This window comes from Dendrobium catenatum, unplaced genomic scaffold (genome assembly GCF_001605985.2).
Source record: "Dendrobium catenatum unplaced genomic scaffold, ASM160598v2 fragScaff_scaffold_1553, whole genome shotgun sequence".
In the NCBI taxonomy this organism is placed as follows: Eukaryota; Viridiplantae; Streptophyta; class Magnoliopsida; order Asparagales; family Orchidaceae; genus Dendrobium; species Dendrobium catenatum.
The window spans coordinates 1134497-1206585 of NW_021320015.1; the positions used below are offsets into that span (position 1 = coordinate 1134497).

General features: G+C 34.5%; 4 protein-coding genes and 1 pseudogene across 5 annotated transcripts; 3 read left to right on the forward strand and 2 right to left on the reverse strand.

The window, feature by feature from the left end:
- Positions 1–7580: 7580 nt before the first annotated feature.
- On the forward strand, positions 7581–24134 carry LOC110101447 (mitochondrial substrate carrier family protein C). Its single transcript, XM_020829358.2, has 7 exons — positions 7581–8815; positions 10269–10686; positions 16920–17064; positions 17845–17960; positions 18031–18109; positions 18363–18596; positions 23124–24134. Exons 1-7 carry the CDS (start codon positions 7765–7767, stop codon positions 23448–23450), a joined length of 2370 nt encoding a protein of 789 aa, XP_020685017.1. The 5' UTR covers positions 7581–7764; the 3' UTR covers positions 23451–24134.
- A 1298-nt stretch (positions 24135–25432) lies between these two features.
- LOC110101456 lies at positions 25433–39487 on the reverse strand. Its single transcript, XM_020829364.2, has 3 exons — positions 38716–39487; positions 32335–33113; positions 25433–25902 (listed from the first exon to the last, which is right to left on the reverse strand). Exons 1-3 carry the CDS (start codon positions 39424–39426, stop codon positions 25707–25709), a joined length of 1686 nt encoding a protein of 561 aa, XP_020685023.1. The 5' UTR covers positions 39427–39487; the 3' UTR covers positions 25433–25706.
- Positions 39488–41633: 2146 nt separating this feature from the next.
- LOC114581123 lies at positions 41634–42293 on the reverse strand (annotated as a pseudogene).
- Positions 42294–45217: 2924 nt separating this feature from the next.
- On the forward strand, positions 45218–53908 carry LOC110101464 (nuclear transcription factor Y subunit B-1). The gene is made up of 7 exons (XM_020829373.2): positions 45218–45427; positions 45524–45751; positions 45834–45966; positions 46157–46162; positions 46623–46730; positions 46825–46875; positions 53643–53908. Exons 2-7 carry the CDS (start codon positions 45534–45536, stop codon positions 53676–53678), a joined length of 552 nt encoding a protein of 183 aa, XP_020685032.1. The 5' UTR covers positions 45218–45427; positions 45524–45533; the 3' UTR covers positions 53679–53908.
- Positions 53909–61497: 7589 nt separating this feature from the next.
- Positions 61498–62704, forward strand: LOC110101477 (nuclear transcription factor Y subunit B-like). Of its 2 annotated transcripts, XM_028700529.1 has the most exons (4): positions 61498–61628; positions 61725–61952; positions 62035–62164; positions 62355–62704. In XM_028700529.1, exons 2-4 carry the CDS (start codon positions 61735–61737, stop codon positions 62526–62528), a joined length of 522 nt encoding a protein of 173 aa, XP_028556362.1. In that variant the 5' UTR covers positions 61498–61628; positions 61725–61734; the 3' UTR covers positions 62529–62704. The 2 variants fall into 2 exon arrangements, with proteins under 2 accessions (XP_028556362.1, XP_028556363.1); XM_028700530.1 differs by lacking the exon at positions 62355–62704 and having other exon boundaries at positions 62035–62287.
- The last annotated feature ends 9385 nt before the right edge of the window (positions 62705–72089 follow it).

The following is a 72089-nucleotide window of genomic DNA, read 5'->3' on the forward strand; positions in this document are numbered from 1 at the left end:
ATCACTTGTCAACTACGATTACTCTGACCTCCATCACCCTGTAAATTTTCACAGATTAAATTAGAAGCTATGATTTTTGGATTGAAAGCTTGCTAAAAATCTAGACATAGCCATTTTTGTAATTTTTTATCAAATTAAAATGCATAAAACATAAAAATATACAAAATTATTGAAGCCTTTGTTTTTCAGTGATTCTAGATTTGATATGCAACTCTGTGGCACTATGCAGTGGCGCTATGGCGGTATGTGGTTGCGTTGCCCACTAAAAATCATTTATATATTTCTCTCCACTCAACATCCTTGTTTTGCTCTAACTATTACTACTTATCGAGCAAGGACACTGGGAGGAGGGAAGGGAAAAAAAGAGAGAGAATGGAAGAAATCCAATCCAATTTTGGTCGTCGACCCGCTTTATCGTCTTAACGAAAATTGTTCCAATTGAGACAAGTGACTCAATCATATATATATATATATATATAAAGATTTTGATCACTGAATTCTTATCAAAATTGATTTTACTGCATTTTTTCATATTTTATTGAACATTCGGTGCGTAACTTTTTATATGTTATTATATTGGATATTCTAAACATTTTGATAGTAATATTTCTAAATTTAATCGGATAGAATGAAAGATATTGTATTTTGTTGAAATTTTTTTAAAATATAAAATAATAGTTTATTATATGCATATTGTTAAAATATGCATTGGGAATGAATACTAGTATGCGATTGAGTAATAGCTTGTCACTATTGCTATTATAAAATATTATGATAATATATGTGGAGACAAGTAAAAGCTTATTTTACTGACTTTGATTGAAGACTAGTTGACATGTATAAGATGATGAACCAATAGACTTTTCTTTAAATAATGTGGTTTGGTGTTATCTTTTACTAATTCATGTGATTCATTATTTGAGAGTTATAAGGAGTTATTACTATAAAAAGATGTAAGGAGTGACGACTTTGTTTATAGAGCTAAGGATTACTAACAATTAACTTATTATTATAAAAACACCATTCTGCAAGGACTCTTTACTTGTTTAGTGTGTTATTGAAATGTATGTTACTGATTGATTATCACAGTACGACTTTAATGTTATTGCACTGATTTATTGTCACCGTACAAATTTATTATTATTGCTAATGCACTGCTTTACTGTTACTAAATCACTCATTTTGATATTGATTCATTGATACTATTACTTGTTATTGATCTATTGTCACTAATTATGGGACTTACTAATATTGTGATTATGGTTTTTATGGTCTTCATCGAGGTTTTGATTCTACTAATGTATGTGATTTTCTTAATGATTAAATAGTACTTCTATTAAGACTATTTTATTTATGACACCTATACTACTTAATTTACTGATTTGTATACTATAAGGCTTTATTGGCATGTGTACCATACTATTTTATCATTTACAAACTTTATTGCTATTATATGTAAGTTTTACTATTTTTATATTGATTTCTATTGTTATAAATTGATCGATGATATGCATATTCCTTTTTTACCTAGATTTGAGCTCACTTGTAGGATTTAATAACTTGTTAGGTTTTTTTAGCTCATTACATGTCGTTTTAATGATTTCATGTCAAGGTAGAAGATCAAGAGTATGAGATTGATCAGGATTATACATGTTTACTATTATTTTATTTTGTAGTTATTTTTTGTACTTTGGATTGAAAAAATATGACATATATATATACTCTCGAAAACGTCTCTCATACTACTAAATTCTTCTTATTCTCACCATGTAGAGTATCTATATGATGTATATTTGCTACATAGAGTCAAGGCCATACCTAACAAATTATGATAATGTTGACTTTATCATATGCTAATTCATTATGGACAACAAAGAAGTTATACTATGCATGCATACTAATAAATAAGTACTGAAAGTAAGACTGACAACCTATAACATGTAGAAACTTTATATAAATAATAAGGATTACGCCTATATCAAATAAGGTATATTTATCCATTAATAAAATATAGTTACTTATGGTGAGAGGTAAAAATTCCAAATTTTATTGAGATTCAGAAACTTCATCGAGGGAAGGTCCTACAATAAGTGAAACAAATCAATTATAAATGCATAGTAATGAAGACATAAGCAAGCCCTATTTTGTGCTCAAATGAAAAAAAATTACATATTGTAGATAATATAAATTTCAACTTTGTTTTTTAAGTCTCATATAACTTAAGCACTATATGTTTATGTTGTTTATATTATTTTTTGGTTTCACATGAGTAAAGTAGTCACATGGAACCATATGGCAAAGCACAGCTAGTGCTTATTTAATAAAAATTTAATACGTAATTTTAAATAATTTTAAATTAATTTATTAAGTTCTTTATATTAAATTAATTTATCTAATTATGTACTAGCTTATTTTTAAAATTGATTATTTCATATAAAATTAGCAAACCGGTTTTAGAAAACTGGCATCGGTTAACCGGTCGAACTGGCAGTTTTAGCCGATTATGACTTGTTTATTGCGAAAGCGATTTTGGGAATGAATCGGACCGGCTGCAGGTAAGCAGGTTGACGGTTAAACCAATTGGTTCGATCTGATTTTTAAAACATTGATAAGGATAGCACCCCTATAAAAAAGTATATTTATTCCTTCATAAATAATAGTTATTTATCGTGAGAGGTGAGGCTTTAAAAATTGGACCAGACCAGCCGGTTCAACCGGTTCGCCGGCAAGATACAGCTTACTATAAAACCAATTTCACACAAAACCACTATCGAACCGTTCGAACTAGCAGTTTGACTGTCGAACAACTAAACCGGTCCCGATTTTGAATGACTAGTTGGTTCATTTGAAAAATGATTTGAGACGTTCAAACCAAATCAGATGGACTAAAATTAACTAAGATAAAGCTTATACTTATATGAAAAGAAAACAAAAACCCTTTCTACACTTCTTCATGTTTGCCTGACTCGCTGTCTGTTTCGCAAAGCCACAAGGAAGAAGAAACCGAATAAAACCATGATCAACTCTTCCTCTCCAACCCATTGCTATGTGTTCATCACTTTTCTCCTCGTCCCTCGCTCTACTCTGTTATCCTCGCATTCACGATGTGTGATTTGATTCTTGCATTTAATGATGATTTTGAGAGGCTTTTTTATTAGCTTGTGGTATTGAAGATTGAAAATGATGTTGTGTTCTTTCATTCTTAGTCTAATTTCTTTTGGAATTTTTTTTGGCATAATAATAATATATTTAATTTTAAATTTCCAGTATTTATTTGTTATATTTTTTATGTTTCATTATGATTATGTTCAATTTTTGTTATATATTTACAAATAATTATGTCATAATTATAATATTTAAATATAATAAAAATTTATTATGTCATTCGATTCAACCCCGGTCAATCCATCGAACTGTTAACCTCTCATTCCGGTTCATTGTCCGATCCGATTTTCAAAACCTTGGTCATACATTTAACATTAAAATATTCACAATAATATAGAGATATTAGTGTCTTATTTTTGTATAAAGATTCAATAAATACATAAATAAGAAAGGATAAGAATTCTAAGAGACACGAGTACTTTTACGTGTAAAACTTATGGAAAAAATAATCACTTGGCTTGTCCCAATTGAAATGATTTATCTCGTATTTGTAATTGGTAATGAAGTATTTGTCATTGGTATTGATTCCCTTTTAGAGCAAGAGATTGATTTAATGTGGTAAATATAAAATATATAAAACATATTATGTGCATGGTTGAAGTTATAAGAGCCGTAGAGCGTGGGAGCTATTTTTAAGCGATCATTTGCTTATTTGTTTGATCGCACTCCTTTGAGAAGGGAAAATTAAAGAACAAGAAATCCATCATAAATTCTAGTGTTGTTTTTGATAGTCAAAGTTGGTGTTATTGGCCGTGTGCGTCAATCTTTTAAGTGTTGACATAAGTTGACATTATTAGCTATGGCAAGTGATGAAGTCAATGAGCATTAACGTAGCTTGGGGACGACAACAATTATAGGACTGTAGTAGGTAGATAATTTTCACACATCAGAATCTAATTTGAAAGAATTTTTTTTTTCTTTTATAATAACAACAACTAAAGCTATTTAAATTTTTTTATCAATAGTATAAATATCAACGGAAATGAATCTATTGATCAAAACATCAATGTACATGTGATTTTATACTTAAAAATTATATACAGTACTCAAGAGTCATATAAATACAACAGTACTCCTCTTTTCACTCCTGATTGTAAAAAAATATCTAAACAAAAAAATTAGCAAATAGCAATAAATCCTGAATAAATGATCTGTCTCACACCCTCGATTCTCTCATCTGATCTAAAATCATTTAAATCATATATAATGAGTAAAAAAAACCAGCTAGTCCCTAAATCTTAAAGCTGAACTCAAAGCATGGCAAATAAGCACTATGCATATCGTTAGTAAGTTCACAATACTAGTAATCAATATTATTATAAATCTATATATAAATAATAAACATATACAATAATTAGCATGTAAAATAGTAGACTAAAATGGTATGGAACCCAATAAAAAGTGTAGTTATAGCAATGCAATAACATGCATTATAATAATCACACTAAATAAATAAGTAGTTCTTATTTGCGTGGTATTTTTCAGTAGTTAGTAATTAGTAACTCAGTAATCGTTGGATCAGTAAACAATGTCTTTAGTCTTTATTAATCGGCACAATAATTAACTCCTTCTAACTCCTAATCAATAAATCACGTGAATTAATATGATAACACTAAATCACAGTATTTAAAGTAAAGTTCGTCAGCCCACCATCCTCTACAGGTCAATTATTCTTCAGCTAACATCAGTAAAAGCAGCCTTCACTTATTTTCACACATTTTTACTATAATATTGTAAAAGCAATAGCGACCAACTATTATCCAATTACATACTCATATTCATTCAAAATGCTTATATTAAAATACAAAAAATAATATTTTGTGCAAATTATGTAAAACACAATAACTTTTATTTAATCAGGTGAAATTATAAAATCAACTAGTCAAAATGTTTAGAATAATCAATGCTACAGAATATAAAAAGTTATGCGGTAGAAATTCACTAAACCATAGAAAATGCTATAAAATTAAATTGGAAGGAATCAATCGATCATAGTCAAAATCTTTAAAATTAGGAAAATTATAAAAGTCACATACCACAATCTGAACAATTTTTGTAAAAACAGTGAAGCAGATCAATGACCAAAATTCAAATTTTATATTTCTCTCTCCTCTTTTTCCTCTCTTGTTTATTCTTCCTTCCACATAAAGGTTTACAAGCTCAATGCCATAGCGTTCATAAGAATAGCTCCACAATGCTCTATTTCAAACATAAATTCTTTTTTTTTTTTTCATTTTTATATTTATTTTCAAAATAACAGGTTATTGCAATAGTATTCGACGGACTATAGTTGGATGATTGTAATTGAAGGATCATATTCGAACAAAGGAGGTTAGAGGATAATAATCATATAATAATTACCAAAGGACCATAGACGGGTAATAGATGTTAAAGGACTGTAGATGAGCGATAGTGATTAGAAGACTGTGGTTGAGTGATGATGATCAAATGACCGAAGTTGGGTAATTGTGGTCAAAATATCATAGTCAGATGATGTATTTGAAGGACCATTATCAGGCAATGATAGTCAGAGAATTTCAATCAAGTGAAGGAAGTTGGATGATAATAGTTGGATAATAATGATCAAGGAATCATAATTTGTCGATGTTAGTCATAAGACCATTATTAGGTGACACTAACAGTTGGGCAATGTTCTAATAAGAGTGGTTGAGTAGTGTTTTGGTGGTGTAGTTGAGTGGTGGCCCAATAATGACGGTCGGGTGATAGTCTAACAATGATTATAAAATGATGTTCCAATTATGGCAGTCGAGTGGCGGCCCAATAATGGAGGTTGGGCGATAATTTTACAGCTACTGTCAAATTATGTTCCAATGGTAGCTGTAAGGTGATATCTTGATAGTGGCTACTGTCAAATTGAGCGATGGTCTGACGACGACGGTCGAGATGTGTTTGAATTATGGTGGCCTGATAATTTTCCAACAACAATAGTATGATGTTGGTTCATTGGTGGTGCCTAAGTGGAGCTCTAAGATTCTTATAACCTCTATGCTCTCTTGAATTTCAAGCTAAAGTCCAAGCACTAGATCCCCCTTATTTTGAGAGTGGAGCCTACTTATATAATTTTGAGAGTGGTATGTCGTCATGCCCCATAAATATAAAGGAAACCCAAAACACTTTATCAGACGACCATTATTAATTATCTTAATCATAAATAATACCTTAAGTATTAAGTGTTTTAATTGTTAGGTTTTTGTGATTGTATAAATCAATCAGGTTATACTTGTCTTAAATCTTAATATTGTCGATCGAGCTAGCCATCGGGTCGCAGAGGGGCCTCCCCATTATTGGAGCAAGTTGTTTTTACCGTGCAACTATACAACGTCGCGATGTTGTATACTTGAGCGTTGTAGCACTCAGCTGGTTGGAGATAGAGAGCAGAGCGCAATGGAGCTCCAAACCCTAACAATGTGATGTTGCCAGTTAGGCTGAATACATAGAGTGGAGCATCGCGACGCTTCAAACTCCAGCACCACAACATTATGAGTCGAACTGGGTAGTTTTCTTTCTAATTTTCATATTTAACTTGAAGAGTACATCCCTTGAGGTGGTTTTATGTGCTCCTCATTATCCGTTGGTGTATAACATATGAGTGAAGAGTGTAGAGGGACAATAAGAAAGTGAGAGAGAAAAATATTTGTTTTCTCTCAAATTTTATACTAGATTTCTTAGTGTGGTGTGGCTCCGTGATTTTTTTCTTATAATTTTGGGGTTTCCACGTTAGATCCATATGTACTTTTTCTTGTTTGTATTCGTTGCATGGTTTTACTTCCCCAACATTAATGGCGTGCATGTTGGATTCTTTTCATCAAAATGCTTGATTTGATTATAATCATAAAAGATTTAAAGATTGTTTGGTTATCTAATTAATATCTTGAAGTTTATAATTATGGTTCAAGTTCTTGATTTTTTGGCTCATTCATCTCATAGAGATGTTTAATTTGAGTATAAATTTATTAAAATTGGAGCTATTTTATCTTAAATTTAATTTTGAAACTTTCTTATTCAAATATTTATCAATCAAGCTTTTTTTTTTTAAGATTCATTGATATTTAAAAAATAATAAAAAATATTCTTTATAGTAATTTATTAAAAAAATGAAAAATTTCACACATATAATTTAAATTAATTAAATATATAAATAAATATAGAAATTTAGATATTAATTATTAAATATATAAGAAAAATGACATGTCAATTTTATTAAATAAAAATTGCCACGTCATCCTATTGAATCGCTCCTTATGCTCAACTCAACTCTTACATAGACCCAAACTCATACCAAAATTAACACCCCTCATCGGAAAAGAGCCCACGTGGAGAATTTCCGCATGTTATTGTGGGTCCATCTTATTTATCTGGTAAACTTTAAGAGTTCGATCGCCGTGTAGCTCGTTCACTCTCGACTCTTAAGCGCTTCTGCTCCGTTAGCCTTAGAAGTAACCACCGCCATTTCCACTGCCGCTTTCCTTCTTCCAAGTTCAAAAACTTGGTGCCCATCGCTCGATCCGCGATTTCGTTATGCGATTCCTTCGTTTTCGCCTTTATATTGTCTTATCTCAGATTATCTAACTTCCAGCAATGGATTCCAGTTCCGACCCGGTGGATTACCTCCTCCGCGCGGTGAGAAGCGTCGTCTCTCCTCTCGAGGGTGGGCTTTCGCGCGCCGCCATGGATCTCGAGTCCCATTGGCTGGATTCGACGAAAAAGATAAAGGAGAGTGGATTTCCTGGTAGATTTAGTGGTCAGGGGAAGAAAAGGGATTTCCAGGAAACGGTGGTGGTCTCTGCGGTCCTTGGTGATGAGAGGAAGAAAGGGTTCTTTTCGGGTAAGATGCCAATGAAATCGATTATTGGAGCTCTTTTACCGAATCCTTCGGCGAAGAATAGAGGGGCAAGGGCGAAGTTACAAAGTGATGGATCTTGCTCGAACTGCTTGAGCTTCGGCGTGGCTTGGTCTATCTTGGTTAGCAACTTCGTGCAGGTGTTTCCGAACTCGTTTAAATGCGTTAAGAAATGCTTCCGTACCTCATGTAGCCAAGTGGATGGCGAACTCTTCTCTTTTCCTTTTCATTTTGAAGCTAAAAGGAAGGAGTTATGTCACCCTGCGGACTGTGATTTTCAATCGAGACTATTGATCTGCTATGCGTTTGAGACATTGATACATAATCTTGAAATTTTTGATCGGGAGATGCCGAGGAATATAGTTGCCTTACCGGCTATTGCAATGATCGATCATATGAGGACAATATCAGACATTGTCAAAGGGAGGCGGGCAAGTGTTAATGGTTTTCTTTCAAATGCGGGGTTCGCGAAGGTGGGAGGTGCATCGGAGATTTTGGTGAGGACTACCGCTTCTGCTGCTGATGAGGGAAAGCATCATTCAGCTGATGATGGAAAGGAAGAATCTGTTTGTAAAGAGGAACAGGAGTCTAATCCTGCCCATAAACTTGCCAGCAATTTGCTGAACATTCCTTTGTCCAATGTTGAGCGCCTACGTTCTACACTGTCAACTGTTTCTTTGACAGAGCTCATTGAGTTCATACCTCACGTGGGGAAGACATCTTCAGAGCATCCCAATAAGAAGAAACTATTCTCAGTGCAGGACTTCTTTCGTTACACAGAAGCTGAAGGTGCAATATACTTCTTGTGTTTCCATCAATAAATAATCCAGCTAAGTTTCACATGAGAGCATGAAGTTGAAATTGATATGCTTCATCATGTTTGCTAAATTGCTAATGATGCATTCGATATGGATTTACCTAGTGGAAATTGGGTGGTGAAAAGTAGTCTTCAGTCTATTCGTATTCCTCCAGTTTTGTTAGAGAAATGCTTTACACGCCTAAAATCTTTACTGCAAATTTTCTCCTACAATTGATATCCACTCACATTTTAATTATGCTTAAACTTACATAATATTACCATCTCTGTCCTATTTCTGCAGACATAAAAATTTTAGCAGCCTGGGTGTCAGAGATTTAAGCATGTCACGTGGTGTTATTGTCTCTAACCTTTTTTAGAATCTATACTTTGAATGAATGAAAATCGTGTCAAATTGCATGAACTTCTAAGCATTTAAATTGATATATTTATGAGTATGGTTTTAGAACTATAAATCAAAACTCAAGGATTGATAATTAGGTTTTGCAAAACAAACTGACGTCCCTTGAAAAAGTAGTCTTCTTTTTTTTTTTCCTTTTCTCATGCTAATTTACTGTCAGAAAGAAATTGTGACATTTTCATGCATTAGTTCTAATTTAAACATTTGTGCTCTATGGATAGGGAGATGTTTGAACATGTTCATAGGATTACAGTAGGTAGGTTCTAGAATTGTGATGGATTTGTTTAAAAAATAAAAGAAAATGGGTTCCTTTTCAAATTTTAATATGGTTGGACTTTATTGATTATGCTGTAAGTAGTTGAAGCATTAGTACCTATTTCATGTTTCATGCTTCTGTAAGTAAAAAAATATAGATAAGATTTCTTAAGTTTAGACTTGCTAATAGGTGGTATGGGCCCTTCCATTGTACATTATAGGTAATTCGGAGGCCTTAATTTTCTTTCATTCAGGAGGTTTGTTGTCATTCTTCCAACCTTCTCCCATCTGGCTACAAATTATCCACTGTCCATTCGCATATGAAAGTTTCATTTGACATAATTGAGTTGTTCCTATTCCAATTTCATTCATTTTAATCCATCCCAGGATTATTTAGACGGTTAGCATTATGTTTGAGATATTTAAGAAATGTGAACAAACTACTAATGCCACGTTATGGTTCATATAGCTTTACATACATTTTCTGCCATGATCTCTATTCTGTTCTGTGAAATTTTATCATTAATCCTATATCACAGTTGAAAGTTATATACCTATTATCTTTTTACTTTGCTTATTTCTTCCTTAGGCTTTTTTTTTTGGTAGTTAACTCTTTTATTTTTTGGAGTATGAGCTATTCATGATTGTCTTATCATCACTTTTTAATTTTTTATATCGTATTCTAAATGCTTTTTTGGGAATGCTTTGGCAGTTTACTGTCTTTCTTTGAAGGATTGTGGTTAATTCATCTTAATCATATTTTGATATAGGAAAGCGTCTTTTTGAGGAGTTTGATAGGGATGGTGATGGCCAAGTTACACTAGAAGACCTTGAAATTGTAATGAGAAAAAGAAAATTGCCTAGGAGATATGCACGGGATCTTTTGCGCCATACTAGGAGTAACTTATTTTCAAAATCTATTGGGTGGAAACAGTTTCTAACCTTCATGGAGCAGAAGGAGCCAACAATTCTTAGAGCTTATACAACATTGTGTTTGAGCAAGTCTGGAACACTTGAGAAAAATCAAATATTGACATCACTTAAAAGTGCTGGACTCCCAGCCGATGAAGCTAATGCTGTTGCTATGATGCGTTATTTGAATGCAGATACTGATGAGTCTATTTCCTACAGTCATTTTCGCAATTTTATGCTGTTACTCCCTTCAGAAAGACTTGAGGAAGACCCCCGGTGAGTGGAAAACTTGTTATGATATATCTATAGAGAATTAGAGTTGTCATCATGGTTGTATTGTACATCTGATTAATCACAAGATACACATGTACAGCTTTAGATGCAATGCTCTAATCTTTTAGGCTCCTCTAACAGAAGGGAGAGGGAGTTGGTCTTTGTTGGTAGGGCTTTGGCAACATTATGTCTAGTAAAAGCCACCACCATGCATTGGATGGGAACTTATTTTTGTATATGGATAGATATTGTGGACGTTAGGCCTTATCTTTTGGCAAGTCCATCCATAATACTGAGCAGGGAGAATGCCTCATTTTTGATGGAAAAGCTTATTGGCGACATTATGCTTGGTAAAATGAGGCATTATATTAGTACTTGTTTGTATAAAATATGTGTGGTTGAAAATAAGAAATACATGAACATGTGTACGAGAAGGGTACGCTAATGAAAAAATAAACCTAGACAAACCCTTGAACTCTAGTTTGACAAGTTCACCCTACACCCTTGCCAAATCCCTGAAGCTCTAATTTGACATGGGCATCCATAAATTTTTTTCTAGTGCTTTTTGACATCACTCATTTTTCTTATAGAAGGAATGAATGATTCAGGATTGCAGAACATACCAGTCCTTTTGTTAAACTCTTTAGTTGGTAGTGGCCTAGTGGGTTTGTTGGTGGTCATCCCATTCTGTTGCTCGCTTAGGGGTAGAGGGTTACTTTCGAGAAAATAGAGAGTTGATATGAATTTTCACATTTTTATATTCATTTCTTTTCCATTGGTGATATTATTTTTTCAAATTGAAAATATCATGTGAAAAGTAACAATTTCAGCCGTAATTTATAGTTGATGTATGCCATTTCTCTAAAGTTTATGGACTAGGGTCACGATCCACATTATGGAAAACAGACAAGTTTTAGAAGTCCAGGTTTTGGAATTTAATTTTTCTATATTTAGCTTTTTACAGTATACGTATGAATCAAAAGGAGAACATGTGAATCAAGAGTTTTACAGTTGATTGAATTGTAAGATTATATAGATCTGTATGGTGAAATTGTTTCAGTCCTCCATAGGCATTTAGTAGATAAAAATTGCATAGAAGATAAATTTGGAAGTTGCGAAGGGCCGTTTTATATAGGATGCTTAGAGTTTAGAGCTTCAAATGTAGATCTAACATGCAACGTAGAAAATAATGCAATAATAAGCATACAAAGTTCTAAGGACAATATATTAATCCAAAATAACTTTGCACCACTTTTAATGATAAATTAAAGTTGATAGAATCCACTTCAAAAGAAAGATCTATTATAGCCTTCTATTAGAAAATTAAACATATCAAATGTCATGCACATACATGTCAATATCGCAAAATTACACTACTTGGCGCATATTGTGGTTGGTGCACCTTCTCTGCCATTTTTATTGCTCAGCACAATGGTTCAAAATAGCACACGTAATTTGTGCTATGCAAAAGCAATATCGCATGCCACATAACTCTCATAGTGCATGTTAATTTAAATTTGATAATTTAGTTTTATAAATTTTAAAAAATTTTGAATTAATTGTCAAATCACTAAACTCTTATCCCGTTGATCAATAGGTTCATGCATGCACACACTGCATCGTCTCACTTGATTAGAGCACTTTCTCATTTGCACGGTCTCGACCACGTATGCACTCCCTTGTCTTGTTATCACAGTCTTGGAAATGCATGCACAATATTAACACAATGTTAGGCGCATACCAGCTTCTTGGTCTTTATCTCGCTAGCCTGGAGCATCGTGCATAGTAGACCACCTTGTCTTCCTCGCACAACCACACATCATGTCTTCCTTGCACTACTGATTGCACATACTGTCTTCTTCTCATAGCAACCACACATTTTACCTTCTTCGACGAATGTTTCCTTTCTTACATTTGACACTGACTTTTCTATTTGTTAATTGTATCATATAACAACAACAACATCAAGCCTTTATCCCATTATGTGAGATCGGCTACATGAATCCTTTTTCTCCATTGTGTCATGTTAAGAGTCAAATTATTATTTAAATCTAATAAAAAAAAGATTATTTCTAATATTTTCTAACCAAGTCTTTTCAGGCCTAACTATAACTCTCTTAACAAAGGCCAAATCTAAAACATCTACTCTCTAATCGGGTCATCAGAAGGCCGACGCTTTATGTGACCAAACCTCTAAGGCGACTTTCTATAATCTTATTTGCCACTAAAGCTACTCTAACCTTTCAAGTATATGCTTGTTTCACACTCTTTATGTAGAACATGATCCTCAATGCATGCTGAAATATCGAGTAAAAGATCAAAATAGTTTACCGACTATTATTAAATGTTTAATTTAGTCTCAGACTTTTATAATGACTCAATTTAGTCCCCCTACTATTAGAAAATATCCCAATTTGATCTCAATGCTAAAGTAACAATTAAAATTAACCTCAATAGTTAAATGTTAGGGCACTTTGAGTTTTATGATATATGTGAGATTATATTATTTTTTTATATTATTTATCATATTAAAATAAATAAAAAATCATAATAGAAGTTAACCAATTAAATGACAGTAGTGAATAATTAATAAATGTGATTAAGTTTCATTATAATTTTTGTATTTATTTTAATATGATAAATAGTAAAATTTATAAAAATAATAATATAATCTCACATACACACTAATGTCCAAAATGCCTTTACATTTAACTGTTGAGGTTACTTTAGTTGTTACTTTTGGTCTTGGGATCAAATTGAGACATTTTGTAATAGTTGGGAGACTAAATTAGGGCATTATGAAAGTTTGAGACTAAATTGGACATTTACTAATAGTCATGGAACTATTTTGGGCTCTTACTCCTAAAATATCTCAAACTAATATGGTAAGGTACGGTATTCTTAACGAAATAGACACATGGCTAAAAGCCAACAACTGAGATTATCTTGCATCTTTAGATCAATGTGATCATGTATCATTTCACTAAAGCTAAAAAAGCCCTTTCCCAGGAAGTTGGAAGGTGGAGCCTATGGTGGTGGTGGAGATGAATTGGAGCATGATTATCTTGCGCAACAAGAATGTTGTAAAACTAAGCTCTTGTGAAGGATTTAGGGGTTTTATTCATTACGTTGATGTAAATCATGAGTCAAATTAGTAGTCGGAGCAAGAGTCTATTAATAATATAACTTTGGTGGTGATAGTAATATGTGGTTAATTTATAGAAGCTAGAAATTTGACAATAATTTAAGGAATAAAGTAGAATTCTCAAATCTCAATAATTTGTGGAAAATATCTCCACATGTCATGCCACTATTTACGAGCACCAATATGACACTTTGATGGTGGAAGCATTTAAGGTTTGTTTGTGATTGAGTGGATAGCAACATAGGAGTTTAGGAACGACCTATATCACCATATGTAAAGGTTGATGAGCTAGTACAGTGGTGAAAGACTGATTAGACTAAGGTGCAATATTGATCTCTTGCGTAGTCTCTTGGTTAATATTTTGGTCATGCTCAACCTCATCTTAATGCATTGGATCTTTATGATCACGATCGTGTTTAGGTTCAGCCACAATTATCATGCTCAGGCTTAAACACAACCTTATGTTAATAAAGAGGCTCGGCTATTGATGTTTATCCATTATCGTCAGCAAGCTCATGGTTAATTTGTGAGGGAGTGGGTAGTAGCATAGAGAGCTAGGAAACAACCTACATTCCCTTTTCTGTAAAGATTGAGGAGCAATTACTGTGGTGGAAGACTACCTAGACTCAGTTCCAACGTGAATCTTTTCTATAGCTACCTGTTTAATGATTGGCCTCCTCAACCTCATCTTTAGGCATAGGATCATCAGGCTCATAATATTGTTTATATTCTACAATATGATGGTCAAACTCATACATAACCTTAGGTTCAGAAAGAGACTCAACTATTGATGTTTTCCCATAATTATCATCAAGCTCTTCTATGTTATGTAGATCATCACAATATTAATCTTCATAGATTAATTCATAACAAAATCAAATTTTATACCTTGTGGAGGTGAAATTGATGGTTAAACTGATATAATATGATTTATATTGATGATTGAATGATTTCTTTAATCTATCGTTTAGAATTTTCAAGCTAAATTTTGTAGTCATCTCATAATCTGATGCAAATCATATTAAAATTATTTTTTCCTGCATAAATGCTTTTGCCCTGAATAAACTATATCAAAATAATAATATCGGTGACTCCAAAATGAATTTTAAGAATCTTGAAAATCCACATGTGCGCATTTGTATTTTTCAGATATCTTAACCAATAAGCTATCCACTTGATCAAATTGATTGTGTTACTATCATAATGACGCATCAAGAAATCTAATAAGCTTGAAACTTGAGTTAGAAATTGAAATATCAAATTATTGTGGATGAATGGTGGAAATCATGAGTTTGATCTTGAACAAATTAGATCTATTTTAATACCACAATAAGCCACCGATAGTGTGTATGCAAAAAAGAGTTCGCTTAATGTGCAACGGAGTGAAATAGTTACGAGTATAAGGGAGATGGACAACAAGGGTTTGAGATGAGGGAACGAAAATGCTAAAGCATAGGCAAGCAAACATGAAAGCACGTGAAAATGGATGTTTACATGGGAGATCAACGAAATTAGTGAGGATTTATTCAGTTTGGATACTACTTAATGCAAATTAGGGCATGGAAAGAGTTGAGTATTAGGAGAGAGACCCGTAACAGTGGAAAAAGAAGAAAAGTAGAATCCACTAGGAAAGAGTGAGGGGAGAGTAAGAGGGATTCAAAATTTTCATTCAATCACCAATTGTCTTCTGAAAGTCATAAGTTATCATTTATATAGATCGGAGTTCTCACTACATACTAAAAATATCACAATCTAATTTACAAAAATAGAATGTCCTGATTAGCATTAACCATAATTAAAATGTGTAGAAACTTGATGGACATATCTCTAAAGAGAAAATGACTAAAATGATCCCTCAATTTTTTGTGAGGGATCAATATGGTCCCCAACTCTTTTGAGTCCTTAAAAAGGGACATTTTTGGTCCTAACATCAAATTTTGGGATTAATGGTGTTAAACCAAGAGGTATTTTGGTCATTTTTTAATTAAATTTTTTATTAAATATAATTTTCAAGTAATAGTATTCAAAAAATTATTAAATATTTCTTTAATAAAAAAATATTAATAATTTAGTCTATAATGATCCTAAATTAAAACTAGAATTATTAATAATTTGAAATTAAAACTAGAATTAATAATAATTTTTTTATTAAAGAAAAATTTAATATATATATTTTTTAAATTTACATTTAATAAATAATTTAATTTAAAAATAATTAAAATACTCCTTGATTTAATACCATTAACCCAAAATTTAATGTTAGGACAAAAAATACCCATTTTTAAGGAGTCGAGGGACCAAATTGGCCCCTCAAAAGAGTTTGGGATCATTTTGGTCTCTCACAACGAGTTGAGGAACCATTTTGGTCCTTTTCTCTATGTCTAAAAGCCGATGATTGAGATTGACATGATCCAGGTAGCCTAGGGTTAGTACTGGCCAAATGTTTGGAGATCCTCTTGTGTTAGATTTGATCCACCTTGACCTTTTTGGCTGCTATTTGAAACGTTTGATATGGTTGTCCAACAGTGAACAAGACCCGCATCTAGGGTTTGTGTCTTAGAACTTGAATGGGAACCTTATACAAATAAAATTTACTATGTCAAATGAATTGTAGGAAGCAGATTTTGGAATTTTGAGGTGAGAAAAATAAAAAAAAAAACTTGTGTGCTTTAGGAATCCCCGAGATGTCTTCTTAACTTGTGTTAAATTCTTTCATGATTTGGATGAAACTACTATTAAGCAGTAGTAATTGGGATGATTTTGATCAAAGTGCTTTTATTCTTTTTTGTTCCTCTTTTACTTCAAAATTGACCTATCTGTTTAGCTTTTACTTGTGTCTTCCTAAAGAGTTTGAGCTGTTCAATTTGGGTCTGTTGAAAAAATTGTTGACATTTTCAAGTCAGTGTCTTTGTGGATAGTTTGAGTCTTTCAAAATTAAAATTTACAATAGCCACTGTATTTTGAGATAAGTTTTTTCTGGTAAATTTGGTGCATGTTCTCTTGTAGCGCAATTTGGTCATTTACCCCAGTAAAGACTGATTTTGTATTATGGTTTGCTGGTTATAAGTCATATTTTGAACATTAATTGCAGGAGCATCTGGTTTGAGGCTGCCACCCTTGTTGCTGTTCCCCCACCAGTGGAAATACCTACTGAAAGTGTTCTGAAATCTGCTTTGGCAGGAGGTCTTGCATCTGCGCTTTCTACTTCTGTGATGTATCCTATTGATACAATGAAGGCAAAGCACAAAACTTTATTCCTCCATATTTGTATTATAAAGAAGAAAGCAGAACCCTATCATGTGCATATGGCACACAAAAGAAGGCATATGCAAAATGCACTACCTGGCCTTCTTTCAGAAATATATTTACCCTTTGATTCAATGACTGTAAATTTTAGAATAGTACATGTAAACTAAATTACATGGTTCTATAAAGGCGTTTTTGTAGAGATTTCAAGTGTTGGTTTCAGGTTAGGGTTAATGCTTTTTTGTAACTTCTTAAGCCAAATGCAAGATATGATTCTATGCTAATTTTAAAGAAATAATTAAATTCGAAGGAAAATTTGATCATGCATCGTAATTAACATGATATGAAGGATGCTAAAAAGTTAACTTATATAATGTTTTTTTGGGGAAATAACTTATATAATGTTACTGCGATATTTCTTATTCCCGGTCAAGAGTAAACTGCAAAGTTGAATGTCACTTACTTTGCATTGTTTATTATTGTATAATTAAAGTTGAATTGTTTATTTAATGAATCCATCTGTTATCATGGAAGATCACATTGTTTCAAGACTTGCATATCAAATTAATTATCTTGTATTGTTAAACTTTATTTGTTTTTGTTTTTTTTCAATTCTCGCAATGCAAAAATTAGAGAAAAAATGCAGACTCTAGTTTTGTTTTTTAAATCTTTAGAATAAAGTCAATTAGTAATGTTATTATTCAATAGTTCTATTATGATAATTCTTCTTTTATGGTATCTTGTATAATGGATTTACCTTTTTTTATCAGACACGTGTACAAGCATCCACCCTTTCATTCCCTGAACTTGTGTCAAAGCTTCCTGAAATCGGGATTCGAGGATTGTACAGAGGTTCTATCCCTGCTGTTCTTGGGCAATTTTCAAGGTTCGCAATCTTTCACTGTTTAGCTTTTGATTAGGCCATCAATGTGCATCAACTTTTTCCTAATTGACAGCCATGGACTAAGAACTGGCATCTTTGAAGCAAGCAAGCTGATCCTGGTAAATGTTGCACCGACTCTTCCTGATATTCAGGTAATTGTAGTTCCATGGATTCCACTCTGAAAAATTTTCAGTTGTCAAGTTGTCATCTTATAATTCTGTGATTCCACTTTTATCATAAAAATGTCATTTTGTAATTCTTCCCTTGATTGGTTTTTTTATTCCTAAATGAAAAATCAGTGTAAAGGGATGTGCAGTAATGTTACAAAGTGACGATTTTATGGTATTTAAGTAGAAATGAGCATGCCGTGCGTGTTCCTGCCTAAGAAGCCTTCTTATCCTTCAGGTGCAATCTATGGCATCCTTTTGCAGTACGGTCCTTGGAACAGCAGTCAGAATTCCATGTGAGGTATTGAAGCAACGTTTACAGGCAGGTATTTTTGACAATGTAGGAGAGGCAATTGTGGGTACCTTACAGCAGGATGGTTTGAAAGGATTCTTTAGAGGAACTGGTGCTACACTTTGCCGTGAGGTACCCTTTTATGTTGCTGGGATGGGTCTATATGCTGAAGCAAAAAAGGTATTTTACTCATAAGAGAGAGATCCTAGTTTTTAAATTTTTGCGTATTGAGCTTTTTAACGTTCTAAAATATTGAATCTATAATGTGTTTCGTTTTATTTGTTTATGCTTGCTTTTTTTTGGGCAAAATTTAAAGTGAACCATAATGCACCAAAAACTGTAAGCTTAATATGCTCACCCGTTTGCTACAGTAGAGGTGGCATACGAAACTGAAATGACTGGCTAGCCGAGAAAATTTTTGTAGAGTCTGTTAGTGGAAGATTGATTATTTACAATGGTAAACTGTTAAAGTATTGCACTACCAAGTTATAGCATTGGCTCTATAAGCTACCAGGTTCGATTCATGCAATTCTTATTCTTATTCATAGTAGTTTATGTTACACCCATTTTGACCTTCCCCTAATCAATCATGAGGTGTAATAAAGGCGGACAATCTTGATAGGCACATTTCTCACCCACTCATATTCTACCTTTTTTCAACTTAGAATCGAGCGAGTAGAAATTTATCTGACTAGATTGTCATAAAATCTTTCTCATTCTTCAATGAATTCATCATAATTATAGATATGTAAGTGTGTGTAATTTAAATTATCAAAATATAATCTTATTACTTTAATAGAAAATTTATACATATTAGAAGTCTTTAATTTATATTATGTACATCGTTTTCTATATTACATTCAAAATTATACAAACATCCATAATAAGATTATAAGTTCTGATATAGGTTATAAGATAAGTTGGGTCACTTATCCATGGTCCCACCTGCTCCTTTCTATTTGTAAAAATAATCATTGTAATACCTAATGAGCTAAACACTCAAAACGATGAACAATTCTAATATAAAGTTCGAACATATAATAAATATAGTAATAATATGCATGTTGGTATTTCAAACTAGTAGGGATGCAAATTAGGGGTGTCAATATTGGACCCGACCCGAAAATTTAGGGTTTGGGTTGACCCGAACCCGAAACGGGTCGGGTTCGACAATTCGTCCCGTTTCAAAAATGGGGTCGGGTTCGAGTTGACCCGTTGACCCGAAAACCCTTTTTTGACCCGTTCTGATCCATTTTGACCCGAAAATGGAGTTTGACCCATTTTTGGACCCTAAAACTAGCATTTTTTTGTCCGGCCCGAGTCATTCGGGTCGGGTTGACCCGGACTCGAAGCGGGTCGGTTCGCGTCCGAAAAACTGACACGTTTGCATAAACAGGTCGGGTTCGGGTTGACCCGAATAGTGCCGGGTTAGTTTCGGGTTCGACCCGAATCCGACCCATGACCCGAAATTGACACCCATAATGCAAACGAATCGAGTCGAGCCGAGTATGTGCGTGTTCATGTTTGAGTTCATTTATTATCTGCTTGTTCAAGTTCGGTTCAAGTTTGAATCGAGCTTTTTTATTTGTGTTCAAGCTTGGTTCGTTTAAATTAATGAGTGTCATGTTTGGTTCATGTTCAATTTATTTCGTACTTATTGAGCTTTAAACAAATGAGTCTTATCGAGCTATAAACGAGCTTTACTTTTAGATGTACATTTACTTCACAAACGAGCCTTATCGAACATTCTAACAAACAATTACATCGAGTCTGTTCGTGAACGTATCTTGCGAAGTTTTTTAAACTATCAAAAAAGCTCGTTCACGAACACATACAATGAGTATTCTTGAGATGTCAAATTAGCTTGTTTATGAACATATCTAATTAGTATTTTTGAGTTGCCAATTAAGCTCTTTCATGAACAAATGATCTATGATTCATCTTATATTTGTTTAGAGAGCGGGTTGTTTGTGATTGTAGGTGGATGTGGGAAGTAAAAATAAATTATTAAACAATTTTAGATGGGATTAGTAAAAAAAATTATTAAATTTAACAATATATATATTTTAAAATTCTAATTTAGTTTTAATTGAGCTTCTTAGTTGAGCTCTAATCGAGCTTCTTAACGAGCTTGTTCATGAGCGTTTAACGATACTGTTAATGAACATAAACGAACCGAGCACCAAGTTGTTTAAGCTCGTTTATTTAGTTATTGAGTATTTATCAAAAGTGTTCAAATAAACATGAACGAGCTCTTATCGAGCTGACCCACAAGTAGCTTGTCGAACACTTGGTTTATTTGCAGCTCTATGAACCACTATGAGCATTTCTATCTATCATTGAGTATAAAATTCAATGATAATTCTGATTGATTTGCAGCCCCAATTGCAAATCAATCTCCCTTACCTTACGAGCCAAAATCGATTGGTGAACCATCTTTCATTTGCCTAACCCAAATTAAACAAATATATCCATCTCTTTGAACACAAAAATTCAAAGAGACCTCTTGACTTGTAGCCTCAAAGCTACAAGTCATCCCTCTTCTTTATGGGCTCCAAAAGCCTTAGAGGAATTTCCAACTCTTATCCACCAAGATATGAGTTTCATTCCTTTCTCTCTAGCTCCAAAAGCTAAGGAGAGTTCTTCAACACTTAGCCTAAAAAACTAATGTTGGATACCTTTCCCTTAGACCCAAACTCTAAGTGAAATACCTCTACCAGTGATATGCCACACAAGCCTCACACACTTAGATCCACAACCCCTAAGCATGCTAGGATTAGGATTTTTTTGTCTACGCATGTGGTTGATGATTTGTTGTGATTGCTTTTGGATTATCTGCGTTGTGGGCACTTGCCCTTAAGTGGATAGCTATGTTGCACCGATACTGATACGACGACATGGATATGACACGATACGGATACGGGACACGTCAATTCTTAAAAATACAGGATACGGGTATGGCGCGGAGTCGCGGACACGACATTATATTTATAAATCATACATAAAAATTAAGAAAACAATCAAAGCATAATATTTGAAATTACAAAAAAAAATGACAACAATATCATTTGTAGCCTTGTAGCTTATAATATCAAAATATAAGTAAGCATCAAATGTCTAATACAACAACAAAAGCATAAACATAAATTATCTAGCACATGATGTTTCAACTATTTAATAGAAGGAATGATATGATTAGCTTCTTCAGTGGTTTGTCTTTGAACTTCTATATCATCTTCAATAAATATTATAGCTTCTAATTCAGACCATTAAATGAAAGATTAGTAATTTCTAATATTACCATATATTCAAGATACTCAAATCCATCTCAAAAATAAGAGAACCTTGCTCGCAGCCGCGGAAGTAAATACAATGTCTTTATTTATTTTTTTTTTCTTTTTGTTTTTCAACGGACACGCGTGTCCTTTTGAAATTAAATAGTATTTTAACTGGATACGGCTTTGGCGTATCCGACACGTATCAGTGGCGAATTGGCGATCGGAGGTATATCCATGTATCGGTGTATCAGATACAGCACGCCTTCATAAATAAGTGTATCGGTACAACATAGGTGGATAGTGTATAAATATATACATGTTCTTCTTGTAGGTGGTCATGTCCAGTAGGGGGTGCAAATAAATCATAAATATAAAATACTTGTGTAACAGGTGCTGCTTAATTCCAAAAGAGATGATACCAATAGGGTAGAAGCAGGTGTTTGACGCTTTAAGTGGATGTTGCATGCTTATTATAAACTGCTTTCTGTTGCAGCTTTGAGTCTTTTCTTTTTTAATGTAGTTGATTAGACTTAGGTTATATTTTTGGCTTGTGGGGTTCAGTTAAAGGAGGTGGATCAAGAGGATGTACCTGATAAAGGTTAAGTCCAAAATTTACCTGAAAGCCAGAACTTAAAGACCCCTATAAGTAGAGTCTGTAATAAATATTTAACTGGGTTGTATAATGACAGACAACACAACTATCTACACTGTAGTTGACATGCAATTTCAAAAGCTAAATAGCCTCTTTTCTGAATCTAGTGCTGAGTTGCTTCTTTGTGCGGCATTCTTAAACTCAATTGATTCCTTGTTTTTGGTGAGAGAAAATTGATACGTCTAACATAATTATATCCAAGTGATTTTTCTATAATTGACCTTGTAGCTCTTAAAAGTCAATTATCAACTTATATTATTACTATGTATACCGATGATGAATTCTCTTCTCTAATCAGTATTGTTGATCTTGTAAAGCAAATTATTAAGGTAAAGAAAGATTGTGTGTACCCTCTGGTTTACTGACTTATTACTTTAGCATTTACTTTACCAGTTGCTACTGCTACAGTGAAGAGAATATTATCTGCTATGAGCATTATCAAATATCGTTTGTGTAGTAGAATGGGTGATGATTGACTCAACGATTGTCTTGTGCCTTACATTGAAAAGATATGTTCGATTTGATTCCTAATGAAGTTGTAATGTAACATTATAAAAAAATGCAAAATAAATTAATAAACTTGTAGTAATTTTTAATTTGTCTATCATAATGAAATACAAGATTTTGCTTTGAATTATGTCCTCATTTTAATTTTTTTTAAATATTTTAGTCCATTTATACAAGATTTCTAATGATGTTCTTAAAAATATCTGATATATATCTAAGCCCAAAATCCTGGTTTACATGAATACTTATGAATATATGTGATATTACCAGGCTGCTCAGAGTCTTCTGAACCGTGATCTTGAGCCATGGGAGATTATCGCAGTTGGAGCTCTTTCTGGTGGGCTTTCTGCTGTGATTACAAATCCTTTTGATGTGATGAAGACGAGAATGATGACTGCTCCACAGGGCCAGCCTGCTTCCATGCAGATGGTCGCCGTCTCCATTCTCCGGCAAGAAGGACCATTAGGGTTTTTCAAGGGAGCTTTACCAAGATTCTTCTGGATTGCTCCTCTGGGTGCAATGAACTTTGCAGGCTATGAGTTAGCAAAGAAGGCTATGATTACGGCTGGACAGGCTGATACTGATCAGACTTCCTAGAATAATTGACAATCAAGCCTCTATCACCTATAACTTATAATTTATTGGGGGATTTACATTCATGCCACTAAATTTTTAGGAATTTACATATATGCCATCTAAATTTTTATTTATTTATTTATATAACACTTCATCTTTAAATCACCTCAAAAATATCACTAACATTAACTCACTCATCTAAAATGGAATATAAATCTTCATGCAAATTTTGTTGATGTGATTTAAAACTGATGTTATATAAATAAATAATAAGACTTGTGCTAAATATGTAAATATGCAAAAAATTTGTGGTATATATGTAGATCTCCCTAATTTATAGGATGCAAGCCGTACGGATCTGAGAAGTTTTTAACATAATCAGCTCCCCATTTGTTGTTTTTTTTTTTCTAGGATTATAGTCTTGAGTTTTGTCCTGATGGTTTTTTTTAGAAAGAGGGGAAATTTTGTATCTTCTGTTGAGAGACAAAAATTTCCTGATGGTTTCTCTCTCTCTCTCTCTTCAATGACTTTGTAAAGGTAGTCTCCTGTGTGTACTGCAGGAGCATTTTTTTTGTTCATCTCTAAATCCATTTTGAAAGCATATTGTGATGGATTAAAAGCCCTGAACTGTATACAGTTTTTGCTGATACTTTATTGGCTGCCTTTGCTGATGCCATTTATAAACCTGTATATTGGCTGCTTCAAGTTGCTGTGCTATTTCAAATGAATGATTCAGGTATTTATGTGGCAAGGCTATATATAATGTTCTATGTATGGCAAAGGTTATTGAAAAGTAAAAAGGTTGGGTTCAAAAAGTGATCTGTGATTTATAAATTAGCCAAAATTTGACCTCAGACTTTTGATAATTTTATTATAGCTGATAAGCAATGAAGATAAGTATTAATGCAAACTTTGATTAATTATTAATGTTCTACATCTATTTTAAAATAAAGAAAAGAACCGAGGCTCTTTTTTATTTAATTATGGTTAGGTTATCTAACATAATTCTTTTAGCTCATAATAACACTATTTGGATATGTCAAATGTGTGATGTGTTGGATCCTGCTGATGCGGATTAATTTGAGCTGAGATCAATTGCGTGATTTACAACTGAGCTAATGTGTCCTTTTTTTTATAGAAAATTTTAGATCAATTAAGATAAATTCATACAAATATGATATATATAGTATTGAAACTTAAGATTTCTTAGTTGATAGTCTAAACATTTAATCAATAAATCAAAATGAGTTGTATCTAAACTAATATGCTTTAAAATACATTATTATTATTATTATTATTTGTTCTAGTTGTTCCTATTATATTTGAATATTTATTTCGACACCTACTTTCACAAAAAAAAATGGGAGGCTAATACGTCTATCATTTAGTAATCCTTACCAAATAAGTGTTTATTAGTCATTAGAACATCCAATACAATTATTCTTGAATTAGGAGAAATTTAGGTGAGATTATCTTAGTTTAAATCAACCATGATAAAATTTTATAATATATACTAAAACATGCATTAAACTCATCCCAAAATAAATTAATAACTAAAATGCCCATTTTTAATCAAAACTGAGTAACAAAAAATTATCATATAAAAATTTTCTTCAACTATGTTAAATTTTGGTACTATACCCTTGATTTATTAGTTTATAACTTTAACTAGCACTATGAGGTATTAGATTCAAATCTTACGTATATAATATATGTATCCTATGTATCCTAATTGTCCCAAAAAAATTTGGTGCGGACATATTTCACATTGCAGAGTACCAATTATATTAACCATCATATTTATATATAATTAATCAATGAAAATATCTGTGATATCTCAAAATAAAATCAATCATGATCAACTTGCCAACTTTTTTCCACAAATGAGTGAATTACTATGTTAATTTCAGTACACAAATATTCCTGAATTTGCAAATAGCCCCAAACCCTGTCGTCAAACCCTCGTGATAATTTAACTATAATCTAAAGCACAATCGCCAAAATAACCCAAAAACAAGACGATAACACAATACTTGAGCATTCAGGAATGAGGATGTCGCTGTGGTGAAAGAAAAATCGCCCGACCCATAGTATTGTTAGACATTGTAGCGGGTTCAAAGGCCGAACAGTCCAGACTAAATTTACAAAAGGTTTAAAGACAAGAAAAAGCTTCGAAGACTTAGAGTTCAGACAATACAAAAGTATGGAATTTGATCAACCTCATCTTTAAATGCCAACGTTGAGAGTTCAGAAATCATGATGATGGAAGCCTTGATCTTAAAAAGCATCATCATATTCATCATCATCATCATCATCATAAAAGTCATCATCATCATCATAGTAATCATCTTCTGACTCTTCTTCTTCTGAATCATCATACCAAATGTATTGTTCATCCCACAGTGGACAAGAACAAGTTGCCTTCTTGTCTTTCCATTCAGCACCACATGTATAGCAAAACTCGTATCCACACCTGCATAAATGATACAAAGAAGTTTCATATTAGAACAAGTTGAGGGAATAATTAAGCTTATTTTCAATATAATATATAAGCTTAATCAATCAAAATTTACATTGCATTTATCTCAAAAAAAATAAAGTTGAAGCTGCTGCTGAATCAGTATATAGTTCTGAAGCTGCTGCAGGCAACGAAATTTTTACTAAGAAGACCAACGAAATCCATCTTTATACAGCGTAGAGGGTTGAAATTTCATCGCTAATTGTCTAATCAGGTGAGGATTTAAGCGAATCTATCAGGTTGGCCCATCTGACCAAATTATGTCTAAATTTTAATGGCAAGGAGGGGATGATCATCCCAATCCGCTCCACATAAACATCAATTAATGTTAAGAATATTCCTATATTGATTATAGTCAAACCTATAAATAACATAGTCAAACCTATATTGATTAATGTTAAGAATTGGGTGCTCATTGCACTTAGACTGCTAGATCAGAGCTCTATTTTCCTTGGCCGACCTGGCTTTACAATTGTGTTTATGCTATTTAGGAAGTATTTAATTTTTATCAATATTTCCTAAAATATGTTTAATTGTTTTGGAAAGTTTTCTAAATTATGATTAATTGTTTAGGAATATTTCCTAAATCATTTTAATTATTTAATAAGGTTTCCTAAATTATGTTTATGTTAATTAGGAAGGTTCTATTTATTTAGAAAGTTTTTCTAAATTATGTTTATACTGATTATGAATGTTCTAATTGTGTTATTGTGTCTATTTAAGGGGGAATTTCTCTACAATTTACAGTATGATATTCCTAGAGTTTATTTTCCTAGTGTTTTTCGTGAGTTTCTAGAGGCATCTACGGTTTGTGGCAGAGCTGATCTACCTCTCGAATAGTAGATCAATTGTATCTTGCTTTATTATTGAAGAAGAAATAAGAAAATCAGCCCTATATTGGTGTTCCTACGTTGTTCTTCTCTTCAATTTGTTATTTTTATGTCAAGCTATATAAAATTGGTATCAAAGCGAGATTTTGGAGAGATGGCGTCAAAGAGGGTGGATGCGCTGAAAGGAAAATTGGAGCAATTCAAATCATGCATGAAGGAGAAATTTTCAACAATGAAAGAAAGGTTTTCATCCATGGAAGGAAGGCTTTCATCCATGAAAAACCGATTGTGAGGGATGGAGGAAATGATAAGAAAACTCTTGGAGATGCAATCAAAAACTTCACCGGTGGTTTCGATAGCTAACTCTAATTAAGATTTGATCGGGATTCCTTTGGCCGAATTGAAGGGAAAGGAGATCGAATTGGAGGAGTTCAATGGAGAGTTTCCTTCATCAAAAGACATCTCTTGAGGCTTCGATAAGAGACGGATCAAGGTTTCCAGATGAGGGGACAACAACAAGGGAATTTTTTGATGGAGCTGGTAGGGTGGTCGACCAACAGCATTTCAAGCAAGGGGAGTTGGTCGTCGGACAAGGAGCGGGCCTCCTAGGGCTCCAAGAAAGGATAGAAGGTTTTCAGATGGGGGGACAACAGGGAGTTTCGTGGTAAAGATGGTGGGGTGGCTGACCACAACGGGAGGTCTTTTGGGCAAGGAGAGTGGACGACCATAGAAGGAGGGGGACGGGCCGAATCATGGGGATCGGGTCATGTGAAGGGAAGGGAAGAAATGTGGGATTCCCACCCTTGATACACGGGGTAAACATGGAGGGATTACGCGAACTGCTACACTGGAGGAGGAAAAAGCTATTGGGGCGGTAGTGATTCTAGGGTGAGAAAGTTGAAGATGCGAATGATTGATGACAAGAAAACGGAGCAACTCAGAACTTTCAACAAACAAATTGAAGAGGATAAAAAAATAATCATCTCAAGGAATGATCTTATTGAGCTACTAAGGGTTTTCTTGGTGGAGAGATGATAACACTTATAACATCTCTAAGTGGATGAATATTCGACAAAGATACATTTAAGTGCTCTTGGACATAATTTTAATATATTTTGGTTGTGAAGGTGAACATAGGCAGTGCACCCAAAGATTCTGCGTGTGAGGTTGTTATGAGTTCAAAATTCAAGGTAAAATGAGGATAGGATATCCATTGGTGTTTTTAGTTCTAAGATTCCTAAAGGTAGATGGTTTATGAGATATGTGGCAGTCAGAAGGGCTTCCCCCACTAGTATTTGGGTACATTGTGGTGAAAAAAGAAGTGCACTGGTGGATGCAAGAAGATGACCATTTTTTTCTGCAAGTCCATTTTGTTGTGGGGTGTGAATGCAAGAAGGCTCATGAATGATATATTCCTTTTGAAAATAGGAGGATATGATTTGATTAAAGTAATCTTTGACATTGTCGGAATGAAATTTCCTTATTTTCACACCCAATTGGTTCTAGATCATGTTGTGAAAAATGAAGAGTATAGTGCTAACATCGGATTTATTTTTGAAGAGTGAGAACCAAAAACTCGAATGCAGTCGTCAATGAAGGATACAAACCATCGAGCCTCTGAAATGTTAGGATTTTTTAGGGTGTTCATATATCACTATAAATAAGCTAGAAAGGAAATATGATATTTCTTATTTTTATTTGACAAAGAAACTCGTTTATGCTTGGCTAACTCACAAGTTTCATAATAAAAAGATTCATTTTTCAACTCATAAAAAGTTTTAGATATATGTTTTTTAATATATCAAAAAATGAATGTCTTAATCTAAAATGATAAAACCATTATTGATAGGGATAACATGGAATAGTCATTATTGATAATAGTTTGTTCAGCTCTTCCAAGTTGTACAACTCATATTTCTCCTTAGCAAGTTCAATCTTTTTCCCCGATTTCTACTCCTGAAATAAATAAGTAGGGTTAAATAGGACTTGACAATTATGATTACTGTTAAATTTTTGTATGGAGATTATGTTTGTGGATAATTGGGGTACGTGGAGCACATTTTTTAGAGGGAGACAAGGGTGTGTCTCCTTGGCCTGCTATTGTGGTAAGAAAAGCATCAACAGTGATGATTTTCTTATCACTCAAGCAATGAGTGTAGTCGATGAAGTGGGTAATGGAGTGTCAAGTGATATGTAGCTCCTGAGTCAATGATCCATAAATCTTTCAAATGATTTCTAGGGATACTTAATCCGATGGATATAAGAAACTTACCTGAAATTGAAAGAGATGATGATGGAGGTGGTTTTCCAAGGGATATCAGTTGTTTTAGCTTATCAATATCTTCTTTGTTGAGCTCTCTTATTCTGGATCACATTTCTAGGATGGGTTGGATTGCTATAATGTTAGCTTGTAATGTCCCATTTCGTTCACTTCTTTGATTCAACTTCTTTCCGAGAGGTTTTTCGTGGAACGACTAATGAAGTTGGTAGGACTATATTAAATTTTTCTCATGATTTCATAATTGCTAACATCTTATATAAAAAAGAGACAAGCATCTCATCACATATAAAAAATGGATATAGAAAAACTTAGATTGATTATTTTCTTATAAGAAAAATAGATCGTTTATATTGCAACGATTGTAAAGTTATTCTGATAAAAAATTTATGTACTCAACATCTCTTGTTAGTTTTGGACTTTAAGATGATGGCAGAATATGAAAATAAAGTAAAAAATTCTCTTAGGATTAAATGGGCATTTAAATAACACAAACAAACAAAATTTTGAGAGTAAGATTCAAGATCTTAAGAATTTGGCAGTATATGAAGAAACTAATGTTATGAGGGAAAAAATAGCTATGATATTAAAATTGTTGCAAAGATGTGCTTCAAGTATCAAAATAAAAATATCTTAATAGTAAAAATAGTTGGTAGTGAAATCAAAATGTGAAAAAAAAGTAAAAAAAAAAAAAAGCTTTGTTATAAAATCATTTTAGAAGTAAAAACTTGAAAAAATTAGGAAACATATAAAAAGACCCCATAAGGAGTCTAAGAAAACAATATGCGATAAAAAAAATTATAAAGATTAATATAATAGATTAGATACTAATAAGTACAACATATATATATATATATATATATATATATATATATAGTCTAAAGTTTAAGGTGAAATCCAAAATATTTGTTTTTAGTCTAAAGTTTTTTGTTTGAGTAGATCTAAAAACAAATATATTGAGTGTAATATTAGCAGTAATAGATCTAATGGAGGAATTGTGACTTTGAGCGATTAAGTCATTAATAAAAGTATACATTTTAGATATATTGGTTCTACTGTACAAAGTGATGATGAAATAGATGAGGATATTAATAGTAGAATTCAAGTTGGATGGTTGAAGTGGAGGAAATCTTCGGGCCTGTATGATAGAAAGTACCCCTCAAACTTAAGGGAAAATTCTATAAGATAGTGATGAGACCTGCAATGCTTTATGGCGCAGAATGTTGGTCATTCAAAGAGAAGCATACAATTAATTTAAGTGTTGCAGAGATAAGGATGTTCATGTGGATAAGTGGCTTTACTCTTAGAGCTGAATAGAGCTTTACTCTTAGAGATAGAATGCAAAACGAGCATATACGTGAAAAGTTTGGAGTAGCTCCAATGATATAAGATTAGAGAGATCGTCTTAGATGGTTTGGTCACATAAAATGTCGGTATTCTGATGACCCAGTTATGAGAGTAGATGTATTAGATTTGGCCTATGTTAAGAGAGGTAGAGGTAGACCTAAAAAGACTTGTTAGAAAATATTAGAAATGTTTTTTTTTTTATTAAATTTAAATGAGAATTTAACTCTTAATAGACACAATGGAGAAAAAGAATTCATGTAGCCGACCCCATATAGTGGGATAAAGGCTTGATGTTGTTTTTGTTGTATCAGTTTAACACATAAAATTACATGCAAGGCATCCTCATCATCATAGTTTAAAAATTATCAAAACATTCTCTACTTATAGTAATTAATTTTTTGTCCATTTTGTAATTTACTTTTTATATAACTAAAATCTTAAATAATTATTTTTTTATATGTAAAATCTCTCTCTCTCTCTCTCCATATATAATAAACATTCTCAAAATTATATTATAACCTTCCAAAATTTCTAAATAAATTTCAAGATTTAATATACATAAACTAAAATACAATATTTAAATAATAAATATAATAACTTGTTAAAAAATCACTTTACTTGGTTCCTTCCCCACTATTTTCTCCCTCAATTAATCGCTCTTTTATTCACTTGTTCAAGCTTGCAAGTCCGCTCGCCTGTTCCATGTAAGAACACTTAGCCCAAACTTGCAATTCACAAGTTTTCTCTCTCCCCGTCTCTTTCTCTGTCTCTCCCCATCTCCCTTTCTCGTGTGCTTATAAGGAGATGAAAACCTTCAATTTGACTCCTCGTGAGAGAATGAACCGACTACAATTCTATCATATTCCCAAATTCAATGAGGCGAACCCGACAAGCTCTTCATCTCCTTCGTCTTCTTCGTCTTCAAGCAACATAACTGACACTTGGTTCAACTCCTCATTTTCGAGTCTTGGTCTCCTTCATGACTCCAGGTGTCAAAAATGTTAGAACTGGATATCACCGATACAGGTTATTACAATCCATCTCCACAAAGTGGGATGAAATCAATACTGAAAATTTGACAGTTGGACTAGTCTAATAGCTCTCCCTTTTTGGGTTTTCAACCTAAAAAATGACTTAGCTGCTTGTGTCCTTGGGGGTAAGCTAAGATAATTATATCCCCTCACAATTTATAACTACTTTTTTGGCATGCAAGGAGATCCAATACATAAGTTCGTAATAGAAAATTGTATCTTGGCGAAGTAATGGGTAATGCTTCATACATTCCATCCCACCCCAAAACCCCAAAAAATAGTGGGTCTTTTGCACCCGGTGCACCTTTATAATTCTTGTCAACATTGCCTAGTGTCGCCCTCCTACATCATCCTTGTGTTTCAAAGCTTTTGCAAACATAAAACCTCATTTTGCAAGAATAGAACTTATTAAGATACAAAAAATTTACTGGAACAAGAATACAAAATATAAAACAGGAATGAAGAATAGAGAAACATAAGCAAGGAATAGAAAATTAATTATGTATTTTCAGTTCCAGACAATCTTTTTTTAAATGCTTAAATTCCATTCATCAATAGGGTGCATTCAAGAAATTCAACCAGATGGACGTATCTTAGTGTTTAGTGTGCAGTCACCACAAGAATGTGAAGCAATAAAAAAAAAAAGACTGCCTAGCAACATCATAATTAAAAGCTCTTCACATTAGAAGAAGAACGCTTTAAAACAGTCACTAAAGCTTCGTTTGGTACGGCTTTTTTGCTGCTTCTTTAAGTAGCTTTCTAGTACTAAAAAAATAATTTTTATACTAGAAAGTAAAAAAGTCGTCCCAAACGAAGACTAAATGGTTGGGGTAATGCAAATTATGATGTTGACAACTACGCACGAAAGAAACATCAAGAAAGGCCAAGGCAATATCGATACCTGCAAGTCATATGAAAGCATCCTTCAGACAGTTCAATCATATGTTTACACTTCACACATTGGCGCCACAACTTTTGTTTTGCAAGTGAATGTAGTCTGAGATCCTCAGGACGTTGGTGCGGATTTGATCTCTTATAATCAGAACATGACATTCTCTCATGCCACGGGACTTTACAATTAATACAAAATAATCCACTGCATTTAATACATTTTCTAAGTCCAGCGTTGTCAGCTACAGAGGCATAGAGCAGTGGGGAGATTGCTTCACTCGTTGACATTAGAGCTGAGCACCTTGGATAAGGACAATAAATTTTCTCATTTGGAGGAATTGATTCTTCCTTAATTCGTTGGCACATGATCGCAAGTAGCCGAGGAGTTAAGAATTTGCCGGAACTTTCAACTTCCAGCTTAATATTGCAGCCCAAATGGGGGCAATTAGGGAGCATTCCATGCAGTAACTTAACTTCCACGTGCTGCCGCATACAGGAAAAGCAGAATCTATGTCCACAACCAACAATACTAAAAATTTGAGAACAGTCCGTGATTTCTAGGCAGATATTGCATGTTTCCATCAGATTATTATTTGTTTTTGCCTTAATCAAATCGCCACCTTTTGTGATTTGAGAATCTATCACATCCCTGACCAGCTTAAAAACAAATTTGACATGCCCCCTTGGCAGCAGGAACATTTGACATCTATCAAGCTTTCTTCGCAGTAGTTGCACCTGATTAACTAAATTAACAATTTTCTGTTGCTTTGCTCTCCATTTCCCTATAACCTGTGAAGGACAATGAAATACATAGCCATCAGACAAAAAATGTTCGATGCTAACACTTCCCAGAAGGAAATTTTGAGTTAAGAGCCTAATATACATTTGTATTCAAGAAAATTCACACAATCAACTTGCAACGTTTGCCACTTCTTTAACAACAAATGGAGGGTTGTGTACCTTTGTGGCCACACGATTTTTAAATGACAGACATAATATTACCAAAATCAAAAAGTAAATGCATCGGAAAAAAAAAAAATCTAGATAGATGTTTTTCATGTCGTTCACAAAGTAATGAATAAAAGTAAATAGAACTTCCTATAGCTAAAGCAAGAAAAATTATTATGGGATCAATAATTAATTTGATTCTATGCCAACATTTCGTCATGAAGGTGATTTTTGTACAGAAGCAATTATATAAGGCTAAGAAGCACTACCAAACATCTTCGTATGACTGAAAAGAATGATTGAATACCAAGAGCATTTCTAGGCGAGCATGAAGAAAAAAGATTGGATGAAAGAAATATTGATGTTATTACAAACATATATGAGAGACAAAGACAAATATTGAAACTATATTTTATTATCATAATAGCATTACATCATAGATCAAGATCAAGCTTGCATTTGATTTATTAGCTATCATTAAATGAAATCTTGTTGAATATTTGAAAGTCAAAGTTAGGGAATTAATTTTAGGAAAATATGTTTAAGAATAAAAGGAGAGATCAATTGTAATATTCTCTTATGATTATGTTATAATTTTAAGAATAAAATGAGAGATAAATTGTGATCTTCTCCTATGATTCTGCTTCCTAATTTTAGGAAAGAATTATTCTCTTATAATTATATAAAATTTAGGAGAAAATTAAGCTAGCTAGTTATTTCCTTTATTAGACACTTAGTTAGTATGCATGTGTATGTAGATGTAGTACCTTTATTTAAAATAAGAAGAATAATCAATTAAGAAATTCTTTATGGTATCAGAGCTAGTTCTCTGAACCCTAATCCCTTCAGCTGCCTCTCTCTAGCAGATTCGTCCTGGCCCTCTTCTTATATATTTCCAACAGCCTTATTCACTCTTCTCCCTCGTGTCTTCTTCCCAATACAAAATAGCCTTATCATAAACATCCAACATCACGACACCAGAATTAGGAAGCAAATCAGAAAGTCCAGACCTTGCTGGCAGTGATTCTTCTCCTATTTTCATCATTGACACAACTTAAATGGCATTGAGGAAGGGTTATTTTATATCATTGAAGCAACATCCAACTAACGATTTAAAATTGAATATATCAATTACTTAAGGATTTGCACCCGCGACAAAAAATTAGGGAAAAATTAGTGTAATTAAATCACTATAATATCTATGTTTTGACAAAGATGGTTTGTGATTTAGACTTATATTAACTCTTGAAAAAATTTATTTGACTCGGTCAAAATATGAGTTATTACAACTACTAGGCTTGTAAATTTGGAGAATGGTAGCATCTCATATCATATGGAGATAAACACCAGAGTCGACTATCCACGACCTCATGTCTCCTTTTTTAGTAGTGAAGGTAGCATATGAATCTGTTTGATTAACAAAACTTGTCCCATTAATGTTAACTCCGCCAATTTGACTAAACAATTTCTGTAGCAAATCCATTTGTTTTTGCTGCTAAATGGGCTAGGCTCGAAAACAGGAGCACTCTAAGAGTTGGAAGTCACATGTGCTTTGTTGTCTCTATCAAACCGCTGCTTTAGTTTCCTATCAGCTGATTTTCCATGGAGCTTCCAACAAGTCTCCTTATAATGACCTAATTTTTTGCAGTATTCATACCAAGGCCTTTGTTGTTTTTGACTATCTCCACAATTATTGTCAGATGATCGGACCACAAGGGTAGACCATAAGGGAAGATGCATTCAAATATTCAATGTTGATCTACTCTTATTAAAGACTTGATCATCCAAAGTCACAATCCCCCCACTAAATCTATTATTACAAAAATTACACTCCATATATACAATTTTAGATCTACTCAAACAAAAGCCTTTAGACTCTAAGGTTGACCTCCATAATTCAAGTTTACATTCAACTCCCTCTCTAATCTTATCAACAAGAAGAATATTATCAGCAAAAGGCATACACCAGGGTACAACCTCTTGCAAATGTCTAGTGACATTGTGAGAACATCCAAGACTAAAGCAAAAAGATATGGGCTTAAGGTTGATCCTTCATGTAATCCAACTGAAATAGGAAAATACTTGATCAAACCACCTTGTGTTTGCAAGTAACAGCTCCTGCATACATATTCTTAATGACTTGAATATAAGCATTATTAACACATTTCTTTTCTAGAACTCTCCATAGCACTTCTCTTGAAACTTTATCATATACTTTCAATGGGTTATAAAATTTTATCTAAACTTGTGTGTTTTGATAGGACTTCAAATCGAGGAAGATGATTGGCAGTGCTGAATTGTGCTCCGGGTTTTATCTCCTCCCATGTGACCGATTCTCAAACCAAGTTTCTCAAGCAAGTTGTGTTCAGTCTCAGAGTCTATTAGAGTATCTCAATTTTGTATCCAATCCAATATCAATAAAGATAGTGAAATTATATTGTTATACTATCGTCTTGGTTTTCCTAGCTTTGTGTATCTTGAAAAATCATTTCCCAAATTATTTATCAATAAAAGTTCTGCATCTTTTCATTGTGAAACTTGTCAGATTACAAAGTATAGTCGAACTATATATCCTCAAATTTCATCCAAACCTTCAACTTCTTTTTCTTTGATCCATAGTGATGTGTGGATCTATCAATGATGAAAAATATTTCGGGCACTCAATGGTTTGTAGCATTTGTTAATGATCATACAAGGGTTACTTGAGTTTTCCTTATGAAAGAGAAAAGTATGAGGTTGGGCAAATTTTTCAAACATTCAATCTTATTGTTCAAAATCAATTCAACTCTAAAATTAAGGTACTCAAGTCAAACAATAATACTTCACTAGTAGTTTCAATACCTACCTACTGAACCATGGGATTATCCACATAAGTTCTTGTGTTGATCCCTCAACAAAATAGAGTGGTTGGGTGCAAGAATAAGCATCTCTTGGAGGTTGCCTGGTATCTTATGTTTTCCTCTAATGTTCCTAATTATTTCTGGGGGGAAGTCATTCTCATATCTACCTATTTGATCAATCATATGCCATCCACAGTCTTTAATTTTCAATCTCCATGTCAACTTCTTCTGAAAAATTTTGCTCACGCCTCACGCCTATGCAGCTTTGTCTGATTTACCACTCAAGGTATTTGGTTGCACAACATTTATTCATATGTATCATTAACACCGTAATAAATTTGATCCTAGAGCCAATAAGTTTTTTTCTACGGTACTCTCCAACTTAAAAAAGGGTACAAATGTTATTCTCCAACTAACAAAATATTTTACACCATGATGGATGTCTCTTTATTTAGCGTGTGTTTTTCTATCTCAAATCTCATGTTCAAGGGGAGAGCATGAATGAACATCAAGTTTGGAAGTAAAAATTTTTTTTTTTTTGGAAGTTCTCTCTCGAGTTTTTTTTTACTCAGAGTCACCAAGTTATTCTCAACCCGTGCTTGTGCCCAAAGAAAGTACATAAGACTTATCCACACTCATGCATGTTCAGTCATCAGTCCAGCCCATAAATTTTTTTTTTCTTACCAATGAGAATTTCCAAGTCTACATTAGGAGGAAAAGACAAAATCTAGAGCACGGATCACATCAATTATGTAAATAAGATCTTGATTCAATTTCAAGTTCACCTAAAGAAAACATAGATACGAATAAGGATGGCGATGTGCCAATTCCCAACGTTGATAACTCTACAATGTTGATTGCATTGAGGAAGGGGTGATAGAAGATGTAAAAGTCATCCAATTGGGAATTATGTTACTTATGAAGGGTTATCACCATCTTACAGAACATTTGCTACTTCTCTTGATGATATCCAAGTTCCTAGCACAATACAATAGGCATTACAAAATTCATAGTGGAAGAAGACAGTATAATATGAGATTGATGCACTTGAGAAGAATGGAACATGGACTATTACTTATTTGAAAGCTGAAAAAAGGCACGTGAGGTGCAAGTGGATTAAATCACTCTTTTGTAATCTTCAAGATCATGTAATGCCCAAAACATAACATATACTACAAAGTTCAAAGAATCATATGATTGTGCAGTGAACACCATAAAATCAAAAATCATGACAAAAGTAACATTCTAAAAATTGCACAAGTAGATGAATGAAGAATGCATAATCAGATACAAGTTATAAAAAAATGACATATCCAGATGAACAATAAAGGGGAATGATTCCTCTAAAGCCCAAGATAAAAAAACATAACGTTAAAGGCAGGGGAAATGAGTAGCAGAATAATTGATTCCATTTTTCCCATGCAAAATACTAACAAGAACTCAAACATAGGTTGTATATCAAATAAATTTTGAGAAATTCTTTGGAAGCAAATGCCTTAAATTTTATTTCTATATGTATGTTTTAGAGCACTCATATAGAACAATGGCTTGATTGTCTCGCTACCTATAACACAACAGGTACAAATTATACCTTGTGTAACTGTAATGATATGCACATGAATCCACACCTATACTTGGTAATGGTGAGAGCATCATGCACTGGGTATGTCCCTTTATATTTACTTGTACATTAGAAAATTCCCAAAGATGGGAAGTTATCATGCACTTCATCAAAAAAGAAAAGGGACATACCCTAGGTTTGGCAAAAGAACAAAAAGAATGAAGTAATAAATAAATTTTCTAAAACCCCATACCTAATAATTAAGAATTCCCATTAAAGTTCCATACCTATCAAAGTTTACGTGTGTTTCAACCTTCAAAACTCATTAACTTAATATGTATCCTTTGCCATCTAGAATTCACCAAATAAATTTATTATTACAAAGTTCCTTCATAACTCAAAATCTTTTGACAATCGTGTAGGTGTAAAACCCGGCACATCTTCAAAAATCTTCCTAGCTTATAACCTCCCAAATACGACTCTATAATCCCAGGACGAACTTCTATTTCTCTTTATATGTTAAGACGAAATTTCTCAGTTTACCAGCTCAAGTTATTATTGGGACCTTATTCTGTTGTATATAATCAAGGCATTCTCACTTAAACCTTATTTGCATCTTTTATACAACAGAAGTATTAACATAGCTAAATATGAAGAACTATATATTATCAACTGATGCATTGACAATTTGACATAACATCACCAAATTTAAAGCAAATTTCAGCAGTATAAAACGGAAATAATAATGCATAGGACGTAAATCTCGACCAGCTCGAGGTACATTGCAGTCATGGAAAATCAAACTGAAGTAAACAAAAGACTACTAAAAGATAGCTAGGTGATAATCTACTTGACAATGAATCCTCTACTTTGTATTATAAACTATTAAATTTCTAGCTTCTAAAAACATCCCATCCACCCCCACCACTCCGACTGGAATCAAAACTTTTTAACCTTACAAAAATCAACTAAAAAACAGAATTATTTATGCCCTAAATTGATGGCAGATAGAAAATTCTCTACATGACACAGCAGAACTCACGTGATTAAGAAGAGGCCGGAATTCAAAATAGATGTTCACATTCTTAATCCCCAACACAACAATTGCATTGAGCCCTTCTAGCAGGGCCTTCGCATCAAGCGCCTCACGATTTGCACCCTCCGCAGGCACCGGCTTCTGGATCTTCAGTAATAAATCACCCCTCGGATCGCAGATTGCCACGCCAATCCCGGCGAGTTGCACCGACGCGCCGTGCACGAGCTCTGCCCTGGCCATACCCTTGAAGTAGAGCCGAAAGGGCATCTCCTCTAGGTCGCTAAGGAGCTCAATCGGGCGCTCAAAGTTGTCCCCATATTCATCCCAATCCTCATCTGGCATATCTTGGATCTCGCGAGCGAATCGCTCGTCGTGTGCGCGGCAGCGAAGGTCCTCGGCCACGCGACGCAGTTCGGCGCCGCAAAGCTCGGAGTCACGGCGTTCTAGTTGGTAATGGTCGAGCTCGAGGGATTGGAGTTCGAGGGCATGGGAAACGTCGGCTTTGATGGAAGCAGCGGCGGAAGAAGAGGGGCCAGCGGCGGCGTCGGGAAAAGAGGAGCAAGAGGGAGGAGAGAGGGAGGCGGAGGCAGACGCGGCGAGGGCTTCCTCCATTTGCAGACGGAAGGCAAGGTCAAGATCGGATTCGGCGGCGCTAGCGGCCATGAGTTCGCGGTGCTGGTTCGCGACGAGGAGATCGAATTCGGAAATCTCGTCCATCACTGAGAGAGAAAGCAGAGAACCGCAAACCAGATACCACGAGCCCACGGCCCGAAACGCTCTTGAGTCGTTTTTTTAATACTAAAAAAAATTAAAGGGAAATTCGACTTGCAGAGTTGCAGCTAGGGCTGCAAACCAACCGAGCCGAGTCGAGTATGTGAGTGTTCAATCGTTCATGTTTGAGTTTGTTTATCATTAGCTTGTTCATGTTTGATTCGTGCTTGATTTGAGCTTTATTATTTGTGTTCATGTTTGGTTCGTTTAATTTAAGGGTGTTCATGTTTGGTTCGTTTAATTTAAGGGTGTTCATGTTTGGTTCATGTTTATTCCTTTAGTGCTTATCGAGCTTTAAACAAACAAACCTTAACAAGCTATGTTTGTAAACATATTTAGCAAACAATCTATTAAACAAGCAATCTAACAAACAATCTAACAAACATGGACAAATATGAAATGTCTCTTGTTCATGAAATGAAATTTATAATAAAAGCAGTTGTATATTTAAAATGAAAATATGATTAATTTATATGAATATATTTTCGAAAGAAGCTTACCCGTTGCATTTCTCTCCATTTGCTATGATAGCTGAAAGATTATCTTCTGCATTCGTAGCAAGACTTCATTGGTTCTATCAGAACTATAAAAAAAAATACACCATATAAAACACACTATCAAAACAAATACATCATATAAAATAAAATATGTTGATATTTAGCATATAACGAAATTCAAACCAATATGCTAATAGAAGTGGAGAGTATAATAAACCAAAACTTAAATAAAGCATGTATATATGTCAAAAGTACAAAAAATATAGTAGCTCGTTAAACAAAATTACAATAGTTTTCTTCACAAGAAAAAAAAAGAAGAAGAATATTATGCTCCTTATCAAACCAATGAGATCTCCTTTGTTTCCTCCCTAATCTGCAAGATGTAATATAATAAATTAATAGTTGTAAGAAAAATTTTCACCAACTAGTATTAAAAGTTGTCTTATCATACCTTCACTTTTATCTTTATATCATATAAATTACGGTACCAATCACTTCCACAAATAAAATGTTGCACTGTATCTGTACCTAAAGATGATCTATATTGATCAATAACTCTTCCACCGGCACTGAAGGTGGCTTCTGAAGCAACCGTTGTAATTGGAATAGAAAGAATGTCACAAGCCATCCTTGACAAAATACGATATTTTAAATTGTTAGCCTTCCACCATTCTAAGCAATCAAAATGAACTATTGGATTTTCTTCCTCGATGAAAACTCCATCATCCAAATACACATCAAGCTCAGATTTTACTACATGAGTAGTGTAATCTGTTCTAATATAAGTTTCATATTTTCTCTTTCCATAAAGTGGTCTGCCTCTAACAAAAGATGAGCATACATCTTCCAACTTTCTCCATTCCTCCTCAGTAGGACAAGTAGAATAGAAAGAATCTCGATCTTGAAATCTAGGGAAGACTTTTTTAAACTCTAATGCAGTTGATAGCATTGCATATATAGCATTCCATCTTGTAACACAATCTAGGATCAATTTCTTCTTGGGAAGGTGCAACTGTTGGGCAATTTCACTGAACAATAATATATGTTGTTGAGAAGCTGTAACAAATTTTACACTGGCCCTAACGTTCTCAATAATATCTTTTATCTCATGAATTCCATCTTGTACCAACAAATTAAGAATATGCGCACAACAACGCACATGAAACATTCGACCACCTAGAAAATGCTTCTTGTGAAATTCTAGGCTGGTCTTCAACATATTAACTGCTAATGTGTTATAAGCTGCATTGTCAACTGTTATGGTTGCAACTTTATTCTCAATAGTAATCCGTTTTCAGGAGGGCGCCCAATTAGACTTGTGCTTGTAAGGCTAGATTGTATGATAACATATCAACTCCCAATCAACCCCTCACTTGAATCAAACCCCATCACAGCATGATTATTCACGCAATAAATACAACAACAACAACAATATCAAGCCTTTGTCCCAATACATGGGGTCGGCTACATGAATCCTTTTTCGCCAGTGTCCAGTTAAAAGTCATATTCTCATTTAAATCTAATAAAGAAAGATCATTTCTAATATTTTATAACCAATTCTTTTTAGGTCTACCTTAACCTTTCTTAACATAAGTCAAATCTAATACCTCAACTTTCTTAATAGGGTATTATTCACGAAGTGAATGAATGAAAAAAAAAAGATGATTCCATGACCCATTTTCTCCATTTGTAGAATTAAAATAAAGAAGAAAAAAAATTCATAAGAACACCAGACGCAGGAAAATTACCTGGCAGAAGACAAATGTATTAAAGATGAGGGTATTCAGAGTGGCATCAGAACCAGGGCCTTCAAGCCCAAAGAACCTTTTCCCTTATGTTTGGAGATACCAAATCACAACAAACTGGTAGAAAGCCTGTCCTAAGATATTTCTCCACATTACATTGCTAATAAAATTCCCTTTCCTCCCAACAGGTGTTCTTTTCATCAACTCATCATTAGGAGGTTCAGTGGCAAGTGCAAGTGCAAGTGCTCCCAGTGTATCCATAATCATGTTGACCCATAGCAATTGAACAACAATGAGTGGAGCTTCTCCTGGAATAGTATTTAAGCATAACAGTCATAAGAATGATCTTCAAGGTAAAAAAAAAATTTATTACAGGATGGTAATTTTGGTTACCAGTAAAACAAGCTGATGAGAAGTTAACAATTAGAACAACAACATTAACAGTCAGCTGAAATTGTACAAACTTTTGAATGTTTATGTAAACAGAACGCCCCCATTTGCCCACAGTCACAATTGTGGAGAAATTGTCATCAAGAATTATGACATCAGCACTTTCCTTTGCGACCTGCATAGAGCAATGAACGAAATTTGCCACTTATTTTTTAGTTAAGTGATAATCAAGAAAACCCGACTCGAACCCGACCCGAAAAAACCGTTTGAACCCGGGTTAGGGTCAACCCGTTTGAACCCGGGTCAGTTCCGGGTTCGACCCGAACCCGACCCGTGACCCGAAATTGACACCCCTAGTGAGCACAACAAGGGAGTGTGACGCCAATAATTTTCACGTGATATCAAAGTGGGGTTGACTGACATTGAATATTTAGATGATAAAAATATAGCAGTGGGAACTAATTTGAATATGAAAAAACATTTTAAAAAATCCATTGAAATGACATAAGGACTATTGAAATAGAATATTATTTCTTAAAGGCTCGTCATTAAAAATAATAATTTGCCTATCATTTTCTTCATGATTACCGATCTTGTGGAATGAAGGAAACAATAAATATCAGTTTGGAATGTTTTATTTTTCAAATCTATGCTATGATATGCTATATTGTTTTTAGCATTATCCATAAAATTTTTAAATAATTGTAACATTAGTTTACATTAATCATCGTTTTCACGGGAGAAGGAAAAATTAGTATATAATTTATTAAACTGATGAAAGCAGATCAAATTTGCCTTAAAACATTAACATTTTAAAAACGGGTTGATTTTGTAATTTTCCTTTGCCAAAAGTCATTAATGGGGAGAAGTCTTACCTTTAAGATTGTTTTTAAAAATTAATAAAAAAAATAACGCGAGTTGTTAGCAATTTTAATTGTACATTTAAAAAATAACAAATTTCAGTATTAAAATATTAGTATTACGGAAATACTAATAATAATATTTCAGTATTAGAGGAGAGGATTTATCATGCAATAATTTGTTGAATTTTTTTTTAGATCATAAATTTATGATTTATTATTTGTCATTTTAAAAAATTATAAATTTAATATTTGTTATATATTTATAACTATTTTTTTAAAATGTTCATAAAATTTTATTATGGGAGCGAGTTATAGAACGTAGGTTGTGGTGTGATACTAATGTTTCTCAAAATCAATTTCGATTCATGCCGGGCAGGCCTACTATGGAAGACATACATTTATTGAGAGGTTTGATGGAGAAATATAGAGAGAATAAGGAAGATCTACATATGATATTTATCGATTTAAAGAAAGGATATGATAAATTTCCAAGAGAAGTGCTATGGAGAGTTCTTGAAAAGAAAGGAGTTAATAACGCATACATTCAAATCATTAAAGATATGTATGTTGGAGCTATTACTTGTGTTCTAACACAAGGTGGTTTGACCGAATATTTTCTATTTCAGTTGGATTACATCAAGGATCAGCCTTAAGCCTGTATCTTTTTTGCTTTAGTCATGGATGTCTCACTATACTTTTACATGAGGATGTACCTTGGTGTATGCTTTTGGCTAAGGACATTCTTGTTGATAAGACTATAGAGGGAGTTGAAGGCAAACTTGAATTATGGAGGTCAACCTTAAGTCTAAAGGTTTTCGCTTCAGTAGATCTAAAATTGAATATATAACGCGTAATTTTAGTAGTAATAGACTTAGTGAGGGGATTGTAACTTTGGGCTATCAAATCATTAATAAGAGTACACATTTTAGATATATTGTATCTATTGTTCAGAGTGATAGTGAAATAGCTGGGGATATTATCAACATAATTCAAGTTGAATGGTTGAGGTGGAGAAATGCATCGGGCTTGTTGTGTGATAGAAAGTCCCTCTCAAACTTGAGGAAAAATTATATAAGATGGTGGTGAGACCTGCAATGTTTCATGTTGTCGAATGTTGGCTATTAAAAGAGAAGCATAATAGTAATACTACCAAGTTAAGTGTTGCAAAGATGAGGATGCTCAGGGTGGATGAGTGACTTTACTCTTAGAGACATGATATGAAATGAGCGTATTCGTGATGGAGTAGCTCTAGTGGATGATAAGATTAGATAGGGTCGCCTTAGATAGTTTGGTCACATAAAACGGCGGCCTTCCACATGACCCTATTAGGAAAGTTGAGGTATTAGATAAGACTTATGTTAAGAAATATAGAGGTAGACCTAAAAAGGCTTGCTTAGAGAATATTAGAAATGATATTTTCTTATTAGATTTAAACGAGAATTTGACTTTTAGCAGGACACAATGGAGAAAAAAGATTCATGTAGCCGACCCCACGTAGTGGGACACGCTTTATGTTGTTGTTGTTGTTGTATGTTTTTTCCATGTTATAAAAAAAATTATAAAAATGAAAATATTAAAAACCTATTAATTAGTGGTACTTTTAATAGTATTAATATATATTTTTAATAATTGGATGATTTATTATATATAATTTTAAATTAGTCACTCATACCCACTGAGGCTTAAGATGGTTGGTGGGCGAGCACGATTGGGAACCACCTATCCTGGATTCAAATCCTCTCTACTACGGTCTCGCCTCTTCAATGGGGCAAAACAAATGTGGGCCCAATGCCGGTAGATGACCTTGCTAAATTCCGCCAAGAGATTAAGGCTTCGTTTGATTTGAAGTTTTTTGGTGCTTATTGCGTTTTAAAAAGACAAATTCATTTCTTCTTTATTGTTTTGTTTGTCAAATCAAGTTCTCAATAACTCCTTTTGTTTCAAGAAAGCTTTTTATAGATGCTTCTCTATTAGATAACTATATTTTCTGAAACAATGTTTCCTAAAATTATCTTACAAAAGTACAAACAAAAAACTAAACAAAGCCTAATTATGTCACTAATAGCTTTCTTTAAAATGACAAAGGATAGGTTCTCCCGTTTCAAAAAAAAAAAACGCAACGGTAAATACCCATTTGTTAGAGAGAAAATAGGAGTGGAACAACGTAAATATCGGGGAGGATGGGCGGGGCCGCTGAGAATACTGCGCTTTTTTAATAAATTAAGGGATATAGAAAGAGAAGATCCAAAAGTGCCAATAGTGTGACTAACGGACGGTGCAGATACCTGAGTCTTTCCATCGATCTCTCAATCCCAGTCGTCTCCTCCTTCCTCTCTTCTCCAGCGTCCGATCGCCCTTCTGCTCTCCCCAGCGCGAAGCAACCGAAAAAGGGAAGATCACGAGTTTTAGAACTCCCCCTCAGCCTCGTTCGCGCGCTCTATTGTTTTGCGAGGTACGCTTTTTGAACTAAGCGATCGATTGTCTAGGGTTCCGCTACGCAGACGAGCGTTCACGTTTATGATTCGTTCTCGTGCCGTCGCGGATCTAGGGTACCGCCTATGGCGGCAGAGGTGCCAGCAAGCCCTTGCGGCGGAAGCCACGAGAGTGGCGACCAGAGCCCGAGATCCAATGTCCGTGAGCTGGATAGGCTCCTTCCCATCGCCTTCATCAGCCGCATCATGAAGAAGGCGCTCCGTCCCAAAGGAAAGATTGCCAAGGACGCGAAGGAGACCATGCAGGAGTGCGTTTTCGAGTTCATCAGTTTCATCACCTGCGAGTCAGACATCCTATTTCTATGTTTTTGACGATTTGTTTCTTGTCTTGATTTATATTTTCTAATCGTATTTGCTAGCGGGCAGGGCTAGAGATAAGTGCCTGAGGGAAAAGAGGAAGAAAATTACTGAGGACGATGTACTGTGTGCAATGACAACACTAGACCGGTTTGAAGACTACATTAAACCGCATAGGTTGTATTCGCAGAAGTATAAAGAGGTGATTACTCTGTGACCATTTATGTGAGCTTTTACTTCTTTTCAGAATGATAGATCGGAATTGGTGGTTGGCGGGGTGATAGGTCATTCTTCTTCTTTTGCCCTTTTGTAATCGTTAATCTGATTGCGATTTTTGTTGCCTTTTTTTGTTTATCTGGTGGTTCTGTGGAATGGATGCGACGCCATGGCAGATAGAGGTAATCAAACTAACCTCTCCCCTCTGTAATCGGTTTTTTTTTTTCTTCAAGAGCGGTTCTATTATTTATACTGTGATGCCTTATGGCACTATACTGTCTCCCATTTGCGTGTTAAGGAGTTAATATTTATGGGTTTCCACCGAAAGAAAAATTATGGTATATAATCCGGGCCCTGGCGGTGTTCTATTAAAGTAAAATTAATGCTATAGTTTTGCGATTTTATTGATCATTGTGCATTTCTAGATGTGGTTGCTTGCATGTCTAATGTAAAAGTAAAGTACTACTTACATGCCGAAAAGGCGCATCAATTTTTATGGGATATTTTACATGGCCAGTTTAAAATTTAAGCACTACATACATGCTGCCTTAATTGTTAAAGATAGCCCGATGACAAACGTTTAACGTCTAAGATGCTCATTCTTGCAGTTCTTCAGTACTAATTTTGCTCTAATTTTGGCAGGGAGATGGCAAGGGTTCTGCTAAGGGAGCAGAGAGCTCTGGTAAGAGAGATGCAGGTGGTCTTCAAGGTGGAAACCTATCTGGTTCAAGCATGCAAGGGGATATGAAGGTATCTTCATCTCTTGATTAGATTTGTAACCAACTCTAGCATGCAAATCTTTTTCATTTGTTTTGATTGATAATTTTGTAATTAAAAATTGCAGATGCTTCAGCAAGGCTCTTTTACTGAAGGCATGAATTATATGAATACTCAGGTAGCTTATTTCCACTTTTCTGTCGTTACGCTTCTGTTGAAATGAACATACCAACCCATTGAACAATTAAGGGTTCATTTGGTTGGGCTTCTTGTCATAAAGTTGGTTTTGAAATTAATCATAGAAAGCTATATTATGAATCTTTTTTAAACATATGTGCTAGTTGAAATAAACGGCCTCTAATCGGGTAATAGTCAGGGCCTTGTACTGATTGAGCATCTTCTTTCTGCTTTTTTCTCTACTTAGTGTTTCTTGAAAAGAATCATCATGCCAGTTAATGCAACTTAAGTACGAAGCATGGTATCTGAATGTCTTTGAATCCCCCAATTTCAAATCTACTCTCATGAAGTTGATGTGAAATAATGGATTTATATTCCATTTGAGTATGTTATAAATGTTTTGGAAGTGAATAGCCTGTCCATTTTTTTAGTGCAGGTCAGCTAAAGAAACATTTTATCCATGCATGACTGTTTATTTCCTTATGGAAGGAAAACTTCTTGACAAATACAAAGGCACAGAGCTGTGCACAATTAACCTATACTTTTTATAAAATTCACGGCTCCTGATTTTTTTTTTAGCTTCATTTTGTAATCTCCCTTCATTGCAAAAAGGACTTCAGTATAAAACTGATGTGAAACATATGCATGAAAACAAGAACTGCTTGGTGATTTTTAATATAAGATTATTAAAACTTTGCTAGTTATAGAATTAATGCTTACTCAAAGTTAGGTTTTCATAATTCTCAAGTCAAAATTATGTATGGCATGCTGTTACAACTAGATTAACGAGACAATATCAAATTGACAACATATAAATAGAGAGTAATGTTATGGTGAGAAACAATAATCCACGGTTAACAAATAGAACTCTTCACCTTGGGTCCCTCACTCACGCTCTTGACGGTGGAGCTTTAACGGAGGAAGATTGAGAGCAAACCGAGTGATGCCACTAGGAGACAAATGGCGCCCAAAGTGTAGTCCGTTGGAGAAGTAGCCGGAGGCGGGTAATCCACGGGTTGATTAGTGAGCATCCACGTTCGTGAAGAATAAAATTCATGGTCGATCTCAGGATCGGCCATGCACCGATGAAGATGAGGTTGGGAGAGGAGGTCGTCTTCTTCTCTTGGCTTTAAGTTTCATGAGCAACTAAGTTTTCCCAAGAGTGAGGATGCAAGGGAGGGGGAGCGGCCAAGGTAGGGAGAAGGGGAAGGTGCGGCTTGAATGAGGAGCTTGGATTAGGCTAGGAGAGGAAATCTGAAATTAATTTTAGATTTCCTTAATTTGAGTTGGGCTCTCATAATTTCAAATTTGAATTTTGAAATTAAAACGTTAGGAGGGAAAGTGGGAATTAATGGGGCTTAATTTGGAGCCTTGAATTAAGCTCCTAATTAAGGGAGGAAATGGGTGGCCCGCCATAGAGAGAGAGAAGAGGAAGTTTTAGAAATTCTGAAATAAATTCAGGTGTAAGTGGTTTTGGAGGAATTTAATTTGAATTTTGAATTCAAATTAAGTAGGGATTGGGAGCTTTAATGGGACTTAATGGCAAAGTCATCAATGAGTGGCCGGCGGCATTGAGAGAGGAGGAATTGGGGAGGAGTTATGGGGAGTTTCTAAACAAAGTTTAAGAATTAGGAAAGCTAGTAATAAATCAAATATTTTGAATTTAAATTGAATTCATGACAAAATACTTTCCTAATTGAGAATTCTAAATATGGAAAGAATTTGAAATTTAAATTTGAATTTCAAATGGGATTAAATCTTTTCCTTTTCTTGTGGGAGTTAATGTAGGAAGTCATTAATGTGATGGGGATCACCATAATGATGGAAATTCATGTGGTGGCTGGCGGCAAGGATGATGGGGAGGAGTTGGCATCAGGTTGGGTGGGAGAAGGGACTTAGGCCGGCGGGTGGTGCTTGGGAATGTGTAGTTCGAATGGACTTAGAGGTGGTATTTCGGGGGTGGGGTGGTGGTGGAGTTGTGGAAGAACGCCGGAAGTTGAAGATGGATGAATGAAGAAACCTATGTTGCACCGATACACATATTTATGAAGGCGTGCTGTATCCGATACACCAATACACGGATACGCCTCTGATACTCCACCGATACGTGTCGGATACGCCAAAGACATATCCAATTAAAATATTATTTAATTTCAAAAGGACATGTGTATCTGATACACGTGTCCATTGAAAAGCAAAAAGAAATCCAAAAAAAGATGCATCGTATTTACTTCCGTGGCTGCGAGCAAAGTTCTCTCATTTCCGAGATGGATTTGAGTCTCTTGATGATATGAGAATATTAGAAATTACTAATCTTTCATTTGATGAGCCTGAATTAAAAGCTATGATGTTTATTGAAGATGATATAGAAGTCAAAGACAAACCACTGAAGAAGCTAATCATATCATTCCTTCTATTGAATAGTTGAAACTTTATGTGCTAGACAATTTATGTTTATGCTTTTGCTGTTGTACTAGATATTTAATGCTTACTTATATTTTGATATTATAAGCTACAAGGCTACAAATGATGTTGTTGTCATTTTTTTGTAATTTCAAATATTATATTTTGATTGCTTTCTTAATTTTTATATATGATTTATAAATTATGATGTTGTGTCCGCGCCGTACCCGTATCCTATATTTTTAAGAATTGACGTGTCCCGTATCCATATCTTGTCGTATCCGTGTCGTTGTATCCGTATCGGTGCAACATAGGAAGAAACAAATACGATAAAAGTAAAAATAACGAACTCACAAAGAGATCGTAAGAACCGCGAATACTGGACTCTTCTAAAGATTGACGGGTATTACAAATGACCCTCCTCGGACTTCCCTCATGAACTCACTAAGATATCAAACAGGCACAAGCTTTTTTTATTCAATAATTCATCATTCAGTACAATGCATGAGGCCTCCTATAAATAGGCCAAAATGAAACAAAAAACTAAAAGACATAAATGCCCTCGGGGCTATAATATCAAATGACCACCCATAAGGGTAAAACAGTAAAAACTGAAAAATAAAATAAACTACTACATAAAATGACTCAAAATATAAGCTCATGATCGTGGCCATCGATCTACGTTGTCTTCGATGGTACACATGTCGAAATCTCTGACGATGTCCTCATCAAAAACTATTGATATGACGGTTGCACAATTCAAAGACACCTTGGAATGCTTCCATCAGCGCTGAAAATAAAACATTGAACGATAATAGAACTAAGGCACGGCTGATGATGTGCCATTGTCTGAAGAGCTAAGAGAGAGTTGAAGTGCTTTCCTTCACTCTGAGCATGAACTATTTCACTGCTATTAGAGGATGATTGCTTATGACATCAATTAGCTAGGTTCGTTTGTCAAATAGTTTGTCAACACATGCAATGTTTTAAGTCGGAGTAAAGTGAAGGGTCTCTCTTTCAAGTTGTATCGACCGCCAATATGCCTTAGAAGTGGCTCGCATCAAGCATTTTTATTACCTCGTGCATTTCCAATTCCAAAGAATCTTTTTCTTTTCAAAAGTAGATTTTTGATACATAATCAAAATAGATCTCATCCACTGAAAGTGCAACAAACCTCTTTTATTATCTGATTTATTACATGTCTCTTAAGAAAGGAAAAGCAAAAATTACAATCCCTTCTTCTATAGTTTGTCAAAAATTATTTAGTACGAGCACACATCTTGACCGTCATTTAGCTACTCACCATTTCATAGTTTATTTATGTCATTCCAGAAATGGAATTGCTATTCTAGATTTAGACAAGACAGTTCTTTTTCTATGAAACATTTTTCATTTTAAAGGATCTCCTGTTCATCAAAAAGGTCGTTCCTTCTTTTTTAAGAGCAAGAATTTCTTTCTATCTAAGATCATGGAAGACATGGCGAGTTGTGTCAAGGATTCTCAATGGACAATCGAGGCTTTTTTTGACTAATTCTTGTTCAAGTCTGAAACAAATCCGTTCGAGAAAGAAAAAGATAAATGATTGGTTGAAGCAACAACCTAATTGGCTGATTGTGTAATTCTTTTAGATGCAAATAGAAAGTCTTCGGCCATATTGAAAGCTAATCAATCACAAATACCTATTGCATCCTTAGTGGATTTTACGATTCCATTGAGATCTTATTAAAGAATAACTTATCACATTCCAACGTATGCTCCTATATAGATCACATATATATTTCATCATTCGACCATGAAAATAGTGATTCTTGAATGGGGAAGAATGGTTGCGTTGAGGGAGATTGCAGGAGAAGAAAAAACTCATTGATCGACCTTTTTCAAGTCCTAGAAAAATTGGTTTTAGTCGATCGATCGATTGGTAAAAGACCCAACTAGTGGGACCGTTTTATGGATTGAACAAGAAGAGTCTTCGGGTGGATAGAACAAGTGCAAGCTTTGTACACAACAACAAACGTCCCAGGGAGGGACTCTCTTACGATGCAGAGAGCAAACAAAGGCGAGTTTTCAATGTTGCATTTGTAGTCTTGTTGCATGGTAGAAGAAATGAAATCATCGCCTTGATTGTAAAATAAGGTGACGCAGCAGCCATTGCTTTTTTTTAGCCATGGAACAAGGGCAAGGGGAGTGTGTTTCAGAAGAAGGTTCTCCTTTCCATGCACTTAGCAATTCAGTTTGGTACTAGCGCATAATAGAAAGATAGGCCAGGATGTTACGGTAAGATACAAGGGTTTTGACATATAGTCTCCGTATATTTGACAAATGTTGCAGTGTTTCATAATCCATACAATTCTAGACCATTACAAGCCATTAGTATCACATATGTTTGAGCTTCACTTGCATCTTTGGCACAAATTGGTGGGGTATTATACACCCTTGACTGTACTTTGTACATTGCTTTCCTCTTGTTTCATTACTAGACAAACATCTCATTCATAGCTAGTCCTAATACTTCCATTATCAAGTTTCATTGAAATACACACACTGGGGCAATCTCCTTCGAAGCTTGGGTTCTTTTATTGCTTTATTTTGGCCATTCATCGTGCTGAAAGTGTAAGAAAAGAATGTCTCTAATTTTCAATAGAGACTTCCATGCAATGAGCCATTTCCAGTATGGATGTTACAATCTTGGATAGGGGTGTAAGCGAGTCGAGTCGAATAGTGGCGTTATCAAGCTTGGCTTGTCAGTTAGAAAGTAGGCTCGAACTCGAGCTCGAGGTCAAATCGAGCCCAAAAAAAAAGAACTCAAACCCGACTCATCCTTTTACTCTTCGGCTCGAGAGCTCTACTTGAGCTCGTAGGAGCACTCAAGAAGCACAACAGGCATCACCATGGGATTGTCAAAGAATAAATGAAGCTCGTCCATCTGCCCGTTGGAGAAGAAGAAGAATAGTTTCTTTTTTCCACACGGAACATCAGTTTTATTGTAGCATTAATAATGAAGTGGACAAGCTCTTTTTTTATATTTTGAGAGATGTGCAGTTGCTGCATTTAATTAATGGTGCTTTTGTTAAATAACAAATTTGTAAAAAATTTAAATACGAAAACTTAAATTTAATTTTTAAATTATATAAATAAATAAATAAGATTATTTCTTATCCCTAAATATTTGATAATCGAGTAAGCTTTGCTCGCGAGCTCGTTTCAACTTGAACCGACTCGATAGCTAGCTGGCTCACTTACACCTTGATCCTGGATAAGTTCTTTAAGGTTTGGGAAAAGGACCCTGTTATGTATAATGATTCCATCCGGGGGGGGGGGGGGTTGGGGGGGGGGTTATTACTTTACTTATTTGGTTTCCAAACTTGACTAATGTGTATGCCTTGCATTCTTTTTTCTTTGCATTTAGTTGAATTCGAGTAGCTTGAATTGTTTCATGAGCTCCATAACCATGGTGAATTCTAGCTTGCGTACTTTTTATGTACACTAGAGCTGGCATATGATTCACTGTGAATCCTTGTAGATCATGAGGGCCTTTATACACATTTGTTAGGCTATTTTTCTCTTGTTCTCATAAATCTACGGAGTAAGACACAAACTTCTCAAAAAGCTCAATTATAGTCATTATTGTATAATGGGCTCCCTTAAATAGCATTGACGCATGTGTAAATGAGGTGTTCTATTTAACTGAGCTATACCCCTTATCAAACCATTTTAACATAGAGACATTTTCTTGTCAAGAAGGGTATTTTCAATAATTCTACATGATAACTCTTTGATCTGTTTATATTTACTAGTAAAAGATTGATATTGCTTAAGAAATATATTTTACCTATGTTACATCAAAGTTATGGTGATCTTTTTTTGCGGTGATAAATGACCTACTTAGCTCAGTGGTTAGAGTATTGCTTTCTTATGGCGGGTGATAAATGACCTACTTAACTCAGTGGTTAGAGTATTGCTTTCTTATGGCGGGACTCATTGGATCAAATCCAATAGTCGGTATAACTTAATAGATACTAGATTCCATGGTATCTAATAAGTTTTTCTATTCATCCTTTTTTTTTTTGGATTCTATCATCAGATTAATCAAATTAGAGTTCATTGTGTTCAATTTGTGGAATCAAGATGTAGTGTGTAGTGTATTAGAAATAACCATTTTGATTTTGATTGAATGTATTGAGTACTAATAGGAAATCATTTTGACAACAGCTACTTGTGTCCTAGCTCATCTAAGAGAGAGATTTGCCTCAATTGCGATTATGCTACTGATAAACATTGAATGTTTTCAATCCTTCTTTTTATACTAGTTTAATCTAATTTTCCATGTGGAGAAATTATATTCTAATATTTTTTTTATGAAACCAGGTCGGCCAGATGACGAAAGCTTCGAACTGTGCTTGAGAAACTCATTCAGTTGGAACTATTAGTTTTTCATATCGTTTGCTTATTATTTATTATGTAATTTCTGGACGGCTTTATATAAACATCTGCAATACTTCCTATCTGTGAATAGAGCAGAAATCTAATCTGGGTACTAATTATCTGTCATTGGAGATTGACTTTGTTTAGGCCATTGTCTCAGAACAAATGGTCAATATTTTTATTTCATAAATTTATTTAACTACCTAACCTGTGCTTACTGTTTTAAGCTTTGAGTATCTGCGCTATTGAAGGAGACCTGTTATGTTTGTTTTGATTCCCATATGCAGTAGCCTTAGCTTTTTTATTTGAGCCTTGGTACAAATTTTGAAGTTGTTGCCTGCCATTTGATCGGAAAATTATTAGGTGCGGATATCCGATGTAGAGATATGTCCGGACATCCACTTAAAATTTGACACGTAGGTGCACTTTGGTTGTGCTTTTTTGTGCGCTTTAGCTGTACTTTACCTGCACTTTAGTTGTGCTTTGACTGTTTTTTGTTGCGTTTTTTTTTCTGTGCTTGAATTATGCTTTATCTGTACTTTAGTTGTATTTTAGTTGCACTTTGACTACTCTTTTGTTGCACTTTTTATTGCACTTTATTTGCGCTTTGCTTAAAATTTTGCGGACACATTAAATATATAGTAAAAAATAAATCCAATATATTCACTCCATGTGTCAACATTTTATTAGAGTTCGGCTGTAACTCTACATCTCATCTCCGCACCTAATAATTTTTCCATTTGATCATCTAAGACTTATTATTTTTTAGAATGCTCGAGTAACTAAGCACAAATTTATTGTAAATGAGATTTTTTTAAAATTTGTTAGCAACATCTGTTAAACTTTTAGTTGACGTTGAAGATCTATTTTATGACTGAACTTAGCTATCTTGAGATAGGGAGCTTGACTATTGAAGTATTTTGATTGAGTTTGAAATTTGATCATGTGAATGTACGTTTGGGTGGTTTAAAAACTAGAGAGAATTTAATATTTTTTAATTGGAAAATGTGGTTGGATTATGTTACAATTTATTTTATTATTATTATTATTAATTTGTGGGGAAATTATAAAGAGAGTAGCGTAAAATCAAAAAAAATATAAGTGTAAATGAGTTGAGTTGAGTAATTTGAGTTTGAGCATGATTAATTTAAGTTTTGTTTGGGATAATTTTTTAACAATATTTTTTTATTGCTTTCAAGAATTTTTTAATTAAAAATTTGTTTTAGAAAATAATAAATAAAGTTATCTAAAATGAAGCCTCAATATGAGTTTGAATTCGAGTTTAAATTTGTATTTTAATTCCTATACTATATTAGATTTTTTTAGTATTTTTTAATATTTCAATTTTTGAATTTTCATATATTTTATATTAATGTTTTTTTTAATGAGCTGGTTTGTGAGTTAAGACTATCTTAAGTTTGAATTGGTAGCTCTTGAAAATGTTCTAATGAGTTATTTATTGAGTTGATTTGATTTATTTTTGTCCCTATCTTTAAATTTGAATAGTCTTGCCTCTTATTCGCAATCGTATTCTCAACAACTCATTTGATGAGGTTTCTTTCCCTAACATTTTGTTGCTGCCTGGGCAAAATCCTTCCTGTAGGACTTTTTCTTTTGATTACTTCGTGGACTTGCATCAGGTATCTTGGTATAATTTCTTATGGCACAAAAGGCACAACTTTCATTTCTCTACTTTTATATGGATGACATTGTTGGAAGGGCTTAAACATCTAATATTTTGCTTAAGTGTAATATTGTCATAGACCCATTTTGCTCTTTATGCTCCTCCAATCTGGAGAGTCGCACTCATTTTGCTTAAGCTATGTTGCTTTTTTAATTGAGATGTTTCAATTTGTGGAGGATTCTCAGACTATTATGAGCTCTAGCAAAAATTTATACTATCTTATTATTTCATGCTCTCTTTGTTTCATTTGGAAGGAGAGGGATGATAGAAAATTATGCTCTAGGAGTTGCAGCTCATCTACTTGTTGCGGCCTAGAATATACGTGGCGATAGAGTTATAATTCTACGTCTTAGCATTGCACGAATATCCATCTCACACATAAAGAACACAATATTTTTTACGTGGAAAACTCGGGAAAGGAGAAAAACCACGGGGCCTATACCAGTTCAAAATGATTCCACTAGAATTTCATAAAAGTACAATGGTATGACTTGTCCTTGAAGACGACCAGATTACAAGTATCAACTAAGAGTTTTGCAAGAGTCCAACGTCACTCCAATGTCAGTTGGCGATCCGCAGAACTTCTGTGTCATGCGGAAGACCGGTAGTGGCACTTCAATGTCAGGGGGTACTTCAGCTTCGGATGGCACTTCGGCATCCCTTGGTGGTCTGTCGGTGGTGCGGCAGCAGTCCGGCGTCCCTTGGTGGTCCGGCGGTGGTGCGATAGAATTATGGCGGTGGCGTGGCAGTACTCTGGCGGTGGTGCGGCAAAACTACGGTGGTGGTGCGGAAGCACTCTGGCATCCTTTGGTGGCCCGGCAGTGGTGCGATAGAACTATGGCGGTGGTGAGGAAGTACTTCGGCGGTGGTGCGGCAGCACTCCGGCGTCCCTTGGTGGTCTGACGGTGGTGCGGCAGTACTACGGCAATGGTGCGGAAGCACTCTGGCGTCCCTTGGTGGCCCGGCGGTGGTGCGATAGAACTATGGCGGTGGTGCGGCAGTACTCCGGCGGTGGTGCGGCAGCGCTCCGGCATCCCTTGGTGGTCCGGTGGTGGTGCGGCAGTAATACGGCGGTGGTCGAGGAGGAGCTAGGAGTCTGTAACTTTCTTCTTTCTTCTCTCTTGGCTTCCTCCTTTTCAAGTGGAAATGGGGTTCTATTTATAGAATTCTTGAGTGGCATGTCTTGTAAATAAGTTTAAGATCAAGGGTGAATTTGGAGTGGTTCGAATGGACGGTCGATCTTGATTCTTATGATCATGCACCGTTCAATATATTTTTGGCTGTCTTAATGATATTAGAATTTGATGATCTTGGGCTCGTTGGATTCGTCTCGTCGAGACTATAAGAATATCATGATTGGAGATCGTTTGGTAACCCAAATTACTGTTTGATCCTTCCAAAAGTGCTTTAAGTCTTTGATTTAGACTCATTCAGGCTCGGATTGGGTTGATTTTGGTGTCGTTGGGTTCGTGTTTCTGAGATGCTCAATTTGACTATAAGTTTACTGAAATCATAATTCAGATGGTCTCCGATTTAACTTTTGAAGTTCCCAACTTGATTTTGCTTTGAGATTCGTGCTTGATTGAGTCTATTTTTTTATGACGTATCAGTTTCCCCCCTATTTTCGGATGTTGAAGCTTACAAAGTCCGAAAAGTGTCACTGCCAATCCATCGCCTGATATCGGAGTGCTGTCGGACCATCACCTGACAGAGGAGTGACGTTGGGCTTTTGCAAAACTCACAGTTGATATTTGTAATCTGGTCGTCTTCAAGGACGAGTCAGACCATTGTACTTTCCTCAAATTTTAGTGGAATCATTTTCAGCTGGGCTAGGCCCCGTGGTTTTTTTCCCTTTCCGGATTTTCCACGTAAAAATATCGTGTTCTTTGTGTGTGAGCTGGATATCCGTGCAACGCTAAGACGTAGAATTATAACTCTATCGTCGCGTATATTCTAGCCCGCAACACTACTATTGCTTTCAAGATTAAAAAGGTGGCTATGCTATCTTTGTTGGTTTCTTGCCTCCACCCTTCTTGATGATTCTTGGCTGGTTTGGATTGTTGGTTATTTGGGTTCTATTTTCTGGGACTTTGGGTGCTGGGCTCTTTATTGGAGTTTTGATGGATGGTAAATTCTGTTGTTTTTGCTACTGTGTTCATTTTATGTTTGGTTGCTTCACGGTTTGGTCTATAGATGCTCTCTCTAGTTTTTGTTGCCCACTCGATTCCTTTTCCCGTTTGCAACACGAATTCGACGCTGGTGGACTATGAGGAATGCCAGGCATCTCATCTTCTGCTCCGTCCCCTATGTGGCCTTCATGGCAACTAGTCTAATTTCTATTCTTGAAAGGTCTTTGAATTGTTAGGGGAATTGTTGTCATTTTCAATTTTACGGATCTTTTATATATATATATATATATATATATATATATATATATTTAGGCTTTGGCCACCTTGTGCTATTTTTTTTTCTTTTTGACGTAGGTTCGTTTGAGTTTTGGTATACACATGAATATATATATTTTTCTTCTAGTATATAGTTAGATATATTTAGTTATTTTTTAAAATCTGTAATTATTTTATAAAGTGAAATGAATTTGAGTTCTGCCTTTTAAAAAAAAAAATATTAAAAATATGCACAGTCATGAGAAGCCATGGGAAAACAAACAATTGTGGCACTTTTATTCTGTACTGATACCGGACGGGAGAATCGTCCGGTTAAGCATTGGGTATCCAGCGGTATCATGGGGTACCGAGTGTCGGTACAGAGCTGGGTACCCAATAATAGGGGGACGTGGCGTATTTTTATTGATCTTCAAACGCCTCCGCGCTTTGCATTCTGCACTCCGCACAGATTTAGCGCACAGAATAATAAATCCTCATATGGGGCCTTTCACATCAGCAAGCGGACATCATGATGTTTGCCATGTAATATCAACTCAACAATGACAGGAGGGTGGATACCCCCATGAAATACAGCGATACTTATAAGATACCTCTTTATATATACTGTTCACATAATCACTTATAAGTTATAAATAAAATAAAATGATAATTTTAAAACAATTTGAATAGTCCATTTAAAACGGGTTTTTTATCTGTCCCCTTCTAAACACGATAGAATATCACCATCAGCGGCTGATTAAATATTGGAATTGGATTATGATTTTGGTAGTTAAATAACATGACAAGCTTTTTCCGACTGAGAGTGCTTGCAAAAACATTGTTCAGGTTTTGTTTGGGACCGCTTATTATTTTTTTAAGTAATATTTTAATATCAAAATTTTTAATTTAAAAATTTTTTAATAAAACATCACTTTAAAAAATAGAATTTTTTTTCTAAATAAAGTCTAAGATTTCATTTGAAATAATTTTTTATAATTATTTTATATTATTTTTATACTAAAAAGTAGCAATAAAAATTAAAAACAAATATATTTGTCCCAAATAAAACCTAACCTATAAGAATTGAATTGCAACTAGCTTTAATTTTTGTACTAAAATATTGCTTTAAGAAGCAATAAAAAACTCGTCCTAAACAAAATCTAAGTTAACCTCAGACGCTCAATTATATATTGATTTGTTAATTTAACATTAAAAATTAAAAAAAATATATTGATTTGTTCATTTAACATAAAACATTATAACTACTAAAATCTCATTTGGGATCATTTTTTTTTTTTATTTTGAAATCGAATACAATAGTTTTCTTCACGAAAATCAAAGCTGACACACCTCACCAAACGCGTTTGGGACGACCTTCTAAGTGCTTCTTAAAACAATTTTATATTATAAAAATTAAATTTTTTGAACTACTGATTTGGATTTGGATATCAAAACTCAACAACCTACGGATTGTTGTTTGAAGTATTAAGAATCAAAACATCAATATAAGAAGCAGCAAAAAAGTCGTCCCTAGACTCCATTTGGGATAGCTTTCTTTCTACATTTTAAAGTTATTTTTTGGTATAATTTTTTTAACTGTAAATTTTGTATTACGAAGTTGTTTTATAAAGTAGTCCTAACTTTTTTATTGTTTTTCTTTTCAAATAGCAATCATAATTTTTATTTAGTTATTATATTTTCACTGCTTCTAATAAATTGTTCTCATATAAAATTGTTTTCTATACAAAAATTTAAAAAAACTGTAGCCGTCGATGACTTATATATTTGTTCACATATTATCTTCTATTCGATTTCATCATTAGTGTTTGAGCCTCATTTGACTTACCGCACTATACGTTAAGGATAGGGAGAAATAGAATAAGAGCCATTGAAGGGGAAAAGGTTTCTTCTCTGTGTCTGTTTTTTTTTTTCCTCTTATCAGTATTAGTATGAATGAAATACTTCAATGCACTCCTTATTATGTTTTTTGGGGAATTATTTGTATGCCATAAAAATTTATTTTATTTTATATAATATTTAAGATTTTAAATTATATAAAAAATATTGCTAATATTAAATTAATTAGACAATTGAAAAAATCTAAATTAGAAGAAATATACCGTATTGATTTTATAACAATTGTTCTTCTGCCCATCTTAATTTATTGGTTAAGAATATTTAGCTCTATGAATATAAGGCTTTATACAAGGAAGACTTTACATGACCCATAGTGATAAATATTCTCCTTATTTATTTTCTTAAATAAATATATCAAAAAATTTATTTCAGGCAATTTTTATCATGAATTGCACAATCGATTTTAAGTAATCCAAAATTGATTTAAACTAGTATAAATTTTGAATTTAGTTTCAACCTCGATTTAAGTTTTAATTTTGGTTCGAACTTTGATTTGAATCTCAATTCAAACATGGTTTGAGTTAAGTTGAAAATTGGTTTGAACCATGTTAGAATGCTCATTATTGTTTCGTCTTTCATAACTCGCTGGATAAAGACATCCATGAAGTTGATTACATAGAGATCACGAATTAGGGGAACCATCAAAAGGATCGACGACATATGAAGAAGAAGTGAAATTTACATTTCTAATTGCGTAAAGGCTTTGATGAGATTGGAGTGACGAAATTTGAAGAAAAATAGGGGTTTGAAATTAGACGTTTCTTGGGGCAAACTTCGATGACACTAGTGGTATTTGAGGAGAAGATAATTTTACGAATATAGCATCCTTGAAAGCCACCCAAGAGATCGACTACATCTATATGTGATCGGGAGAATAAGAGTTTGCGGACGTACGAAGATTACAATGAATGCATTGTTGGTCATGCGACATGTGAATTAGAAGAGAAGTTTATTATGAGAAATTGGTCATGCGACATGTGAATTAGAAGAGAAGTTTATTACGAGAGATCGCTAGTTGTTGACTTCAACAAAATTGACGGTGAGGATATAATAGGAGTTTTTTACGAACCTCATTGGCAAAGACACCCTCAGCTTAGTGGCATGCAACAGAACTCTCTATAAAGACATTGTGGGATCCACAAACGTGGAAAAATTTGCATTGTATTTGGATAATAATTCGAATTTGAACCAATTTAGCTCGTTATCGAATTCAATAATTATTTCATAAATATAAAAATAATAAAAGTTTTTATCTAAAATAAATAGTCAAATTCCTTTTTTTTTAAAAAATAAACATTATAGAAATTTTATTTTTTTTAAGATCATAAATTTATGTTACATAATTTATGATTTATTATTTGTCATAATAAAAAAATTATAAAACTAATATTTGCTATATATTAATAACTATATTTTTTAATTTTTAGAAAATTTTATTCAAGTTGTTTTCCATGAAAAAATCCGATAAAAATGAATATACTGAAAAATCCGCTAATTAGGCCTACTTTTAATATTTTTAATATAGGTTTTTAATAATTAAATTATTTATTATATAAAAATTTTAATTTAGTTCCTCTCATGTCTCCACGTGTCCCTTCTAATGCGCAGTCGCTCCTCCTTCCTAGAGAGCGAAAATAGCAGCAAAAATATCCGAAAAAGGATAACCGGGGCCGCGAGATCCTGCGCTTTTTTAATAAATAAAGGTAGATAGAGAGAGAACAGCCAAAACTCAGAAGTGCCCATAGTGTGCCTAACGGACGGTGCAGATACCTGAGTCTCTCGATCGATCTCTCAATCCCAGTCGTCTCCTCCTTCCTCGATTCTCCAGCCTCCAGCGTCCGATCGCCCACCTGCTCTCCCCAACGCGAAGCAACCGAAAAGGGGAAGATCCCGAGTTATAGAACTCCCACTCAGCCTCGTTCGCGCGCTCTATTGTTTTGCGAGGTACGCTTTTTGAACTAAGCGATCGATTGTCTAGTGTTTCGCTACGCAGACGAGCGTTCACGTTTATGATTCGTTCTCGTGCCGTCGCCGATCTAGGGTACCGCCTATGGCGGAGGAGATGCCAGCAAGCCATTGCGGCGGAACCCACGAGAGTGACGACGAGAGTCCGAGATCCTTTGCCCGTGAGCAGGATAGGCTCCTTCCCATGGCCAACATCAGCCGCATCATGAGGAAGGCTGTCCCTCCCAATGGAAAGATTGCCAAGTACGCGAAGGATAGCGTGCAGGAGTGCGTTTCCGAGTTCATCGCTTTCATCACCAGCGAGTTAGGCATCCTATTTCTATGTTTTTTACGACTTGTTTCTTGTCTTGATTTATGGTTTCTAATCGTATTTGCTAGCGGGCAGGGCTAGCGAAAAGTGCCTGAGGGAGAAGAGGAAGACAATTAATGGGGACGATATACTGTTGGCAATGGTGACACTAGGGTTTGACGACTACATTGAACCGCTTAAGTTGTATTTGAAGAAGTATAGAGAGGTGATTACTCTGTGACCATTTCTGTGAGCTTTTAGTTCTTTTCAGAATGATAGATCGGAATTGGTGGTTGGCGGGGTGATAGGCCATTCTTCTTCTTTTGCCCTTTTGTAATCGTTTATCTGATGGCGATTTTTGTTGGCTTTTTTTTTTGATCCGGTGGTTCTGTGGATTGGATGCGACGCCATGACAGTCAGAGGTAATCAAACTAACCTCTCCCCCAGTAATCGGTTTGTTTATTTATTTTCTTCGAGAACGGTTCAATTATTTATACTGTGATGCCTTATGGGACTATACTGTCTCCCATTTGCGTGTTAAGGAGTTAATATTTATGTGTTTCCACCGAAAGGAAAATTATGGTATATAATACGGGCCCTGGCGCCGTAGGGGCGGAGCCAGGATTTTTTTGATGTGGGGGCACAAATCATTAATGTTAAAAAAAATCCTTAACTTTTTCATCGTGGCTTAGGACCATCATTGAGTGTTTAATTTTTTTAATTATTAATTTTATTATAAAAAGATAAATATATGATAAAGCAAAAAACTTACATTAATCTTTGCATTTATGTCTAGCAACTATGTCTAATTGTCTATATTAATAAAAAATCATATGAAAATTGGAATGGAAATATGGAACTATATTAACAAAGATTCAATTTAATTTAAGAAAGCCATCAAAAGATGTAAATAATTAATAAAGTTTTTCCAAATAGATTATAAAATTCATTTACATAGATCAACAAAATAGAACGTCATAACCACAAAGACTGCATAAAAGTAAACTAATTGTGTCAAAGTTAGGAGATTGATAGCAAGAACAAACTGAATATGAAGTAAATCAATTTAATGTTAATTTAATGTTTGACGCGAGTCTTAGTTCTTCTTTGTCGTCTACAATAAACGATGAATCAAGAGACCATAGCTGGAAGGTGAAGGGAGATTCCGTCTTCCTCTAAACTTTTGTAAAAAATTATGTACATGCTAGAGTGAATAACTATATTTTCCTTTAATTGGCCAGAAACTAATGTAATTCATGCAATTCATATAATTCAAGCACAGATAGGGCAAATACCTTGAGCTATCATGTCAATTTCGACACGAGAACCTCTGTAAACTGTGAGAGTGAAGGTTTTTGCTCCTCAGCAGGGGAAAAATAGTTCAGCAAGTAATCATTTTCATCTGTTCCAACAACAAACAAGTAGTCTGATAGGTAGTCATTAGAAAATCTGCCTTTGCATCTTCCTCTGAGCTGCGCCTCAAAATCTGGTAGCGTTCTAATTTTTAAGTTCCATTTTTGCTGACTTAAACTAACCAGCTCCTGCTGCAATCAAAAGAAACCTCTTTACATTCTACATAATATACATACAAGTTCACTTTCAAATTGCTGCAAATTAATTGTTCATATGACAGTTGATGCTATATTGACCTGATGATAAAGAAGAACAACGTCTTCTTTCATCAAAATTGCATTTTTCACATTCAACGAATCACCACAATGAAAAAAAAAACAAAAACAAAAACTCAAAGTCAGATATACCTACGGCTTCCGGCGCTTGAGCGATCCGCCTATCCGCCCTTGCGCCTACAGTTTGGTGTTTGCAGTCTACAGTTCTTGGTTGAAGCCTTGTCGGACGCCGGCGTGAGCATGAAGTCTTCACATTCGGGAATCCTTGCTACTTTGCTAGGTCGCTTGATGTGCCATGCGTGCGTGAAAGAAGGCAAGAGCGGAGCGCTGCTTCGGAATCGAAAGAGCCTCACAAATAAAACAAATAATTTATATAATTTATTTTATTTAATGCTGATTAAAGAGCAATTAATACATTTAATTAAGCATGAATTAAATTTTCAGTGGGGGCCTGTGCCCCCACGGCCCCCACACTGTATCCGCCCTTATATATATATATATATATACAAAAATTTTCTCGCCCTCGCCAACTAGTCTTATATTCACTCAATTGGCCTCGTTTATCATCCCCATATTCATCCGATCAAACATAGAACCATGATCCCTATTTAAGGCCCTCACAAAAGACAAAAAGAACATTGCATGAGAATAGTTCAAGACAAACAAAGATATCACAAGCGAACTGCAAACATCAAATGGATAGAGAACAAAGCAAGATGTATTCATGGTTTCACTGCCCAACATCGAAGACTCGCGACCATCATATCTTTGATTTGGCCGAGAAGAATAAACATTAGATCACCTTTTGCAACATTGGTATCTTTGATTCAGCCACAACTCTCCCTTCCTCTGTCAATCTTTCATTCTTGTTGAGGGATGTCTCTCATTTTTCTTTGAGGATCACACTTGCTTAATAGGTTACAATGTTAAAGTCGACATCAGGCAATGATTGATTGTTTGGGAGGTGGTAACATTCTCGATGTGTTTGTAACCATTAGGGCTTTGCTTGTCAACATTGCTTGAATTATCGACGAAAAACACGCCATTATCACATATTTTTTGAGTTGGTATAATAAGCTGTAGAAAAAAAGAGTTCGGGCATTAAAAAGTATAATGGTCAATTAGTAGATATGCAAAGTTGCCAAATTTTTTTTTGTTTCTTTTGTATAAATGATTCAACATTATCTTTAGTAGTACTCTTTTAAGTCAAATAGAATACGTAATAGGTAACATTGAAACAACTTAAAGAGGAAAATTTTGTGCAATTGAAGCATTTATTAAATTAACTTTAATTTGATATGATGTATCTACAAAGATTCTTATAAATTGAACATCCAAAATGATAATAATTGCATTTAATAAGATCTTTCCAAGTAAACCCCACATATCTATCTTATCTATGCCAGGCTCCTCCCGCACGCACGCGACTGCACCTGTTTCGTGTTCGCCGGTCAGGTCCGCTCAACCTAATAATCCACGTGGGTTGGGTCCTGGTTGGATTTTCCGACCTGTTTGTGAAAATGGGTCAAGCTAGGATCATCCCGTTTAAACCTGAATCAATCCGGTTTTGACCCAAGCTTGACCCGCATACTCGTTTTAACATCCTTAGGCGAGAACCCGAGCAGCATGAAGGGGGTTTCAGCCCCCCTGTGAGGGCCATGAAAGCTCATTATATATAGTTTAAATGATTTCAGGTCAATATAAGAGAGGAGAGAGAGGTTGATCATGATTCCTCAAGTTTTTTTTTCTTTTAAGTAATGAATATAGATGTACAATGATATTTTGAATTATAGAATTTTTTTCGTTGTTTATTACTAATAGATGATGTTATATAGATATGGTTATTGTATGATAAAAAATAAAAGAAATAATTCTTTCAAATTAGATTATGAGGTGTGACAAACTTGGTATCATAACAGTTGTTGAAAGAATTGATTAAATTATTACTAGCATAATATGAATTGATTATGAGTTGGATATAAGTAATAGATTAAGGTTCATTATTTTGCATACATAATTGATTACATGGGTCAATTATTCTGATTAAATAGAAGTGTGTGAACAAATAGTTGCAATGGACTCACTAGAACAAGATGTGCCAAATGAGCAATACAATGTAGTTCCATTACCGTCATTACTATTATGCAGCTGGCCAGTTTTCTAGCATAAGTTATATGTAGTACTTAAAGTAAGCTATCAGAGAACATGGAAGAAGAGGGAGACAAGCACTTACAGATATTCCATAAGTTGAATCCTATATTGTTTAAAAGAGTTGTAGGACCACAGGCTATAGAAGATTACTGTTAAGAATATATAAGATTTTGACAACATGTTATATCAAAAAAATAGAAAGTATGAGAGGCTAAGATATGGTGGGTTGGACAATAGATAGAGAAATTCTAAGGGAAAATAAATGCTCTGATCACTTAGGATGAGTTCAATATGATATTCAGAATGTGGTTTGTACCTTCATTAGCCCGACAATAGATGGAAAAATCGTTCATTAAGTTGGAGTAATGATGGAATACTGCGATGCAATATAAAGCCAATTTTACTACACTTATTAGGTATACTCTTTATTTGATCCTACTGCAAAAGAAAAGTGCTACATGATTCTACAAGGATTGAGCATGGAGTTCAAACATCCACTAGTGGAGCGAATCATATTGATAGAGATTAATTTGATAGTACCAGCGTCCATGTATGATGTGGTTTCTAGGTATGATAGTAGCAGACGGAGGATCAATGATGAAGTTACCGGGAAAAAAAGCAAATATATTAATGTGAGGGGATCTTGATCGATAACATCTACTTGAAGTTATAGCGAATATATTCATTAGGGAAGAAGACATTCGGGAGAGTTTTACCTTTTTTGCAATACAATCCTTTCGATGTGGACAACAAGGATATAAGGCAATGGATTTTCCATAGAGAGGAAGAGAAAATTTTGGAGCATGATATAGTAGACAGAAAAACGGACAAATGAATATCATATCAAGAGCTCATAGTGAAAGATCAGCAAATATACCTGATGACAGAGTTGCACATGGCGGTCAGAGGGAGTTCGTCACACAGGGATCAATAATACCATACCGCTTATAGCACTTAGTCCAATCATTATTTAAAATTACGCAAGGCTCACCTTAATGCCCACCTCAATGCAATTCCAAAAAAAAAAATCTTTAAGGCTTACACCTCGAGCTTTTTTTTTATAAGGCTTACACCTCATCATGGATGCGGCCTGCCTTGAGACACGCATTGCCTCACTGGCATAAGGCGTACTCATCTATTTATATTTTTTTATTTAAAACTTACCTAAATCTTATACAAAAGCCCCAAAAAAATCATGTCTTGCACCCCAAAGCCGCAAAAACATCCTCTCAATTACCTCGACCTCTAGCCTATCACCTTCACCATAGTCACCACCATCATAGACACCATAGGAGATCACTATAAAGTCTCACACCACCACCATCTCCTCTTAAAATTTTGGAGTATTATCTTTATGCTGATGAGAAATATTTATGAAAGATGAAGATGACTAATACAAATGAAAAAGAAGTAAATTTAGAGGTATTGAACCCTACATGATGAGGCTGGGAAGAGACCAATTTGTTATGAAAGTGACTCAAATAAAAAATTCCCTTAGTAATGATAATATATATAATTTTTAAATTGTTGCCAATTATTTCTGCTTTCTTTAAAAAGTAAGCGTAAATGAATAGGCAACTAAGAAAGAAAAAAATTAGACTTGAACTTGATGTTATATAATTCTTTATGCAATTCATATATTTAATATTGTTTTGTTACTATAATATTTGTATTTCAATTATGTGAAACATAATTGATCACGTAACACTTTCCAACTTACATAATTTTTTATTTCATATGTATGTAAATTTGTTATTTCATAGTTCAATAAAAAGTTAATATGTCATCATTTAACATATTATTTGGATATTATATAAAAATTTACTTTTAACTTTTATTTTGACTCATCAAGTTTTATTGGATATTGTGATGTGGAGCTACCAAATGTTTTAACCCTTGTTGATTTATTGTTTTAGTCGTAGAAGGGCTTCAAAATGTGTTAGAGTTTTTAAGGAAGCCATAGGAATGGTTGGAATAAAGTGATGTTCAAGTTTCATGCAATAGAAGGGGAAAATGGATGTATACAATAATTTTTATTGAATTTTGAAAAGTAGAGTTTTGGCTTTTAGAGATTTAATAAATGAGCATTTATTGACTAGTAAACACTTGGATATAGAAATAGAATGTCGTAAGAATAATTTTGAATGATTTCACAAAATTGTATGGATTTTTTATGGGTCAAATGGAGGTCAGAATCTAAGTCATATTCAACTTAGTTAGAGGCCTACAACTTTAAGAGGGATTTTGGATGGGATTTTATGATAGAAATATAGAATAATACTATGTTGATGATAAGTGTAGAAATATTATAAAGCGAAAAAAAAGAAAATTTTTAAAACATAATTAAGATAGGCTTGCTATTCACCAAAATACCATGGTTGAAGAGATCACCAAACCTTTTCATTTGAAAGCAAACCACCATACCTCATCTTCTTGAATGGAACTCTATTATTTTGCAAACACAACAACTCCTTTTAAGGCTTTATTCTAAAATATTTATAGATGTTATATAATTATTGAAATTGAAATAAAATCTAATAGAGGGAGAAATTAGGCCTAGCCCACTTGAAAATATGCAAATGGATTGTTATATACCTTTTGGAAAAAGTGTAACCCACCTCTTTTATGAGGAGGTAGGCCATAACTTTTTATTTTTAACCACCAATTTTATTTAATTTTAATTTAATGCTTGTTCCTTTTGATCCCTCCAACATTTAAATAGGCAAAATTTAAATTTAAAATTTTTTGAGTTTCACAATTTTCAATATAATTATAACAAAAAAAAAAAAATTCATATTTTTTTTTAAATAAAAGTTTTCATATGCATCTCAATTAATCCCTTATTTGTCAGCAGACATGTTCTAGCTTCAACCTCTAATTGTTGGAAATTTTTCTTTTTTGATGGGCATGTTATGTCGTATCATATTATTAGTTTAACCCATCTTATATTGTTCTATCAACCATCTCTTTTTGACCATCATTGTCAGAGAATTTTTGTAGCCTTATCTACCACATCAGAGCATTTTCATTTGAAGAATATCACATCGGTTCATCGTTACCAACCACTATCAACAGACTACCGCTAACTGACCATTGTTGTTGCTACACTACCACCATTAGGTTGTCATAGCCAAATCATAATTATTGGATTGTTGTTACCCAACCCCATCATTTGATCATTATCACTTGTCTATTAATATTTAAATATCACTCTTAATGTATTAAATCTTTGATTTTTTTTTCTTATCCACTTGGGGGTGTCAATATTTGACATGACCTAAAATCCTGACCAAAATATTATGGGTTTGATCAACCCATTTGTAAAATGGATTGTATTTGGGTCAGCCCGAAAACCTAAAATCAACCCTCCAACCTACACATGGCCTCTGTTGTGCACATCGCAGTCACGCTAGCTCACCTCCTTGTTTGCATGCTCATCGTGCTCGCAGTCACCATCACAAGTTCATTTGCACACAGCACACCCTCGCCCGCACGCCCGCTCACCCCACACTCACTTACTAGTGCCCACTTACCTGAATGCACATGCTTGCGACTATCTTGTTGGCCCTACTCGCATGCCCCTTCGTTGTGTTTTGCGATCACCCTTGCCTATGTTAATAGTTTGTGTCTGTTCGACTCAAATTTAAACTGGGTCGAGTTCAAGTCTAGTTTTGTCACCCATTTCCCTAATTTGGTTAAGTTGTGTCAAGAGATTTGGGGGTGGGGGGCTTTTTTAGGATTTTCATGCAAAAGTTATAATATTTTTGTGCTCTTTTCATTAATCTATCTACTTGTGGGATGTTTATGCAAAAATAAGGAGCAAAGCTATCTTACTATATTGATGTAAATTATAGCATTTAAGAAGTAATATACATGTTAATCATATTTTTCTTCATTATAAGCTCTTTATTTACATTTCTTTAGGATTATAATTATTGCGGGCTAGAATATACGCGGCGATAGAGTTATGATCCTACGTCTTAGAGTTGCACGGATATCTAGATCACACATAGAGAACACAAAATTTTTACGAGAAAACCCTAGAAAGGGGAAAAACCCCGGGGCCTGACTTATTTGAAAATGATTCCACTAGAAATTGAGTAGGTTACAGTGGGCTGACTCGCCCCCAAAGGCGATCAGATTGTAAATATCAAATGTATGGTTGAAGTCATTGGTAAATGAAAGTCCGACATCACTTGATGGTTTGGTGGAACTTCAGGGTCACCTAATGATTTGGCAGAATTCAGGCGTCACTTGGAAGTTCGAGTGTCAGTTATTAGACCTCTAGTGTCCATAGTTGGCTCGAAAGAACTCCATGCATTAGGTGGTAGTCCATCAGAACTCAGTGCATCAAGCGGTGGTACGAAAGAACTCAATGCCTCAGGCAGTGGTCCGACGAAACTCTGGCATTAGGTGGTGTTCCAGCAGCACTGCAAGCATTAAGTGGTAGTCTGACAAAGCTTAGGACGTCAGGTGGTGTTCTGGAGGAGCTCAGGACATTAGGTGGTGGTCCAACGGAGCTCAGGGAGTCAAGAGGTGGAGCTTAGGACGATAGGTGGTGGTCCAGTGAAACTCGAGAGGGTGGTCGAGGAGGGAAGGAGGCAAGGGCGATCTCCGATCTCTCTCTTGAGTCCTTTGGCTTAGGGTTCCCTTTTCAAGAGGAAAGCGACCACTATTTATAGATTCCTTGTAGTGGCATGACATGTAAATATGTAGAAGATCAAGGGCAATAGGGAGTGGTTTGTATGGACGGTTGATGTTGAATCCCTTGAAGGTGGACCATTTGATGGACATTTGAATGTCTTAGTGAGATCGAAATTTATTTGGGCTTGTTGGATTAGTCTCGTCGAGCCACTCGATTCGACTATCGGCACATTATGTTTGGAAACCGTTTGGTAATCCAAATTATGGTTCGAACCTTCCAATGGCACTTCTGACCCCTTATTTGGACTCATTTGGGCTCGGATTGGGTTGAATTTGGTGTCGTTGGGTTCGTATTTTTGAGATGTTCAGTTTGACTATAAGTTTGTTGAAATTGGAGTTCGGATGGTCCCAATTTTAATTTCAGAAGTTTCCACCTTGATTTTGCCTCGAGATTCATGTCCGATCAAGATAATTTTTTAGGATATATGAATAACATATTCAAATTCATTATAAATTAGATATACCACATTTTACTTTTTTCATGTGTTTTGGTCTGTTGTAAATTAAAACATGAAATAGTTTTTTTAAGGATGTCAATATTTGACAGATCACGAAAATCAGACCAAAAAATTTTGGGTTTGACCTAACTCGATTTCAAAACATGTCAGGTTCTAGTTCCAGAATTCGACCCCTTTGAAAAACGGGTCGGGTTCGAGTTGACCCGTCAGGTTGAAGGGTCAACCCGCTAACCCGTTTAAATCAGTTTCCCGCGAACCTGCCCCAGCTGCCCACGCGAGCTCGCGCCCTGCCTGTGCAACCACGCTTGCCTGCCAGCCGCCCGCGCGCCTGTTGAGGCCTCCCGCACCCGCTAGCCCGCCGCCATTGCGACCGTGGCTGCCATCGCACGTGCCTCGCGCACACCGCGCACCTACCCCGAGCACCTACACGTGCTTTCGCACACCCGCGCACCTAATATTATCTATATATTAATAACAATTGAAAACAAGTAATATTTGTTATATATTAATAACTATATTTTTAATTTTTAGAAAATTTTATTAAAGTTTTTTTTTTCATTAAAAAAACCCGATAAAAATAAAAATATTGAAAAATTCGCTAATTAGGCCTACTTTTAATATTTTTAATATAGGTTTTTAATAATTAAATTATTTATTATATAAATATTTTAATTTAGCTCCTCTCATGTGCTCCACGTGTCCCTTCTAATGCCCAGTTGTCATAGAGAGCGAAAATACTCAAAATAGCACGCAGAAATATCCGAAAAAGGATGAGCGGGGCTGCGAGAATCCTACTCTTTTTTAATTGTTCAATAAGTTGGTATGGTTCATCTCTATTCCATACAAGTGTAAGAACAGAAAAACGGAGATAAGCTACCTAGGTATTCATCATGCCTTCTGTACAAGGGTCTTGCTGAAGCATCTGTAAGATTTTAATTACAAAATTATCGAGCAAAACAGATGACAAAGATTGGGATACTAGAGTTGGTTACATTCTAATCAAGAGATGAAGATACCATCATATCCGCTTGCATGCTTGGACCAGATAGGTTTCCACCTTGAAAACCACCTGCATCTCTCTTACCAGAGCTCTCTGCTCCTTTAGCAAAACCATTGCCATCTCCCTGACAAAATTGGAGCAAAATTAGTACTGGAGAACTGCAAGAATGAGCATCGAAAACGTTAAACCTTTGTCATCGGGCTATCTTTA

Bases quoted from the DNA above. Each gene is read 5' to 3' on its own strand.
- LOC110101447 (XM_020829358.2), top strand. From the start codon at position 7,765: ATGGATTCCAGTTCCGACCCGGTGGATTACCTCCTCCGCGCGGTGAGA. The intron at 8,816-10,268 runs GTGCAATATACT...ATTTTGATATAG, and splicing joins TCGTTACACAGAAGCTGAAG to GAAAGCGTCTTTTTGAGGAG. The intron at 10,687-16,919 runs GTGAGTGGAAAA...CATTAATTGCAG, and splicing joins AGACTTGAGGAAGACCCCCG to GAGCATCTGGTTTGAGGCTG.
- LOC110101456 (XM_020829364.2), bottom strand. From the start codon at position 39,426: ATGGACGAGATTTCCGAATTCGATCTCCTCGTCGCGAACCAGCACCGC. The intron at 33,114-38,715 runs GTGAGTTCTGCT...TGTCCTTCACAG, and splicing joins TCCGGCCTCTTCTTAATCAC to GTTATAGGGAAATGGAGAGC. The intron at 25,903-32,334 runs GTATCGATATTG...TCATTTATGCAG, and splicing joins TGCTTTCATATGACTTGCAG to GTGTGGATACGAGTTTTGCT.
- LOC110101464 (XM_020829373.2), top strand. From the start codon at position 45,534: ATGGCGGCAGAGGTGCCAGCAAGCCCTTGCGGCGGAAGCCACGAGAGT. The intron at 45,752-45,833 runs GTCAGACATCCT...GCTAGCGGGCAG, and splicing joins ATCAGTTTCATCACCTGCGA to GGCTAGAGATAAGTGCCTGA. The intron at 46,876-53,642 runs GTAGCTTATTTC...TTATGAAACCAG, and splicing joins TGAATTATATGAATACTCAG to GTCGGCCAGATGACGAAAGC.
- LOC110101477 (XM_028700529.1), top strand. From the start codon at position 61,735: ATGGCGGAGGAGATGCCAGCAAGCCATTGCGGCGGAACCCACGAGAGT. The intron at 61,953-62,034 runs GTTAGGCATCCT...GCTAGCGGGCAG, and splicing joins ATCGCTTTCATCACCAGCGA to GGCTAGCGAAAAGTGCCTGA. The intron at 62,165-62,354 runs GTGATTACTCTG...ACGCCATGACAG, and splicing joins ATTTGAAGAAGTATAGAGAG to TCAGAGGTAATCAAACTAAC.